Source organism: Tachypleus tridentatus, chromosome 8, assembly GCF_004210375.1.
Source record: "Tachypleus tridentatus isolate NWPU-2018 chromosome 8, ASM421037v1, whole genome shotgun sequence".
NCBI lineage: Eukaryota > Metazoa > Arthropoda > Merostomata > Xiphosura > Limulidae > Tachypleus > Tachypleus tridentatus.
Window position 1 is genome coordinate 137,357,790 of NC_134832.1, and position 66,187 is coordinate 137,423,976.

At 33.5% G+C, this 66,187-nt stretch overlaps 1 protein-coding gene across 3 annotated transcripts; it reads left to right on the top strand.

Moving 5' to 3' along the window:
* Nucleotides 1-10,977: 10,977 nt before the first annotated feature.
* On the top strand, nucleotides 10,978-33,395 carry LOC143223595 (2-oxoisovalerate dehydrogenase subunit beta, mitochondrial-like). Of its 3 annotated transcripts, none has more exons than XM_076451742.1 (9): nucleotides 10,978-11,182; nucleotides 14,603-14,680; nucleotides 15,853-15,921; nucleotides 22,745-22,878; nucleotides 23,598-23,753; nucleotides 24,843-25,014; nucleotides 26,190-26,335; nucleotides 29,948-30,034; nucleotides 31,262-33,395. In XM_076451742.1, the coding sequence occupies exons 1-9, from the start codon at nucleotides 11,023-11,025 to the stop codon at nucleotides 31,400-31,402; spliced, it is 1,143 nt and encodes a 380-aa protein (XP_076307857.1). In that variant the 5' UTR covers nucleotides 10,978-11,022; the 3' UTR covers nucleotides 31,403-33,395. The 3 variants fall into 3 exon arrangements, with proteins under 3 accessions (XP_076307857.1, XP_076307859.1, XP_076307858.1); XM_076451744.1 differs by having other exon boundaries at nucleotides 11,142-11,265; XM_076451743.1 differs by lacking the exon at nucleotides 10,978-11,182 and adding an exon at nucleotides 12,040-13,846.
* Nucleotides 33,396-66,187: the final 32,792 nt, after the last annotated feature.

Below are 66,187 nucleotides of genomic sequence, written 5' to 3' on the forward strand. Positions count from 1 at the left end.
CTTGAGTAGCTTTGTGTGAAACTCAAACAAACCAAACCGATTACACTACAGTTTTGAATACAGCTGACTTTGTGTTGAATTTATTGGAGTTACCCATTAAGTACTCTATATTTTCCAAAAGAACTATGTAATTAACTTAATGTAACTTATCAACAAGATATTTTAATCTGTCCTGAATGTGAATGTCTTTAAGACTAAATTAGTAGAATTTCCTAAAAACTACTGCATAATTCTTAAGTAGAGTTTTTCTTCTTGTCTGACTCTACAATTCTTAATTAAGTTCTAATTACGACTAGCATCTCACAGCTTTATACAAATCAGTGAAAATTACCACTAATTACATGTAGCTGTATCTATGAATAACTTAGTGATGCTTCTCAACAACTTTATATTATAATTAACTTTTTGGATCTTTCCAGCTGAGAAATGCTTCTCATTACGGTATATCACGCGTGTTTACACACGTCTAAGTACTTAAATGAATGTCGTTCCATGCTCAAGATTTTTTTAACCACAAGTTTTCTGTTAATGACGAGGTTGCGTTGAAATTCATAATTCCATTTTCGAAATATTGAAAAAAAGGATTGGTTAATGAAGCTCTAAACTCGTTTCCTAATTGAGATATGTGTGTGTAAAGGTTTTTAGAGGCCTTTTGATCTAGACATATATTTGTCACTACCATTCAAATAGTCTGCAATTACATGTCTTTAGTCAATAATCTCTTTTCCAAACCGCATCAGAGAAACTATTTATTACTTTTATATACTTATCAATTCCAAAGTCGATTTGTATAGTATCGCAGCAAATCATTTTTCTTGTCTAGCTTACTCATACAGTCAATCAAATCTTGAAACCTATATTTTGAGGTCGGATAATAAAACTACGTGAACTTATAGGTATCATTATCGTAGCTACTTAGGCCTTTTGCATCTGAAGGACTATTACCATTACTTTGTATACTACGAAACTGAACCACACGTTCGTGTTTAGTTGAGCCTCTCCGTCATCTTAGACAGCATTATCAATATTATATAATTGTGAAACCCCATGAAGAATTAAACATATTCAGTTTTCGTACATTATATATATTTTTTTCCATTAAAGTTGTTTTCCGTATGGCAAACTTGCTATGTTTAAATTGATTTTATATTCTACAAGGATTTGGCCAAGGCTTGTATCTTACCTCTGGAAGATTTGGCTGCTGTTTCCAACATCTCTTCAAAAGGGATGTTTTTTTGTAGACTATTAAACTCCTGACGATAGAGATAGAATGTAAAGTTTAAATCACTCCGAAGCGCTCGTTCCAGACTACTAGCAACCAAAGACGAAAAGTCTTGAGCTCCGTCATACAGTATTGCCACATGATGCCAGCCAAAGAAACGAAAGACTGATAAAGCCGTGTTAGCAACACCCCCCATGGTGTGAGAAAGTCTAGTTAAAGTAGCAAAGTCCTTTTTGTTTCCAAACTTGGAATTGCTACCTGCTGCAGTGCATACTGGGATACTCCACCTAGCTGCCATTCGTGCTACTGGATCTAAAGCTAGACTACACCCAGGTCCTAGAAATCCTGATACGTAGTGACGGTAATACTGTTCAGCAGCCATTGCTCCAGCGTAATTTGCTGTACAACCACTCGTTCCGTTAAGAAACACGACTTGCAAGTCAATATTTGGATAAAACTTCCTGATCGTCTTCTGAGCGATAGCAACAGCAGGTTGAACAAGCTCTTGGTCAAAAGGGCGACCAGCTCGAGACAAGAGAATACTGACCATTCGTGCTTGAAATTTTCCACTTCTATTTTTTACTGTTTCAGAGGAGGATTCAAACTCCGAATTAATAACAACAAAATAGAACATCAATAAAACTATCCTCATTTTTCCTTTTCCAAAACAATCATTGATAGAAAAAGCCAATGTTTTTAACAGAGCTGTTTCTGGAAAATTTCAATTCTTGATCGTTTACTTGCAATATTATATAGTTGTTTACTTTCTATATCTTCATACTCATTCGTTTCCTTAGCTCACGTGACAAGCTTTAAACCAGGCGATTGGCTTTTAGTTTATTTAAACTGTTACACTTTACCACGTAAAGGTTAAAAAGAGGTTGCATGACTGTTACTCATATTTTGTCAGAACTCAGTGACAAATGTTTCATCATTTTAAAGACATTGCTATTGATGAGAATACGTAAAACAAAATAGATGTCGAATATTAAAGGATCGTAAATCATCTCTTAATTTTTGATGAGAAACTACAACTGCTCATGACAAAACCTTCAATCATTATTTTAATGTCAGTCAGGATTTGAAGTTAATTAATGTCACATTTTATTGGATTGTAATAATAATAATATTTTCTCTCAACTATATCAATGTCATTTACTTTTTCTTTCCATAGCGAATACTTTAATTTTAATTATTATTCAATATTTCTAATGAAATATAAAATCAAGGTGATATTTCAAACAAAAATCGTCTTTTCTCTAACGAAGTTCGAGGGTGGGACAGCAGTAAGTATTCCGATTTACAATGCTAAAAATAGGATTTGGATTCCCCTCGATGGACACAACAAATAGCTCAATGTAACTATAAGAAAAAAAACACACTTTAAATAATCCTTTCATGACACTATTCATACTCAAAGAACTTCTTACGCCATTAGTGTTGGCTTGTTTAAGATAATACACAATCATATTATAGTTTGCTTTTTAAACTATTTTTACTTTATTTAAGAAAAATTGGATGTAGATGTTAGGGAGCGTATAGATTGCTATAAACGAAAAAAAAGGCTTATCTTAGTGAACTAAAATATTTTGAAACAATTTCAAAAAGAAAAAGAAACGTGTTTATAGGGGTAATAAGTGAAAAATCAAAGTATTTTCGAGTTCCTTTGGGACACGAATTTTTTTATTCTAAATATTAACAAAGAAGTAGTACTAGCACTGGGTAATTGTATGTAATCATTCATCTATAGATCACTGTGTGTTGCAGAAACTGTAAAACAAAAAATATTTCTCTCTAGTTGCAATAAATTAATTATCTAAACGGGTTAGGAAGTATCAAGTTGCACTAGGTGTCAGAAACACTTAAGACAGATACGTTGATTCACAAGCCACAAACATTTATTTAATGTTTGTTTTATAGTTGAATATTATGTTTGTGTATGTGTTTCCGTATAGCTAAGCGACATCGGGTTATCTGCTGAGCCCATCGAGGGGAATCGAGCCCCTAATTTTAGCGTTGTAAATCCGTAGACTTACCGCTGTACTAGCGGGGAGCGTTGAATATTAAACACTGGCCATATGCAGAAGTGAAAACATTGGTAATATATCGAGTTTAGGATCAAAACAAAGATCACATTTTCTGAGTTGGTATAAAAAATAGCCAAGTAAAGGTTAATTTCGACTTTGACTGTCATGTGTTTAAACATAAACCTCCTGATTATAACTTTCGACATCTTCCTTCTCTATTTTTTTTTACTTTTTCTCTTCTTTCCTGGTCTTATTTTTTAAATTTTGTGTCTCGTTGTTCTATATTCTGTCTCACTAATTTCATCATAAAGAAGTAGGCCCGGCATGACCAGGTGGTTAAGGCGCTCGATTCGTAATTCGCAGATTCGAATCCCCGTCACACCAAACGTGCACGTTCTTTAAGCCGTGGGGCGTTATAATGTGACTGTGAATCCCACTATTAGTTGGTAAATGAGTAGCCCAACAGTTGGCGGTGGGTGGTGATGACTAGCTACCTTCCCTCTAGTCTTACACTGCTAAATTAGGGACGGCTAGCGCAGATAGCCCTCGTGTAGCTTTGCGCCAAAGTTGGAAACAAACAAACATATGAAGTAATGATTCACTCTCACTCTTTGACCTTGTAATAATCGTCTTCAGTATTTAAAGTTTTTGTTTTCGAATTATAATCAAATTTTTGTTTTATTTTCAACAAAATAATATCCCACCTTTCTGGCATCCGTGTTGTACCATTGTTCTATCATTAGCAGGTTCTTTTAAATTACTCACTGAAAATAATTAAGCGTCCAGTCCATATGATGAATATACAACAGATAAAAATTAGTTTATTTCTCGCTTTAACATTAGCGTGCGTGTGTATGTGTGTTTTGTTATAGCAAGCCATATCGGGCTATAAACTTGAATATTGTACACTCTACGTTATAATAGGCATAAGTTATAAATGTGGTTAACCAAGTTAAAAAATCAAATTACTTGTACAAAGTAACTTGATAAGCAATATAGCAAATTTATACCCATATACTTTAGAAAACATATACTGACTGATTCAACTCTATACTGAAAAGCTCTACACACTTTAAAACTATTTTGTGTTAATGATTTAGCTTTGACTATACTGGAAAAAATTCGATGTCGCATTCTTGGAAATTTCTTGTTGTTCTAAGCCTATTTTATTAAATCATTCGATATGAAAATCACCATTAGCTTCTTTTATCTAATATTTTAATAAAATTAAATTAAAAATACAGTTTGCAATTGTGCTATGGAGTACATACCAGGCTTAGTTCAAAATCATTCCCAAAATTAATATATAGAATAATGAACAATAAACTACAAATTTAAAAAGATCATCTTTGACGACGTTAAGATGTAACAACGACTACATATTGAGAGTTGTTTTATTCAACAGTGATATACTAGAAAGAAGACTTCAGAGCAAAGTTACGAAGCAAGATACAAAGAGAAAATAAACCTTGAGTGAGCTTCTAAGAGATTTGGAAAGGTTCGCCCCTTAACCTTACTAATCTTTACCTTATCCTATCTTCCGCAAATGAGATAAAAATGTCATTATTTAAGGAAACTAGTCCATGAGTATATTGATGTGAATATCTGTGGTATGTTGATCAACACTTATTCTAAAACCACAATAGTTTGACCCAGTTTAGTATTGAAATTTCGGAAATACCCTCAGAGATGAAAAAAAAGAATGTGTGGTGATAAAAGAGCAACAGAACATAGTCTCAGCATAGGGAAAATAGAAGTTATTCTTATTGTAGGAAACTTCTCTACGCCTCATAATTTGTTGGAGTTAACATTGTGGATGTATATATATATATATCAGAACTAACATCTTGTGAAGATATGGATGCGAGTTGATGTTAACTTAAAATAACTTTATAGTTCTACGACCAGGAAATCCCTACACCAGAGGTTGAACTTACTTTAACAATAAGGAGAGCAGTCATCGTACAACTGAAAAGTGAAAGACTCATATAAAACTTCTAAAAAATAAATGTACATCTGGAGACTAGGTCTTAATGGATAAAACACCCAAGCATGTCCTCATGGAATAACAGTTAGTAAAACTTTCATGCATCTAAAGAATACATACGACATATTATTAGGGCCATGAACACAGCAAACCATAAAATTCGAGTCAACTCTGATTATAAAATTAATTTCACATCAAAGAGCATTGGACTTTGTCAATTTTTGGCAATATATAAAGGATGTCCAATGTCAGGTCCTTAAAATGGGGCAGCCTTCCACCACACTCACTGGGTTGTATGACCAGAACTGTGGAATTATTATGGTTGATTAATGCATGATATTACACGACGTTTTTAGAGAATTTCAAGTCACCTTCAATGGACTTCACAATTTAGGTTGAACAAATATCTTACAAGATTTATACAGCATCAATACATCACTTAGCTACACGACTGTCACTTGTAAAATAAACTAGGATTTTTAAAGAAACAGATTTAAACACTTTTAAAGTGTTCTTTCACTCGTTGCTTCTTCACAGAGTACTAGTTCTTAGGCATCACCTATTGTACTTATGAAGAGAAAGGATTCGACTACTGGAAGATGAATGAAGTGACAAAGAGTGATGTATATCAGCTATGAAGGATTGACTCTACGTTTGATGTTATATGTATGGATCAAATGATTATCAGCATTGGATCTCAAGAGTGGATAGAGGCAAGTGAATGGAGAAGAAATAAGTAGGGCGATCAAAGTCTTTACCTCAGGAGATGGATTGTACCAATCTGTAGTATTACAATTTCAATTTTGTAATGTTTCTGGTATATTTTAGCGATTAATGGAATTATTTTGAAACGTCATACATATCTTCTTGGATTATATAATCACATAAAAAAGACCTTATGAAAGGCTTAGGAAATATCTAGATTGATTGGAAAAAGAGAGCTTTAGATTGTATCACAAAAAGTGTGAAGTATTCTGTCAACAGGTAAACTTCTGGGGCTTAAAGCAAACAAAGAGGAAATGTTTACAGCTCTATCGAAGGTTGATTTTGTCCAGAATTGGCTAACACCAAATACCCTACGTAAAGTAAGAGGATTTTTTTATATGTATTTTAACTAGTATTGCTTTGTAAAATCATTCTTTTACATAGCTCATCCTCTGCAAAAATTAGTTAAAAAGACCAATATATTTTCTGAGATAACAGATTGTGAAAGACGTTCACCAAACTGAAGAATTTATTAGTATTTATGCTTTAACATAAACAGTTCTTGAAGATTTACTCGTTTTAAATAAAGATACCAGTAATTTTACAATGAGAGCAGTGTTGTCAGAAGTACAAAAATGGAATAAAACATGTTATTTCTACTATAATTAGGCAATAAATGATAAAGAAAAAAACATGTACAGCACGAAAACAACTACTCAGTATCATTTGAGTTTTAACACATTTCTACTATTACTTATATGGACAGTATTTTAAACTTCAGGCCAATCATATAACAGTGAAGTGGTTAGTAAAGTTTTACAATCCAGAATGTCAGGTAATCAGATACCTTCGAAAATTTCAGGATTACATCATTAACACTGTACATTGCTCTGGCAAGAACAATGGAAATGCTAATGTTTTACCCTTAAGACGATGTCTTAATGAAGAATGTAAAGACTTTGATAAGATGGAAGCATAAGATAGAGAGAACAGTGTGATATGACATCCATAAGTGAAGAAAAAATAATGTGGTCCGAAACGCAACTGAAAGTTACTCAGGCAAACTATACGGGATTTAAACCAGTTGTTCAGTGGATAAAAATAATGTAGAAAAAATTGAACTAAACGACAACTCTAGACAGATCAACGAAAAAATATATTGGGTACAGCAGATCTTTCATACTTATAAGATGGCTTATTGTATAAAAGTGAAGAAAAGTCAGTGTAGAGAAACAATGAGTACACTTGGCACTTCTGTAGTCTCCAGGTTCTGAAGCACTACACTACCCCCACAATATTCCAATGTCTGTACACTTAGTATTATGAAAACACTGGAATAAGCAACAGAATACTTCTATTAGATTGGATGTGAGAGATTTGTATAAAATTAGTATAAAACGTATGGGCTTTGCTGTGACTAAAAATATCCAAGAAAAAATAACATGGACAGCTACAGTATTGTATTAGAGTATCACTTGAGACAGTTACTGCTGTGCACTTAGTTATTTGCTACAAAGAAAATGTGGGAATAAATATATCATGGTTGGTATGGACTGTTTCACAAAATGGCGAGAAGCACATGTTATTCCTAACTAGCAATGAAACAGATCAGTGAATGTACTTTAGGAATCGGTGTGGCTGTGAATCTTCACTGAGGTCAAGGATAGAACACTGAATTAATTAGCTTTTCATACATCTTCTTATAGTATGGTAGAAAGGTACAACCATACACCATGTTTGGAAGGGGAACATAACCAAGGATGGTGTTCAATTAAAAGAGCTTTACAAAGAATCTGTAATATATAGAGAGATTAAACAGCTTTGTTGATGTCACACATTACTCTATCTGTGAAATACTTAAATAAGTTGGTGACAAAATAAAAAGTTTCTGTGGTGTTGATGCTTATAAAACTGGATTTCACTGTAATAACATTATAAAGTTGTACCACCCAGCAGGTGCTGTAAAAAGCTTTAAATTGCACTAAAATGAATCAATGATGTGGTTTATAGAGTCTAAAAACATAGGTAATTCAAACCAAAGGCTTTCCACCATAATAGTCTTTAGAAATATGTTGATGAGAAAGAATATCCAACTTGATAACTCCAGATAAGAATTCGTCAGCAGAAACTCATCTTTCTAAGGAGTCGAGAAAAGAAAAGAAAAACAGCTAAAAACTTAATGAATGGACAATTTTACTTTTGTATTGGTATCAGCAAAGGTACTTTATAATCCAGGAAGGTAAAGGTACTGCAAGCTACGTCTTTAATGTTACAGTTTAGCTATTGACAAGAGAACACGTAATGTTGAAACAAGATATCTATTATTTTCTAGATTACGTCAAGAAAATCTAGAAACTTCAGCATCTATCTAAAAATATGACATCATATATATAAATACGAATGGAAGAGTTATTTATTAAACTAGCAGTAAATTAGTCATTTGGTGAAATACTTGTATATGTTCTTCCATTTGAGCATCATTTACAAATTTATACTTACAAGTTACAAACAATGTACAAGTGAAGACAGTTTGTAGAAATATCATGGAAGAAACCAAGGGGCTTGTTATCGTCATGCGTACTGGAATTTTAATTGTTTTCACCAAGCGATTTAAAAGAAATAGTTCAATGAAAGGAAAATATTACAACTATACATAATGATTCTTTGCATTCCTAGATTACATATCAGCCCAGTATCTTCTATAAATTAAAACTAATAAAAAAATTACTTACTTAATGTTGTCTCAAGCTATAGAATCAGCAATAGTTCAACAATTATTTCTCAATCAGGTATTAAATGTTAAAGTGTTCAACCTAGTGCAATATTAGGGTCTGAAACTCTTAAATATTAATGAAACAAAATTCTAATGCTGATCATAATGATATTTATGGGGGTTATTAAGTCCTTTTTAAATTACCATTTAGCAAGCTAAATTAGTTAAGTTGTGTGAATAATATGGTGATATTATGCCTAATCTGTTATTTGGTATTATACAGAGGACCAATTTTTTAATAATTACATTAGAGATTTTTCTTATTCTGTCAAAGGCGCAAAATTGAAAATAGAACATGTGGAAGAGAAGTCCAGTGCATTCTTTCACTAAATACACCCCTGATGTAGACTACAGTTTTGCCTCTTCATGATTCACGAGCACAACTTGAGTCAACAAGCTGAAAAATGTTTAATTGTTGTTTCATTCCAGCTCAGAAAGGATGGTGGGCTACTATAGAATTATGCACTCCCTTTGACCAACAAATGAACGAAAGTTCTATCTAGAAGAATATAAGCAATGAATAAAAGATCCTGAAGAAAATTATATAGCTGTGGACAACGTTAAAAAATATAAAAAAGAATGGGGACTGGTATCAATACAGAGTGGAAACAGGAAAAAGTATTGCATAGATATTTATGCTGAAAGTGTTCTGTAGATCAATCTACCAGTCCTTGGAATGAATGTAACCTGGTAGGTTTGATTGTGGTAAGACAACATATTATCATCTGGTGGAAGTAACATGACATAGAAGTTCACTAAACAAGCAACAGGGGATAAGACTTTGTCAAGGTTCTCACTGCAACTGAGAGCAGGTCAACAAGTACAAGATTTTGATTCAGAAAACTACAAAGAATATACCAAGTTTAAAGGGTATAGAGTTGGTAAAGAATTGGTGAGAAGAAGATGCGCTTTTATGGTTCCAGTGTATAACTAGATAGTCTGATATGAAAAGTGAGGTGAAAACCTTAAAAATTAGTAACTGAAGGCAATAATAAAAATTAGAATAAGCAGAAAACCAGATATTGTGACTGTACATGAGACAAAGGCAGATGAAAGTTTTGTATGTGTACAACATAACCAAGATTCAAACCTCACGTAGTTTCTGAATGTCAGTGGATTAGGTGAAGACGTGATGTGACTGTTGAGTTAAAAGCTATCACTTGAAATTCTAGGTAAAATGTTTATCAAACAGAACACCTAGGTATCTGGTAGCTCTAGAAAGCTGAATTTGAACATCATCGACTCGGACATAAAAAAATAATTATATTGTAACAAGAACGGAATTTACGCTGAGCAATACCAAAGACACAATTTTCACTTTGGCAGCATTCATGGAAAGACGCCGCTGATGCCATTAAGACAAAGTCTTAACATTATACTGTAAAACTCTATTAGGGTGATTATTGGTGGAGAGAGAGGATAAAAAGCTGTATCATAAGCATATTAGAAAATATGAAATGCTAACTTAGGGTATCAGATGCCAGAAACGTATAAAATATAAATTAAAGGAGATAATATTTATCTTTGAGGCACCCCAGAGGAAAGTAAGTAGGAATTGGGAAGAACACCTTTGATGGAAGCCACGTAGTGCAACCAGTGCGAAAGATAATTGATCAAATTGGTGTATTTAAAAGAAAATGAAACTAACTTTGTTAGGGGAAATGCTATGTACAGTAGGAGGAAATTTATTGCATCATTCACTTCTTCACACTTTTCTTTGGAATCATCATCAGTTTTGACGCCTTAGTGCATGTAGGTATAAATGTGTTTCCTGAATGATGCAATACTGTTTGATTATTATATCAATAGCTTTAAGGGCTGTCTGGGTAGTGTATCAGTTTTTTTGTTTTTTTTTCCTGTAAATAAAGGTTTTCGTGAAGAGTCAGTTTATAAATTTATCTGCATTTGATGATACCATGGCCAAGGGTTGTGAGTTAACTCCACTGAAAAAAGTAGTCATTGTTTGTTTGATCACAGATGGGCTTTTTTCAAAGCAGATTGCTAGAGTAATTAAATTTAACCAGTCTACTATGAGTTGCTTGGTGCAGAGATATAGAAAGAGACTAGCTGTGTGGAAAGAGGTAGGAAGAAAGCTTCCACAAAGTTGACATCGTGCTCTCAAACTCATGAGTCTACATCGAAATGAATATATGTGTAAGCTTACGTCACACAATCCATAATGAACAATCTTCTAAAAAATTGCCAGAACTAAAAAGAGAATGAAAAATATTGAGTGATACAATAATTTTTTTCCACCACTGTAAAAGAAATATCTGTAGGTGGCGGAACAATTTCTTGTTCTCTGAACATGGCGACTGTGAGGAAGGGTGTATTTGATGTTTTGCCAAAATATTGGCGAAAAAATTCTGTTATACATTCGTTATCTTTAAAACGTAGTTGTGTTGTGTTAAATAAGCGTTTTAGTGCTCACTTTGCTTTTGTACCAGACACAGTACCTGCTTCTGATGGTTCGTTCCGTGCTTCCAAAATTAAGTTCAAACGAATCAAAGCAAACGTTCAATTCAGCCAAGATTGGTTTACTAATACAAACGTTACTGACTTGTATTTTTATCGTTAATAATTTTACTAGAATGATTATATTTAGTTGTATTTAAATGTCTAAAGAAATAACTAGCTATTAAAACTACTGTGCTGGCTTTTATACTTAGAATGCTTGCATGATGCCAATAAATAGTTTGCTATTACTGTTGTTATTATTCATACAAAATATTATATAGAAATTTATTATTTTCAATTAAAAAACAAGGTTAATTTAATGATGAAAAATAACATATTGTCATTGTCATTACTAGGAAATCATTAAGTTGTGAAGTGATTACTTGGTAGGGTTTTTTCTCTTCCTGCTAAACATAATGCAACAAAACTATGTGCATTTGTAATTTATAATGAGTGAATTCTATTAACTGTTTTTGTTTTGCCAATGGAAATTACATTTTAGCTGTAGGCCTTTAGAAAAATCAGTGTTGAGGCCATGAGACAAGCTTTATCATTAATGTTTTTGAACAAGAAGTTAGAATGTGATGGGAAATATTTGAAAACCTAGTTAAAATGATTGTTTTTATTTAAAGATTCTCATAAAAAAATGATATTGGTAAAGATAACCATAACTCACTTACTATTGGCATAAAGAGATAATCAGTGATAAATACTGGAAGCTTTAGAAATGTAAATTAATAGATAGGATGGAAGACTTAAAGAATGATAGGAAACCTGCGAATTTGGTTATAAAAGGAATTTGCAAAACTAAAGGGCTTATGAGAAACTAAGAGTAAGAGTTTTTTGTTTTTTTTTACTGTATTAGAAATAAGCAGGATATTGAAATGGGGATTGGGCCTTTAGAGGTTGCTGATTACTTTTATTTGTGGTTGACTTCAAAATGGCTGTGGTTTTAACTGCTCTCTATTGTTTCTACACAAGGAAATTGAACAGTAATCTGAATCGAATCATTGTACAGGAATTACTGTAATTGGTCTAAATCATGTAGGCAATATTTTGTTGGTAAATAGAATGATTGAGAGATTAAAAATATAGTTCTAGGGCTAAGCCAGGTTTTTTTTTCCTATAGTTTGATAAAAGTTGAGAGATCACATATGCAAGCCTATCTCTTTCATTATCTGTAGGTCAACAGATATTGGACAGGTGCATGAAAATTGTATAGCCCTAAATGTTATTCCAACTTTTTTCAAAAATGTGATAAGTTTTGCCCCTTAATTTGTGAAAAAAAATTGGGTCAAAAAGGATGTGTGAAAATGGAAAAATTTCTTGTTACGTATTAGTAGATCATAATTTCATTTTAGATTACTTTATATGGTACTGTAGGTTTTAACTAGTACAGTTGGTTTTAATTTTGTAGTAGGTAACTTTCATAAGAGTTTAATGAAGGGAACTTGGCAAAATCATTTAACCAAGTATGATATCATAATAGAATACTCTCATGGATTCACTAAAGGGACATTTTGATTTTGCTTCACTAATCTGTCATATTTTTTCTTTGTTTTTGTTTCTTGAAGATATTCTTTTATTCTTATCAGTTGGAAAGGTGTGAGCTAATTGTACTTAGATTTTCAACAAGCTTTCGATAAGGCATCAAATTGAAGATTATCTAAGAAAATTTCATCAGAAAGATTTAATTAAGTGAATCATATGGTAGTTGGATGAGAGAAAGTTAAAAGTTGTTATTCATAGAATACAATCATATGGGGCCTATGTTACAAATGGAGTGTCTCAGGGCTTAGAGCTTTAATGTTTGTTTTTTATTTGTTTTTGTATAAGGCATAATTAGTGAATTAGTAGAGTTTACTGATGAAATTTAACTCTTGGTTATTTCTATTGTGGATGTTCAGATATTACAGATTGTCTTTGATAAAATGACAAGTTGTAAAAGTATTCAGTAAATGACTATTATAGTCAGTATAAAGTTCTTGTGAAAGAGTTAGCATATAGGATTGTACAGGAAAGGTGCAGTGAATCTAAAAAAAAAAAAACAGACCAGAAACTTGAGCTCTTTTAAATAGTTGACTTTTCATATGATCTTGAAGAATAATTGTCAATTATTCAAACACCACTTAAGTTTTGGGTTTCTTTTTGTTTAAATTAATTGTAAAGTAAGTTCAGTTGGATTATAATTTGAATCACACAACAGATACAGATGGGTGCTGACTGAATCATTTAATACAAGAAAAGGATCTTGGTCCTTGGGTGTATTGATGGATATGTCACTATTTACTGAGGCAGTGTGCTGTTATTAGTGTTAAACTTAATAGAATTTTTGGATATACTTATAATCATTGATTAATAGTCATAAGAGCTATCTACCTCTATCACTAGTTAGGCTTTGCTTGGAACACTATTAGAGTTTTGTGTTATTTGAAAGAGGGTATTGACTTATTGGAAAAGATTCAAAGATGACTGACTAGGATAATTTTGGGGATGGAAGGCTTATCTTATTGGGATAAGTTGAAATTTTTTTAAGTCACTTCCTCTTGAGAAAGGAAGAGTAAGAGGTGATCTTATTGCAGTTTATAGTGCTATACAAGAGATTGATAAAATAAAGGTCTGATTTCTTTGTGCTGTATTCTGAAGACTATAGGGCAAGAGGACACAATTTTAAGGTTTGGAAAATATAGACTAGGCTCAGCAGAAATAGTTTTATTTTCCTGACAAAGTGATTATCTTATGAAATGTGTTCCCATTATCAGTAGTGGAGGATAGCACTTTTATATATAATAATTTGAGATATATTTATGATTCCCTGAAAAAATAACAGATGAGTTTATTTTTTTATTTTACTTCAAGAAAAGTCTCAAAGCAATAAATTGTCTCTTGTCATCTATATTTCATGTTAATTTTAAAATATGTCACCATATGTATGATAGAAAATAAAATCAGAGGAAGTTTATTAGGATGTTTCTGGGGATGTAAGGATTATCTTATGAGAATAGGTTAAAAGTACCACTTTTTTCTCTTGGAAATAAGAAAGACAATCTTGTTGAAGTGTACAAAATTGCTGAGGGATCAGTAGAGTAAGACCATCAGGTTTCTTTATGTCAAATTTTGAAGATTGTAGGAACATATGATTTGCAGAAGACAGGGTAGGCTCCAGTTAATATTAGATTTTAAATGCTTAAACAGGGTTATTAGCTCATGATATGTTTTGCTGTTGGCAATTGTAGAGGCTGGCACTTAAAAAAGGTTAGTTTCAACTGTAAAGTATCTACAGTTTGCTTGTTGTCTGTATGTTTGCTATGCATGACTGATGTTGAAAATGGAAGGAATACATTATTGGGTATTCAGTTTTAACAGTTTAGTAAATGTATGACAAGAGTTTATTTGTTGAGACTTTTCAATGTGTTTGCTTTATATTTAAGGAGAAACATCTCGAATGAACTTGTTCCAGTCCATCACTAATGCTCTGGATATTGCCTTAGCATCAGACACAACAGCAGGTTTGTGTTTAATAGCTTATTGTATGTACTTCTCAAGTTGTATATCCTGTTTCTAAGGAAGAGTACTCAATATGTATTTATTTTTCTGTCTTTGAAATCCTTTCTCTTTTGTCTATGTACTATTGATTTACCAAAAAAGCTACATTACATACAAGTTAATTTTTTCTTGTGTTCTCAAGGACTTACTTGAAGATCCCCTGTGTGTGTGTGTGTGTGATTCAGGTAATATCAGTTAAACTTGCATTTAGCGTAAAATACTTAAAGCCTCGTCTCAAATTGCAAGTTGTGAAATTAAATACAACAACAAGGTCTTCTTTGCCATAAGAAAATGTAATATTCTACTTCACTATTATCTGCCATTTATAGACTATTTATTTTTTTGTCAGACATGTTTCAAAATGTACAATTCTAGGAAATTTAAATGAATTTTAAGACATCCAGGTTTCATGGCTAAGAATGTTGTAAATCACCACTTTCTTACAATTGTGTTATATTTTCTCTACTTTCCATTGAACTTTATTAATGTTGTATTTATTCCTAATTTTTTCTGATATACAGAAAACAAATTACTGTTTATTATTATAATGCACAACACATTGATCTAGAACTAGGTTTTGTTTCTTATTGTGAGCAATTATTTCTTGCTTTGTCTTTCTCTCAGTTGATTCAGTCTTTCTCGTATCTCCTGGTCTCTTCCCCCTGTTTTTATTAATCTCTTGTCCTCTATATTTATTTTTTTAAAACCATGCTGAACATACCTTTCTGTTTCTGACCTTGTGCACTTGTTTTGACTATAATATTTCATAATCATAGGAGGTTCTCTTTTCTCCATACTGCAGATAAGAAAGGTAGCTATTTTCTCTGATCATTTTTAATGACTTAGAGAGCTGTAATCCATTAACCTCTTAGGGACTGAGCAAAAGCTAGCAGCTTTCTCACTTCTCTCAACTCCAACCAGTGTTCTTTACTTCTAACTTTGTAACAGATTACAGAGTTAGCTAAGCCCAACGTGATTTTTGTGTTGTGTGGTTACTTTGTTCTTTTATTTTAAATTACTCTGTGTGTGTGTCTATATATATATATATATATATACACACACAATCATATGTTTGTGTAACTTTTTGTCTGACAAAGTAAATGACTTAATAAGAAAATGTTTTTATTAATTTTAGTTGTGTTTGGAGAAGATGTTGCATTTGGGGGTGTATTTCGATGCACAGTAGGATTACAGGACAAATATGGTAAGTTGGTTCAGTAATACTTGCCTTCAGAGATTGCTGTTTTCCATTTAGTACTTGAATTTACACTGTAAGCTCTAGAATTTGTTTATTTACATAACGGATTTTTTTTTGTTTAAATAGAAATTGTTTCTTGATCATTTCAAAACAGATGTTTCAATTGGTAAATACAGTTTAGGATTTTTTCTTTGTGCTTTTTCTGATATCAAACTGTTTTATTTTAATTCTTCTAAAATATTCCGTATCTTTAATGCTTTATTATGTGTACATTTTAATACTTATGCGTCATTAACAATGATTGGACATGGTTTCTTAATGTTGTCTTGCTAACTCCATTTTCAAATATAGTTACAGAAAAAGTATCTAATCTCAGTTGAGAAATTAAAACATAACAATGAGCAAGTTAACAAAGTTATGGGCCATATAACTGAAGTCATTGAGAACAATAAACATACATGCTTCCGTCTGTTGATGCTAAAGTTTTCAAAACATTTGGGATCTGTGAACTATCCTTAAGACCAATGCAGGGTTAAGCTTAATTCACACTGTACTACAAGAACTTTGGTTATACATATATGTATCACGTAGTGAGGAGTCAGTGGTAATATACTTTGAGTAGTAGTAGTTTTTCTGTTTTACAGATGATTATGCAATACTGAAAATTGGCACCATTTTCTTTTCAAGATTTGATGAAATACCTTTGTTTGTTAATCTCACATGTAATACATCACAGTTCTTATTATGGAAACTCATTTTCCACTCTTTGGCTTGTTCAACTCTTTCTATAACATATTCAGTAAAATCTTCCTTTCTTAATATCTTCAGCAAATTTAGAAATAATACTGTATAAGAACTATTAAATAATTCAAATCAGTTATGACTGAAGTATATCCTTAAGGATTTCACATGGCACCTTCTTCAAATCAGAATAAAACCTAATTAGTACAGTCTTTGCTTTGTGCCATTAAGCCAAACTTCATATTTATTAACATTCTCAATAATTCCACAAGAGTCTAATCTATTAATTATCTTTTTTTGTGGTGGTCCCTAACAAAGACTTTCTGTAAGTCAAAATGAGCAGTACTAATTGAAGTTAGCTTATCTTTAACACGTGAAGAGTTGTCATGAACCTTCATTACAGTTAGCTTATCCTTAACACCTGAAGAGTTGTCATGAACCTTCATTACAGTTAGCTTATCCTTAACGCCTGAAGAGTTGTCATGAACCTTCATTACAGTTAACTTATCCTTAACACCTGAAGAGTTGTCATGAACCTTCATTACAGTTAGCTTATCCTTAACACCTGAAGAGTTGTCATGAGCCTTCATTACAGTTAGCTTATCCTTAACACCTGAAGAGTTGTCATGAACCTTCATTACAGTTAGCTTATCCTTAACACCTGAAGAGTTGTCATGAACCATCATTACAGTTAGCTTATCCTTAACACCTGAAGAGTTGTCATGAACCTTCATTACAGTTAGCTTATCCTTAACACCTGAAGAGTTGTCATGAACCATCATTACAGTTAGCTTATCCTTAACACCTGAAGAGTTGTCATGAACCTTCATTACAGTTAGCTTATCCTTAACACCTGAAGAGTTGTCATGAACCATCATTACAGTTAGCTTATCCTTAACACCTGAAGAGTTGTCATGAACCTTCATTACAGTTAGCTTATCCTTGATGCCTGAAGAGTTGTCATGAACCTTCATTACAGTTAGCTTATCCTTAACACCTGAAGAGTTGTCGTGAACCTTCATTACAGTTAGCTTATCCTTAATGCCTGAAGAGTTGTCATGAACCTTCATTACAGTTAGCTTATCCTTAACACCTGAAGAGTTGTCATGAACCTTCATTACAGTTAGCTTATCCTTAACACCTGAAGAGTTGTCATGAACCTTCATTACAGTTAGCTTATCCTTAACACCTGAAGAGTTGTCATGAACCTTCATTACAGTTAGCTTATCCTTAATGCCTGAAGAGTTGTCATGAACCTTCATTACAGTTAGCTTATCCTTAACACCTGAAGAGTTGTCATGAATCTTCATTACAGTTAGCTTATCCTTAACGCCTGAAGAGTTGTCTTGAACCTTCATTACAGTTAGCTTATCCTTAACGCCTGAAGAGTTGTCATGAATCTTCATTACAGTTAGCTTATCCTTAACACCTGAAGAGTTGTCATGAACCTTCATTACAGTTAGCTTATCCTTAACACCTGAAGAGTTGTCATGAATCTTCATTACAGTTAACTTATCCTTAACGCCTGAAGAGTTGTCATGAACCTTCATTACAGTTAGCTTATCCTTAACACCTGAAGAGTTGTCATGAACCTTCATTACAGTTAGCTTATCCTTAACACCTGAATAGTTGTCATGAACCTTCATTACAGTTAGCTTATCCTTAACACCTGAATAGTTGTCATGAACTTTCATTACAGTTAGCTTATCCTTAACACCTGAAGAGTTGTCATGAATCTTCATTACAGTGAGAAAACCTCCTAAGTCCAAACGTGAAAGTCATTGCAGTCTGTTTTTGTGTTTTAAGCTTAAGAAATTTTCATAGTTCCTCTTAGTTCAACAGTAGATTTTTTGTCATTTCAGCATTGTTCATTTTGTTAATAAATTTCATAATATTTTAAATTTGAAGTTTTATCTTGTAATAATAATTTAACCCCCCTTTGAACTCTTTTGGGAATTTGCTTGTCACTGAATAGTAATATTGTTGAATGAATACTTTCCTTTGCAACTGTTTTTCTTGACCTTAGGAAAAAATCTCTGGAAACCCATTAAAATATACTTCTATTTGCTATCAAAACATTTACTGATGAATTAGTGTGGTTCTTAAAGTTTGCTTTCTTGAACAACCCTTTTATTATTCACACTGTACTATTTTTCACACCACACAGTATTTCTATGTGACATATTTGCTCTTTTACATTGTTAAAAATGAAATGTTTTAAAGACGTTTTTGGAATGTTCAGATGTTGTTTAAAATTTAAATTAAACAATATTCACATGAGAGATAACAAATAAAACTTTGACATTTACAAGATGAAACCTGTTGATTATTTTGATAATTAACATACAGATTATGGTTATCTATTCTCATGTGTAGTCATCATTGTTATTTAATTAAATGGCCATCATTTTTCAAATAACATCCATCAACCTGATTGTTGGCTAAGTTCCTTCTACTACTTGTGTGTTCAGGTTCTTATATTCTGTACTGTTTTGAGCAGGTTTTTCTTGGATTTTTCATTGGTTTACAAAGCACTGTGTCCCTCGCCAGTACAGTGGTGAGCCTATGGATTTAGAACACTAAAATCATGGGTTTGATTCCCCTTGGTTTACAGATAACCCGATGTGGCTATATGAAAACACACACACAAGGCACTGTAATAATGTAATTCTCTGTACATAATAACACTTTACTTGCGTGTATTTCTAAGTAAGCTATACACTGCTCTTTAACCTGTTTATTCACTCATTGTGTGTTTTCATTTTTTTGTTTATGTAGCATTGCGATTCAACAATTTCCTTCATATGTTTTAATAATATTTCATGTGTATACAAAATAAACTTACATCTGTGTGTTTGGAACTTTTTGTATAAATTTCTCATTTAGAAACAAATCTTGTATCATTAGAAAAGCCTTTCTTCACAGAGTCAGCATTTCATATTGGCTTTTTCATTCGGGATCAACTTACCTGTTTTTTGGTTAGTCAAACTTTTCCATGTAATGAATATGCTGCACAATGGCACAAATTTGTTATCATGTGACAACTGTCTTTGATTTCAACTTAATTTTTTCTTACTATTTCTTGCAAACTATTTTATATAAACAAAACACAACCCACATGCAATTTCCTCAAAGAAAAAAAAATGCACTAAGCACAATGTCTATGGGCTTTCTTGATTTACTCAGCTCTAAAATATACATGCACAGTTCATTCAAAACCATATGTTTATCACTTTGTGAGCACTCCAAGAGTTTCTGCATATCTGTTTAGGTTTAGTTCATTATGACTTTATGACTAGTTTCTAATAATTTAGTTTTGGTTCATTTCACAGACAGCTATAAACACCTTTTGTTTCTTTTATACAGGTTATATTTTTTATTTTGGGAGTGTTTATTTTCAGCCTATAAAACTGTGTCGTACACTGAACATAAGTGTTTGATACTCTGTACACTATTAGAAATACAATTACATTATTGTTTATTTTACATGTGTTTTATTAAAGTAAGTAACATAGGCATAGTTTTATTAAATAAAGTAATATGCATGCAGTGTTATTAAATAAAGTAACATGCATGTAGTTTTATTAAATAAAGTAACATAAATGTAGTTTTATTAAATAAAGTAACATAAATATAGTTTTATTAAATAAAGTAACATAAATGTAGTTTTATTTAAAAAGTAACATTATGTACTTTTATTAAAGTAACATAGGCATAGTTTTATTAAAGTGACATGCATGTAGTTTTATTGAATAAAGTAACATACATGTAGTTTTATTAAAGTAACATGCACATAGTTTTGGTAAATAAAGTAACATAGACATAGTTTTATTAAAGTAATGTACATGTAGTTTTATTAAAGTAAAATGCACGTTTTATTAAATAAAGTAACATACATGTAGTTTTATTAAATAAAGTAACATACATGTAGTTTTATTAAATAAAGTAACATACATGTAGTTTTATTAAATAAAGTAACATACATGTAGTTTTATTAAATAAAGTAACATGCATGTAGTTTTATTAAATAAAGTAACTTACATGTTGTTTTATTAAATAAAGTAACATAGGCACAGTTTGAGTAATGTGACATGTATGTAGTTTTATTGAATAAAGTAACATACATGTAGTTTTATTGAATAAAGTAACATACATGTAGTTTTATTAAACAAAGTAACATACATTTAGTTTTATTAAATAAAGTAACAATGTGCTTTTATTAAACAAAGTAACATACAAATAGTGTTTACTAAATAAAATTATATCTACATGAGTTTGTTTATTTGACCATACACATTTTTTAATAGACCAGTATTTACCAGTTTACATATAATGTTTTCAAAAACTTTGCGTGTGAAAATAGTAGAATGAGGAAAATTCAAGTAAAGGGAATTAAAACTGATGCAAATGTTTTGCAACTTCAAGCTAATATTAAAAGTTTCTATAACAACAATAAGAATGGATGACAATAAATGGATATGTGACTCTAATTTATCTGTTGTAAGTAGTTTTTATGTTTGATTGTATTCAGTTATTTTTAATTTGTGTGTTCTTTATTACAGTGATGTTTCTGCGTTCTGACATGATCTTGTTCATTTTCCTGTGTGATTCTCTACCTCCACACACCTTCATGTGTTACATAATTCTAGACTTACATGCACCATATTTCATTTTTCAGTTTTTCCCACATTCTTATGATTGCATCTCCCTTTTTTTTAACATCTTCTGTATCTTGCTTCATCTAGAAGTGAAAAAGGACATTAAATGTGACATTATCTAATTTATACTTTAAATGACAGCATTGGGTGAAACTCCATAATTACAGAATTAAAGGCAACAAAGACAATTGGACATTTCTTAAATATTTCATTTATTACTACCATGGTTTCACCTCAAAGACATTAGCACAGGTATTTGTCATTGTGTTTTTTCAGTTCTATATATTGTTATTCTAATTTTTTGTTTAGCTATCTTGTAAATAGTAATAAAGCATTTTGTTAATTTGTATTCTATGCTCACTCCAACTTTCATAAAGTGAGAACATAAATTAGATAAACTGATCTTTTTTCATTTTTAAACCATGAAAATTACATTAATTCCTCCTTCCTCACTTTTAGTTCATTAATTAAAAATACACATTTGAAATATATTGATTTTTGTTTTTCACTGTCAGGCTGTTTGGGTTGAAATAATGCTTTGTTACTATTTTTAACTTTGTACATTTAGGTTGCATTAAATTTTTTTACTATTTGTAGGAAATATGTAAATCTAAGAAATTTATTTTTCATAATCTTTGAACATGCAAACTAGATTAAATCTTCTCAATTTGTAAACATAAGTTGTATGAAGTTGATTCTCATTTTAAAATGTATAAACTGCATTTGTTGATTGTTCCTCATTTGACATACACATGAACTGCATTATCCTGTAGCTAGATTATTTCATTGTGTTTCATTTAACATACCCTTAAACTGGGTTATCATCTAGCTAGATTTGGTCATTGTTCTACATTTCACATACACATAAACTGGGTCTCTACCTTTTCCATAATTTTGGAAGATGTAGATCTGATTGAATCCTCATTTGTTATGTCATAGAATTACAGAATTATTTAATGATTTCTGAAGTTTGTAAACCTAAAATGAGTTAACTCTTTTTTTTAAATTTTATGAATGTATAACATTTAATTTATTTTTAAAAATCTTATTAATACATAAAATGGGTTTTAACTTCTTCATTTTGTTTGTGAATTAAACACATGTTATTACTCACTTTATTGTAACGTGAAAACAGCATGGATTATTTTCCTAGATACACACACTTCAGGTATTTTGTAATTTACTTCAACTACATCAGTTACAAATAAGGTGCATTATACTATCTGTTTGAAATGTAAATGCTTATTGGGTTCTGTTTTGTTATGATTATTTACCAAGAAAAAAGAATTGTATGACCACAGACTCATGACTAAACTAATATCAGAGTTTCATTAGTAATTCTGAAAAACTGCTTTAAATTACCTACATGGATTTGGTCTTTTTATGTTTCATTGTCTCCAAATAAATTGTCTGCCTTTTACTTTGTACAGGAAAAGATCGAGTGTTCAACACTCCACTCTGTGAACAGGGAATTGTTGGATTTGGCATTGGAATGGCAGTTGCTGGAGCTACAGCAGTTGCTGAAATCCAGTTTGCTGACTATATTTTTCCTGCCTTTGATCAGGTTATGGAGTTTTTAAATACTTATATAAATAAGTTATCTCTTAATGTTTTTCTTTTTGTGTGTGTGTGTGTGTGTGTGTGTGTGTGTGTGTGTATATATATATATATATATATATATATATATATCTTTTAAAAGGGAATAAAAGGTTTTATTAGGTTTAATTTCTTCAGTTGACTTAGCTGGACTGATGAGGAAGAAAAATAATTCCAAACTAAAATACTCAAGCTGATTATGACTAGTTTTGTTAATTAATGTGATGTTTCTTTTATAACCTGTGTCATCTAAAGTTGTGCAACAATATTTGAGTGTGCAGTCTTCATGGTAAAACTGATTGCACTAAACAGTAATCCCCTATTGGCACAACTGTATGTCTGCAGACTTACAACACTAAAAACCGGGTTGTACTTGTGATGGGCAGAGCACAGATAGTCCATTGTGTAGCATTGTGCTTAACTACAAACAAAACAGTAATGTGAATTAGTTAGTGCAATTCTCTGGAGCCCTTGTTTCATACCTGTATGACAACTGTTTTTAACTTCTAGGTAGTGGATATACAAAACAGGAACAATAATTAATTAATATAGTATTGTGGAGTTCTTGTTTTATACTTGTGTAAAAAATATGCTTAACTTGATCCTGGTGAATGTGGAAAAAATAACAGAAATGAATTAATATCACACCTCAAAATTGATGATATCCAATACTTTTGTGATTTTCAGTTGGTGAATGAGGCAGCAAAATATAGGTATCGATCAGGAGGAATGTTTGATTGTGGATCACTAGTTGTCAGAGCTCCATGTGGAGCTGTTGGTCATGGAGCACTCTATCATTCACAAAGCCCAGAAGCCTTCTTTGCTCACTGTCCAGGATTAAAGGTGAACATTTTACTGATTTTGAAAATAATCTAAGAAAACGTTATTTACATTGTACAGTAATAACTGTTTCTTAAATTGGGAGCATAATTCAGTTGATGTCAGACCTGTATTTTTGGGGGAAAACATACATACTTCTGTAATTATTTAATCTTAAAAGCCAGTTGTGAATCTTTTTGGAGGTTTAAAACAAACAAATAGAAACTATTTTTTAATGTTCAGTATGAAAACCCTAGAAAGTAGTCATCTAGTTGAGAGTCTAAAGCTCACTGGGAAAATATTAGTAATAAACTAACTGGTATGTACAAAGCAAAGATTTTCTTTACCTAAACTGGATTTACTAAATATACAACAAAACTGTGTGTGTTTTGTTAGAGCAAAGCCACATTGGGCTATCTGCTGAGCCCACCGAGGGGAATTGAACCCCTGATTTTAGCATTGTAAATCCGAAGACGTACCGCTGTACTAGCGTGGGGCACACAACAAAACTAGGCCTTCCAAAAACCTGTTTAATGGCTCATAAAGCCTGGAATGCTCACGTATGTACATGCCTGTTTTTATTTCTTCTATCTGTAAAAATGCATATTAGCATAAATGTTTTTCTCTACATTTCCTGAAGCAGATACTGACTGTAGCCAGTGAACATTCTCAGTTATGAGGCAAAAAATATTATCAGTAGTTGTTGTAATTAGAATGTGGGAGAAAACTGTATGAAATATGTATTCATACTGGCTCTTCAGAACTTAATCATTTACAGCTCTTTTTCAAGGTTCTAATGAAAAGCAAGTTATATTAGAGCCTATAATTTGTCAAATTTTACCTTTTATTTTAAAGACTAACAGTAGCAGACACTAATAATTGGTAATGAATAGAAATGTTACAGGCATACTACCATAATAAAATGTTTCTTTTGAATCTGCTTTTTTAATTTGAGCAGCAGGTTATTATGTTGTTAGCTACACTTGAAGAGGCTTTTGTTATTTTAGTGTTTCAGATAGTCTTCTCCTGTCTCGGGAATCGTCAACAAGAAGGAAAATTTAAGAAATGATGTTTAAAATTGTTAATGAGGTAATTGACTTGTTTTCTGTACAGGTAGTAATTCCAAGAGGACCCATACAAGCTAAGGGACTTTTGCTTAGTTGTATTCGAGACAAGAACCCATGTATCTTCTTTGAACCTAAAATTTTGTACCGATTGGCTGTGGAACAGGTTCCATTAAAAGACTATGAAATCCCTCTTGGCAAAGCTGAAGTTATTCAAGAAGGTAAGATGTGTTTCCCTTGTTCAGTGCGTGCATTGTTGTTTGCACAGAAAGTTTCAAGACAATTTGCTGAATTGGAACCCATAATTATACTCTGTTACTGACTTACAGTGCATTCCTTGTGTGTTGTGTTATTTGGTTATGTATTCTAATGGTTGTTTAACAGATCATAATGGTTTAAATGTCTATGTCATTCATGATATTCAAGGTCTGGTATGGCCAGGTGGTTAAAGCACTCGACTCATAATCTGAGGGTTGGGGTTTCAAATCCCTGTCACACCAAACATACTCACCCTTTCAGCCATGGGGGCATTATAATGTGATGGTCAATCTCACTATTCATTGGTAAAAGAGTAGCCCAAGTGTTGGCTGTGGGTGGTGATGACTAGCTGTCTTCCCTCGAGTCTGACACTGCAAAATTATAGATGGCTAGTGCAGATAGCCCTCAGATAGCTTTGTGCAAAATTCAAAACAAACAAACGAACATGATATTCAAAATCATCTATTATCACTAGAAAAAAGATAGAATCAGAAAAGTAACCCAATAACCCAAACTGTTTACTCTTGATAAGGTCCACTTTTCAAAAGAGCTCACTTGAAAAAAAATTGGTATTGGAAAATAAACCTAATTTATTGATTTATTTATTCCTGTTAAAGAAAAGTTTACCTTCCAGATGAATCTTTGGCCTCCTGATGAAAGAAAATCCACTTTGTGAAATTGCTTTGGTTATTGAGTTTCTTTCCGTATATTTATTTTAGTTTTGTGCCACAGTGATGTGTGTCAGATATTGTAATTTTGTGAATCAACCTTTTAACCTGACATTATTAATAAAAAAATATCCTGTAACATGAAAAACTTGCATATTCACCTTCTCGTGTTAAAATATCATAAGACTACAAAAAACTGCTCTGTGTTCATACCTGTATATTATGCTAAATTCTTTTTAAGATATAAGAGCATTTTCTATAATTTGGAAAAGTCTCCTTTGCTGTTTCTTTAAAATAGTGTTTTAGAGGAATTCATATTCTTTATCAGACATATTTACATAAAATGTTTTTATAAGGTTTTAGTAATATTTGTAAAATGCAAACAATCTACCCCCCTCCCCCAAGAAGACCTTTTTAAGCACTACCTTGGAGTAAAGGTGGTTTCATTTTGTTTGTTAAAACCTCTTCAGGTGACCACGTAACCCTCGTTGGTTGGGGAACACAAGTTCATGTTTTGAAAGACGTTTGCCAACTAGCCCAGGATAAACTGAATGTTTCATGTGAATTGATAGACTTGGTGTCCATTTTACCTTGGGATAAAGACACCATTGCCAAGGTATTTTTTTTTTTTTTGTTACTTTCAACTATAATGTGATGCAATTTAAAAATAAAAATTATGATCAAAGTATATCTATTATAATTATTAAACTGAAGCCCAAGTTTTTCAAATAAAATAATTGAATATGAAAAATGTAATACAGCTTGTTAATCTTAGCAAAAATTACTTTTCCCATTATGATGGAAAAGAGTTCTTTGGAGTACTAAAGCAAATGTCATTGTTACATAGCATTAATACATGAATTATAAAAAGTATTGTACATCATCATAAAAACGTTTTTTTATTCTTATTTTAACATCAGTTTATGGTTAAGTAAGAATTTTGTGGGCACATGTTGTTTAACTATTACCCATAAGCATAGTGTTTTAATAAATAACTGCCTTAAACAGTATTGTGTTTCAAAATTAACATTAAGAATCAGTTATATAATATTGTGTTGAATTGTTGATATTGTATTAAGGGATATTACTGCCATTTTTATATGGTATTGATAGTATAAAAAAATTAGCATGTCACATTGAGTGGTTTTATATTAAAGAAATAATGTTAGTATTACATCAAGTTGTGGTGTGATAACTTACTAAAACCCATCATGTGCATTTCATATCTGTATATTAACTATGGAAAGGCATTTGTTAGCATGGACAGGAAAGCCCTGTGTAAGTTGGTAAGATGTTATAGTATACCAGCTAGAGAAACTTGTGACCCTAATCCAGAAATTGTATGATGAAATGTTCTGTAGACTGATACATGGGGGACACATCACCATTAGCTTTGAGGTGAAGACAAACATTAGGTGGAGTTACCTAGTGTTGCCCTTCTGAAGACAGAAGTTAGGCAGAGTTACCTAATGTTACCCTTCTGAAGATAGAAGTTAGGCAGAGTTACCTAATGTTGCACTTCTAAAGACAGAAGCTAGGCAGAGTTACCTAATGTTGCCCTTTTGAAGACAGAAGTTAGGCAGAGTTACCTAATGTTGCCCTTCTAAAGACAGAAGTTAGGCAGAGTTACCTAATGTTGCCCTTCTAAAGACAGAAGTTAGGCAGAGTTACCTAATGTTGCCCTTCTAAAGACAGAAGTTAGGCAGAGTTGCCTAATGTTGCCCTTCTAAAGACAGAAGTTAGGCAGAGTTGCCTAATGTTGTCCTTCATTCTCCTACTGATGATCAAATTGATTACCAATGAAGGCAGAAAAAATTGCTTCCAGAGGACAGAAATTGAAGGCATAGATTTTGCCTGTGGCTTGACTTTCTAATCACACAACTGGATGCAGGAGAAAACACACGTCTGGAAGCTATATAAACTTGAACTGGGCTAATCATTCATGAGGGCAAAACAAAATTTATTAAAATAATCACCAGTTGCAGCAACACACTAACACTTAGAGTGAACCTGTTGTAGAAATAGATTCCTTCACCCACTTGGGGAATGTTATTGATAAGCAGGATGGCACTGACAGAGATGTTAGAGCAAGAACCAGAAAAACTAGAGTTCTTTGAATTAAGGGATATCTGAAACTCAACATGCAGCAAGATTCAATCATTCAAATCAGATGTAGAACAAATACTTCAAAATGACTCAGAAATGTGGTGATGATAATAACAATGGAAACATCTTATTCTCTAATAGTGGATGTCGACACAGGATACTTGACATTTATTGTGGTTTTGTGTGAGAGAAAAAACATACTGCATCATGTGATATTGTTCTAAAGAGTTAATGTTAGCATTCCCTCAAATGGTTTTGTGTTAAAGAATTTGCTAGTGTCATTATGTGTATGTGTTGAGGTATTATGTTAGGTACTTCCAGTTATTTGAAATACAAACAATTAATATAAGTAACGTGATGGATTTATAACTTTTAACCTATTTTTTATACCTGAAAGTTACTTTATTTATTCAACATTTTCATAGCATATTTGTTGATTTTAATGAATAAGTAAAAATTAAAAAGTTTATATCTGTTGTGAGTTCTTTCTGTTATGATACATTTACTGTAAAAATCATGTTCACAGGAAGTAACATATAGTGAAGTAGAACTAACATGTTTATGAATTTTTTCTACCACAGTACTATGAGGAAGTATTACTCGTGTTGGTATGAACTTTTTCTACCACAACATTATGAAGAAGTATTACTGACAAGTGTTAATATGAACTCTTTCTACCACAGCACTGTGAGGAAGTATTACTGACAAGTGTTGATATGAACTCTTTCTACCACAGCACTGTGAGGAAGTGTTACTGGCATGTGTTGATATGAACTTTTTCTACCACAGAACTTTGAGGAAGTATTACTGACATGTGTTGATATGAACTTTTTCTGCTATAGCACTATGAATAAGTATTACTGACATGTGTTGATATGAACTCTTTCTACCACAGCACTATGAGGAAGTATTACTGACATGTGTTGATATGAACTTTTTCTGCTATAGCACTATGAATAAGTATTACTGACATGTGTTGATATGAACTCTTTCTACCACAGCACTATGAGGAAGTATTACTGACAAGTGTTGATATGAACTCTTTCTACCACAGCACTGTGAGGAAGTGTTACTGGCATGTGTTGATATGAACTTTTCTACCACAGAACTTTGAGGAAGTATTACTGACATGTGTTGATATGAACTTTTTCTGCTATAGCACTATGAATAAGTATTACTGACATGTGTTGATATGAACTCTTTCTACCACAGCACTATGAGGAAGTATTACTGACATGTGTTGATATGAACTTTTTCTGCTATAGCACTATGAATAAGTATTACTGACATGTGTTGATATGAACTCTTTCTACCACAGCACTATGAGGAAGTATTACTGACATGTGTTGATATGAACTTTTTCTGCTATAGCACTATGAATAAGTATTACTGACATGTGTTGATATGAACTCTTTCTACCACAGCACTATGAGGAAGTATTACTGACAAGTGTTGATATGAACTCTTTCTACCACAGCACTGTGAGGAAGTGTTACTGGCATGTGTTGATATGAACTTTTTCTACCACAGAACTTTGAGGAAGTATTACTGACATGTGTTGATATGAACTTTTTCTGCTATAGCACTATGAATAAGTATTACTGACATGTGTTGATATGAACTCTTTCTACCACAGCACTATGAGGAAGTATTACTGACATGTGTTGATATGAACTTTTCTGCTATAGCACTATGAATAAGTATTACTGACATGTGTTGATATGAACTCTTTCTACCACAGCACTATGAGGAAGTATTACTGACATGTGTTGATATGAACTTTTTCTGCTATAGCACTATGAATAAGTATTACTGACATGTGTTGATATGAACTCTTTCTACCACAGCACTGTGAGGAAGTATTACTGACATGTGTTGATATGAACTCTTTCTACCATAGCACTATGTGGAAGTGTTGATGTGAACTTCTGTCACTATGTGTAAAGGTTGATGGGTTTGTTATTATGAAATCTTTAAATTTTGTTAAAATTCATAAAAAAACAGTGCAGTAGGTGTTAAAGGAAGGGTATATTTCTGAAAAGGAATAAAATTCAACAGTGTAATAGATATATATTGTCTGTGTGAGAAATTAATTAATGTTAATATGTTGTATATACTTCAGTCTGTTAAGAAGACGGGACGACTTCTCATTGCTCATGAGGCTCCTCTCACTTCTGGATTTGGTGCAGAAATTGCTGCTGCTATTCAGGTACATAGAGAATTGGTTTATTCTACAAGATGTAATCAATAGACAAATAGATTAATAAATCAAAAGGATAGAAATTTTGTATAAAAATTTAACGTTTGTCAGAAAAAATCAATTTACAAAATATTTAAAAGCAGGAACATCACATGGAAGTGGAGCTTCTGTATAAAGATATGTATATTATAGATTATAGGAAAGCTGGAGTTTGTAAGTCAACAGGTTTATCTGTTTGTATAAATAAAAGTGTGGGAATAATTTGTCTTATTTCCTTTCCTTACAACAGAGTTAAGAGTTGAATTCAGATGTGACTGGCAGTTTACCAAGGAATGGGCTCTATGGCTTTAAAAAGCTGGCTGGAATATGAAAAAGTTGCTTATAATTTCTAGTATCAATATACTTCTTTGATCAGGAACTCAGAACATAATACTTTGATTTGTTGGATGAGACATACACACAATGAAGTTATTAATTTAAAACAGTAAGACAAAATGTATGAAGGGGTTTCAGCCCACTTAAAAATGGGTTCGTGATGCCTGTATCTAAAACAACTTGGAAGGTATCCCAGAATCAACGTTAAGATGAAAATGGAGTAATTGTTTTTAATGCTGACGTCACAGGTTTTAAAAATAAAACCGTGTTTTTCTGTTTAGCTTCAGAAATTATTGCAACATAGGAAGAAATGATTTTGAAAAACAAAATACCTCTGAACGACTAATTTGTAACATCGTTAATATGGATTTTTCCAGTAAATATAATTATGTTATAATTAGGAAATTTCAAGTGAATGAGTAGAGAAAGTTTAAAGAAAATCTGTCTAATGTTTATTAGTTTAACGTGGCTGCCAAGAACAAAACCTGAACAAGTGACAACTGATTTTTTGTCAGCTTTCTGCTGTGATTTGGATTTAATGTTTTTCTCAAAAGATTTGGCAGAATATCAGAAAAGTTCTGAATTTTTAAATTAAAACTATTTGATTATTAAAGTTTTTATGTGATTGATTACTTAATTCATATTCATAATAAGTAAAATTATTTGCACCTTTTATTACAACATGTAACACTCTGAAAATGTTAGCATGAGAGACCTTGATATTGTAGTGCGTCCATTGTTTTTAATTTTAATTTTATGTTTTGGTTAAACTGTTAGGTGTTTTTTGACTTATACCCATGTAAGTTGCATAAAATTTAGCTACAAATATTTGTCTCATAAACTAATTTCTTTTTTTAACAGAATGATTGTTTCCTGCATTTAGAAGCACCTATTCAGAGAGTGACGGGCTATGATACCCCATTTCCTCATATCTTTGAACCTTTTTATATCCCAGATAAATGGAGATGCCTAGAAGCTGTAAAGAAGCTTATTAACTACTGAACTGTTTTGTTTCTATTGGAAGACTTTGATAGTCCGTGTAAAGTTAATTAGTTGGTTCCCAGGTTCATAAGCGGTGGTTTTGTAATGTGCTGATGAAAATGTTTTCCTTCCTTTTCCAGTTAGTGACAAGAAGAATATATGCTGACCAGATAGAACTCTGCATTTAAAACAACAAAAGTTTGTTCTTTAGTGGTCCATGAATGTGTCAGTTTTGAGATGACCCTATTAAACAGTTTCTTAGTAACTCACAAGCGAAACATTTTAAAAAGTTTTGTCTTCAAATAATTTTTAAAGGTTTTTAAAACATTTTTTTTACCCGAGTTGTAGAATCAACAACTACATTAACAATAGAATATTGTTTAAATTCAAAAACTAAACTTAAGTATTTTTTCAAAGTTAATCAAGTTAGATACATGAAAACACATCTGTTGCTTTATAATGTATTTACTGATTGCTCAGAGTTGTGTATAGTTGTATAACACACCTAATGTAAATCATTGTGACTTTAAGAAAGGTAAATTATATGTAAAGATTTATTTTGAAATACTTTGCTTATAATTTTGTTCCCAAGAGTTTAGTTGGTGTCTGAATATTTGCCCAGTATCCTTTGTTTAGTTTTTTTGAAATCACATACACTAAAAATTTTCTTTGTATTAGTTGCATTAGAGTCTTTCATTAAACAGTTATTAGCCTTATAAATGTGTGTAAAGTGGTTTGAGGATTGTGTTATAATCAGTAAGAAACATAAAACAGAAATAAAAATTTGTTAAAATGTCAAATGTTAAGTTTTTTTTGTTTTATCTTGTACATGTTATGTAAATGTCAAATGTTACGTTTTTGTGTTTTGTCTTGTACATGTTATGTAAATGTTAAGTTTTTGTTTTGTCTTGTAATTGTTATGTAAATTTCAATTGTTAGGTTTTTTCTTGTAAATGTTATGTAAATTTCAAATGTTAAGTTTTTGTTTTGCTTTGTACATGTTATGTAAATTTCAAATGTCAAGTTTTTGTGTTTTATCTTGTACATGTTATGTAAATGTCAAATGTTAAGTTTTTGTGTTTTGTCTTGTACATGTTATGTAAATGTCAAATGTTAAGTTTTTGTGTTTTGTCTTGTACATGTTATGTAAATGTCAAATGTTAAGTTTTTGTGTTTTGTCGTGTACATGTTATATAAACGTTAAGTTTTTGTTTTGTTTTGTAAATGTTATGTAAATGTCAAATGTTAAGTTTTTGTGTTTTATCTTGTACATGTTATGTAAATGTCAAATGTTAAGTTTTTGTGTTTTGTCGTGTACATGTTATGTAAATGTCAAATGTTAAGTTTTTGTGTTTTGTCGTGTACATGTTATGTAAATGTTAAGTTTTTGTGTTTTATCTTGTACATGTTATATGAAGCTAATGGTTAAAATTCCACATAGATGTGGTAAAAGTTTAAATTGGAAAGCTAGGAGTTTAATAGTTACATGACGGGTATAAGTTAACCCTTAAAATAAAAAACTTGCTACGGGTGGAGTAAAGTTTCTAGAGTTTAAATTATAACATGGAACTTTTGGCAGTTAACCATTAGATCTAATTGTTGATGTGGACCTCAAATATATAAAATGAGCGTATAGAGTTAATAGTTGAAAGTTGATATGGGGAATTATGATTTCAATATATGCAGGTTTTGTGGTTGAAACTTAGCATGGGGAATTTGGTGTTCTTGTAAGCTTTCCGATTAAACATATACCAGTTAAGTAGGTTTTTAACGTAGCATGAACTTGAAGACTTAGTAATATAATGACCTGATTGTATTTAACTATAAATTAGCACAAATACTGGATATGGTTGCTGGTGTTAATTCTTGAAGTAAATACAGAAATGTAGGATTTACAAATTTAACTAAATCAACTAATTTATGTAAGAATTTAAAATTATTTTATGATTTTGATATTAGTTTGTTAGGGCACTGAGGTTCATTGAAATAAGAAAATAAAGCTTATTTCTAGTTATTTCTGTAGGTCACGTGTACGAATTTTGAACAACTTACATAATTACAATCACAGTTTGACATGTTGGTTTTTGAAAGTTAGCTAATTACATTCCGGATCAAAGTTATGTGACATGGAATGCGGATATTAATACAAATTAATCTCCTCGTGTAATAAAAAAAAACGGAACTCGAACATATAATTAAATGTATACTCAAGTATGTATGTTTGATTTTTTGAAATCTAAAATGTTTTTACACTCAAATATAATTTTTTTTACAATGTTGAAATGACAAGTTTCTCTCACTCGGTGGCGTATCCACAATTCTTAAAAAACAACTGAAAAACGTGAAGTATTTTAAATAACTGTCCAAGGTGACCTGGGACTTGTTGCGTTGTTCGTTTCTTTTTAGTATCACTCGATTTTTATATGCTAACTAATAATCTAACTGAAGATAATTTAAACACCTGATAAGTAATACGTATACAATATATAAAACATCTGGGACAATTTCAATAGTGACGTAAGGGACAGTTTTCGTTATTTAAGTGCATACCGAAACATGTCAAATCAGTATAAAATCTTATGCTAATTCTCCATAATGAATAAAAATAACGTGTTTTAAAACTTTCATGACGAAAGATATTTAGTAGTTAGCAGGTCCTATGGCCAAAGTTTTATGGTTCCTGTCCCTTTGCCTCATTTTGGAGTTGTAGGTGCGTGTAAAGAGCAACAAACAAAGCCAAACAAGAGGTGACAATGGGCGGTGTTGATTAGCTGCTCTCTCTGTATTCTGCCAGCTAAAAGTTGGGGACGAACATACGTAGCTAGCCATTGTGTAGTTTTGTGCAAGTGTTCGAAAAGAAAAGCTATTTCAGCATAAAGTGGCACAGTACCTATTACAGAGAAGGTGCATTTCCGTAACGTTCATTGTAGCCTAAAAATAAAATTCATAATAACAGCAAACATATTGGTCGCATCTATTTTCTTTTGATAAAATTCTCTGTTATTAAAACGTGAAACCCAGAGCTGTTCCGTTCCAAAACCACTTCATTGGTTATATTTTTAAATCCTATACTATCAATGCGGTACTTGGCATAGATGAACTAGCCAAACTTGTTTGTGGTGTAAACAGTTTTAGTGATTTTTCTTTAATTATTTAATTTTGCGAATTGTTGTTATTGGGTTATGTAAGTTTCGAATTAAAATTAGGACTGAATAAGTGCTGAGCTAATTCTGTTTTACTAACTGACGAAATTCTCAATTCGCGATCTGCTGGTTGCGGGCTCGAATCTCGTCACTGAGTATGCTCGCTCTTTAAGCCGTGAAAGTTGCATAACGTGACGATCATTCTAACAATTCGGCGATGAAGAGCGGCCTAAAAGTTTGGAGAAGGTGGTGTTGACCAGCAACCTTCCATTTGGTTTATTACTTCTATATTAGAGAGAGTTAGCGCATATAGCCTGCGAGGAGATTTGAGCAAAATTCAACTAATAAACAAGCAAGTGAATTATTGACCGTGCATATATGTATAAACATTAAGAATGTATGAATGAGGTATCGTATTAATTCAGTTTCAGATTTGATAAATACATCGGTGAGTAAAGTAGCCAATCCGTCAGATTTGATAAATACATCAGTGAGTAAAGTAGCCAATCCGTATATAACAGTCCCCAGGTAAGACAGAGGTAAGTCTTCAGAACTACGACGCAAAGACCAGGGATTCGATTCCTCTTTGTGGACATAGCAGATATCCCCAAGTGGTTTTGCTATGATAAAACATAATACATACTCAGTGGTAAACAATATCATTTCAGAATTGCGATACATCGTGATTTTGGTAAATATTTGATAAAATTAATTTTTAGTTATATAATAATACCAGAAATTATTCATATCTTAAAGATTTTGCCTGCCCACCAGTGACAGCAGTATGTCATCGGACTCATACCGCTAAAAACGGGTTTCGATACCCATGGTGAGCAGAGCACGGATAGCTCATTGTGTAGCTTTATGCTTATTAATAAACAAACAAAAAACTAAATATTTTCAATAATTCGTGTTTGAAACACACAGACTTTTTCTTTACATTCATTGTTTAATTATTTTCAAACTTATATCTTGTTATGTTTAACTCTTGATTTTCACCATCAGTTTTTGTCATATTTGGATACCAAACAATAGAATTACACTGTTATAATTTACTTGAACGTGCGTTAAGACAAAGGTTTCACAGTTCAATAAAACGAACGTGCCACTCTTGATTGTTATCGGTGTTTTCTTAGTTTCTAAAGACATTGACAAGAAATTAATACTCTCTAAAACTGAGTTGAATGTGTCTTTGAAACTTAAACTACTCGTGGGCCAAAGTTGTTGAACATAGATATGTTTTACACGGCAGTTTCTTGGTGCAAAACTGGCATTAAGCAAAGGATAAAATACCATTCTAAACTTACAATTATATAGTATGTATTGTGACGAATATGTGCATATAACAAAACACTTAAATGATAATTGCAATTTGTAATATTTTAGAAGTGATAAATGACAAACTCTTGTTAAAATACTGTCAAGCGTTCTTCTCAGTTTAATTTTACCCTAAAATAATTGCCCTTGATGTGATGTGAAATACAAATTATTTTTTCATTCAGCTTACGCTAATAAATGAACATAAGATGAAAGATATTTATATCCTTAAAGGCTAAATTTCACTTTAACGTGGATTATGATCGCCATAACAAGCATGGGCAGCTTAACCATGCCTACAACCAATGTGTTGATAAGGTCTTAAAATATTCTCGGACATTTCGTCGAAAGAAGTGTTTCCAAACCCTATTTATTGTCTGGAGAAATACGCTCGGAGGGATTGTATGTGGTATGTAACCACGCCACTCCATTTTTCAAGAAATGTGTCGATCACTTTGATATATTAGGCTGAAAGCAAGGCCAATTACACGAACATATAGTATCACAAGGGTGGGTTTTGACCTCTATAATGTCTGATACTAATGGTACTGTTGTATAGAAAATGTGCCTTCTATCACTTTATTTAAAGTGCAAGTTAACTTTTTAAGCGCACAGAAAATGAGGGTTCGCTGAATGGCAGTTAATCGATTTTTTTTGATTTTTTTGCAGGGAACATTGTATGCAGTGGTAGCACCTACAAATAGCTATCTTTTCTGTCTCGCAAATAAGATAAGGACAAGGATACATACCTAGAAGAGGAGGCGCATTTTGTGTTCAAGCCTGGATTTGTTAATATTATTTTATGTATATATACAAGTTGAAATACCTGTCACCTGACAAGGAATGTTTACACTGAATTAAAACAATGTAAATTGAACAGCAATCTTATATTTCAAAGTAATAACTTGAACATAAACTTTATCTAAAAATTTTAAAATTATAATAAAGTTTCTTCATAAACAACATTTGCAGTCTGCTTTCTGTGTACCAACAAATAAATATTTTGAGGTGATCTCACCGTTGGGAACCCTACCTCTCAATAGACATTATAAAAGCGTGATTGTTTAAGAAACAACCCAGCAACATTCATGTTTTGATTTTAAAGTTCTTTACAATATTCAACATAGTCTAAAGCGTCAACTTGCGAAGATAGTTTGCGATTGACTCAATATACTGGGAGTAACTAACCATCATGTTTTACAAAATATAAATAGGGTTACTTTTAATTTTGACCCCATTAGGACATTCCACATAGCTAATAGTGTTTACACACAATTTTCAGTTGAGATTCGTCCAATAAGCTGGGAGTAGTTAGGGTGCAAACGAACACACGTTTCGTCTTTATAATATATATAGATGTGCACGTATATAAAGTCTGGTTTGCCTCCGTTACAGAGAATTAAAAAACATCTTTTAACTTAATCTTTTGGTCAACTGTTGTTTGACTAGAGTAGTTTTAATTAGCTCTGATAAACTTTTCGTGTTGTAATTTAATTTCGAAGTTTGTTAGCTGTGTTTAAATTTCAACTTTATGTCGGTGTATCTTTCATTATAGGCTTATTTCAACGGTAACGTAACTTTATTTTAATGTTACTAGAGGCTATTTTCAGCAAATATTAAGTAGTCTAACTTACAGGGAAGAGGCACATTGAACTAATAGTAGCATTACACTAACAATTACACGTACCACACCACTAGACACTTGTTATCGTTTTGGTATTGTATTATATTGTGTACTTTTACTTCTATCGATGTCGAGGTTTTTTCCTAAATGACCTCAAACGTAGACTGGAGAGATAATTATGCTCTATATGTGTAATTCAGTATTCTCCGAAACGCCAGTTAGCGAACCTAACTAAATACTTTGAACCATAACTCTTCTGCCATAACATCATATCGTCTTCCTCATTGCTTATTCTTCCAATAGCTTACCACCACTGATATATGGCCACGTTTCTCTAGAAAAATGAAGATCGAATTGTTTATAGATTTTCTCTAACTCTGTTGGCAGCACGCGACTCACCGTTAAGTAAGGCATTCAGTCTACATGTTGTTATTCCACAGATCGTGTGGTCCGGCATGCCCAGGTGGGTTATGGTGTTCGACTCGTAATCAGGGGGTCGAGGGTTCGAATCCTCGTCGCACCAAACATGCTCGCCCTTTCAGTCGTGGGGGCGTTATAATGTGGTGACCAATCCCATTATTCGTTGGTAAAAGAGTAGCCCAAGAGTTGGCGGTGGGTGGTGATGACTAGCTGCCTTCCATCTAGTCTTACACTGCTAAATTAGGGACGGCTAGCACAGATACGAGTAGCCCTCGAGTAGCTTTGTGCGAAAATTGAAAACAAACAAACAAACAATCATCACCACCATACATTTAAAAAAAATTGAAAAAATGTGACAAAAAATCATGGTTTATTAAGTTTTTCATCAGCAAAATGTATGAGGACACAACAACACATATAAATACTAAACTGTAGTTTTGATTGGAAGTAAAGCACAAAGCTACACAATGGCTGTCTGTGCTCTCCCCACCATGTGTATTAAAATTCGATTTCTAGCATTGTAAGTGTGGAAGTTGTGACACTGTGTAGATTTGTACATTTGTCAGTTCTACTTCCACATATGTCAGTTGATTGTATATCTTCACCTCGCATTGCCACAGAATAGAAATAAAGAGTTGTCATAATAATATCTATTTATTCTTATTAGGTAATATTTAATAAGATATAAGATTTATAAACGTTTTGTAGAAATATAGAATATTTTACGGAGACCTTCCAACTCCAATTTGAATCTTCGACAGAACCACTAAGGTCGCGATCCACATCTGTTCTAGAAATAATGAAACACTTAGAAATCCTGTTTCATGATCTGACGAAGAGAGTTGGCTCAAAACATGTTAAAATGAAAAGTGTTTAAAATCTGGCGATTTTATAACTTAACCAATACATACAATACATATGTATGTGTATAAACAAAAACAAGTCGAAACAAAAATATAAAACGCTGCACCAACTGAAAGGATCCCCATGGTACGAGCTATAATGTAGGTTACAAAATGCACCCTACGTTTTAGAGGTGACTTAAAAAATAGGACCCACATTGCGGTAGGGATACACTGTCTATCGGTCTTAACCTCAGTATTAATATTAGTTCCATGTATATATATATATATATATATGTATGTGTGCGCGCGCTATTTCAGACTTAAGTGTTTTTTTTGTGTGTTTTTTTTGTGGAAAGTACAAGCTAAACGTTCTCAAGTTAATAGCACAGCTGTTTGGATTCCTAGTCAATGTATATATACCATTACCCACAACCAAAATAGACATTTGTTGTGTCGAATCTGGCTTGATTCCTTTTGCTAGCGATGGTGCTGAGAACACAATCGGTGGTGGTTTGTTTGTTTTTGAATTTCGCGCAATGCTACACGAAGGCTATCTGCGCTAGTCGTCCCTAATTTAGCAATGTAAGACTAGAGGGAAGGCAACTAGTCATCACTATCCACCGCCAACTCTTGGGCTACTCTTTTACCAACGAATAGTGGGATTGACCGTAACCTTATAACGCTTCCACGGCTGAAAGGGCGAGCATATTTGGTGCGACGGGATTCAAACCCGCGACCCTCAGATTATGAGTCGTCTAGAAGCAACTGGGTAAACGTAACATTCAACAGTACACATGCAATTTGTGTACGTGTGTACGTACTTGAGAAAATTATAAGAAGAGTAGTAAGTGCAAAATGTGGTGTTTCTTCATCAACAGGTGGTTGCCCTGAAAAGGGCCATTTTTCTTTCTAACATGAACATTTAACCTCAGAAACTGTACCGAGTGCGGCCCCGTCGTTTCAGAGCAAACACTTCATCCATGACGTATCTTGTTACTTGTAGAAACTCCGTGTACAACAAACATTTAATGGTTTTCATCACATCTAGAAGCACTCGGGTGAAACGAACATTCAACATTTCTTGTTACCTCTGAAAGCAACTGAGTACAATAAACATTCAACCGTCCTTCTCACTTCTATAAGCATAGGGGTGTTATATGTGTCGATCAATTCCATTATTCGTTGGTAAAAGAGTAGCCTAAAAGTTGGCGGTGGGTGGTGATGACTAGCCTCCTTCCCTCTAGTCTTACACTGCAAAATTAGGAACGGCTAGCACTGATAGCCCTCTTGTAGCTTTGCACGAAATTAAAAAAACAAACAAACCCATCAAGATCTTTACCAACCTACCCTCAAATTTAATTATGTGCCCAAAAAGCGCAAATAGAATATTAATACTGAATAGTTAAGTAAAATAAAATAAAACAAAAAGCGTATAAATATTGAACATTGTAATGGAGAAGTGCGACACAGCAACAAGTCACATTTATTTAATGTCTGTTAGTTAAGGCACTGACACTTAACTCATAAATATTGAACTATGTAATAAAAAAGTGTGACGTAGTCAGCAACAAAGTTCTGTGAAAAACTTAGAGCAACAAGGTTCGTCATTTTTTTCAGAATGCTTGTCTGTAAAAAAACACCTAGTTGATTAATCATATCAAAATTCGTTTAAATAGTGAAATTTTAATTCATTCTATAAACACGTATGTAACTGTTTAGGCGGCTTTGTAATTACAACCGGCTTCAGTTTTGCTCAGCCAATACTGTGATATAGCCTTTGTTAATATTCAGGTATTTTAAGTTGTTTTAAAAGTACGATTTTTATGGCCACCATGCTTTCATCACAGTTCTTATTATTAAGTACCACTGTACTTAATGATGTATCGTGTACTTTATATTAAAACAATTTTGAAATCGCTTCATATCATTATAGCTGATGTCGTCACGTTCAGTCATGTTCTGTCTAACGACCGCACAACTTCATAATAACCCTGCAGAGAGATTTTTCTTGCAAAAGGTTTCTTTGTATGGATGTCAGCTCCAAATCACTTAACTTCTACATTAGCACTTATCATAATATATTTAATGTAAAGACGGTGGTTTCTAAATGCTCATTTCTACAGTTCATTATCATAAATACCGTATCATACTCCAGCTACTTCTCGTGCTTAACGGTTGGGCAGATACGACATGGAAACTACTTGTCACACGTGACTTGTGTCGATTGTCCTTTATTTTATTATGTTGTGTATTGTTGCTTGTGATACGTGAATGACTTTTGTCACTGAGCTTTGTGTTTCTGAATTATCACCTGTTACAAAACATCGCTCATTGCTTACCTGGCAAGATTACAATTTACTGCAGGCTTCTTTATGAATGGTCCTGATACTCTAAACTGATCCATTTCCTTTATTTTGCAATGCATTAAGTACAGGGATATCCCCACCTTGAAGATTCTATACTTCTTATACCAACTTACCTTTTTTTATCTGATTGTATCAATACTTTGTGGCGGAGGGAGAGATTAGATAATCTTCCAAAAGCAATCAGTATATACTGGCATCACGCTAAATATCAAACAATATCAAAAGGTTGTTCGCAAACATTCTGTTCCACTGAGATCTTATACTGGTTGTTATTATCATGAAGCTCGATAATACACGTATTAAAAGCTGTTTAACATAACGTACTCAACTTTTTGTATTATACATACCTGGTACATTAATATGGAAAGAAAACTAGTTTTTTTCCATACATCCAAGAACATTTCAAGCTTCATTGGCCTAAATAATCTTCAGTAACTATAATAAAAAACTGATTGTTCTGGAACTACGCGAGATGAACAAGTTAAGCAGGTGCCCATTATTTCTTTTACCATCATGTACTCGTACTTGTACTACCCATTAAAAATTTTAAAAATAAATATTTGTAAGAAACTGAAAACTACAAGTATCGTTAAAATAAAAACAAATTTCATGTTTGTAACTTCATTAACCAGGAGCCTCCATAATTCAAAGATTCTTTTCCTTAATAAATTCTAAAAAACATCCATTTTTATTTTTGAGTCTAAAACTGCATAAAACGAATAAAAACATAATTATACAATAAAAACTAAGCTCCTAAAGTTATTTCAAGTATCTATACGTTTATGCGCAAGCTCGGTTATTCTATTTACCGAGTTGATTTGAATATGGAATGAAGTTTTCGGAAACTTCAAAGAACATGCTGCTTTTTTGTATATAAAAGTAACATTGTTTAGTTCTGTTGTAACCCTCAATAAGTCTAAAATTTGCCCTAAAAGTAACGTCGACTAAAATGTTTGTTACAACATCTGCAATTTAAATTATTTTTAGCACAAATATTAGGCCTATTTGTTTTTTATTGATTCGCCAGCTGCCAGTATTTAAATTGTAAATAAGATTCGTGGCAGGAATTTAGGATTAATAATCTTTTAAGCTCTAGAAAAATATTTTGTGATCTTAAAGACATACTCGAATGGTCTGGTTTGAATTTCGTGCAGAGCTACACGAGGGCTATCTGCACTAGCCGTCCCTACTATTCATTGGTTAAAGAGTAGCCCAAAAGTTGACAGTGGGTGTGACGGGGAATGGTCAGAAACGTTTATTTATTTTCGCCCTATTTAAACTGTAATTACCCTTGGATATTTTTATAGCGTTTGGTCATGGGTGTAAATTTGTAAATTGTATATTTTAATAAATAGAAAAATCTAAAACTCTGAATAACAAAGAAATTAATTAACTACATATTTATATTCTAGAAATCAGTAAATTGTAAAACAATAAAATTTTACGAAGACTATAGAACTTTTATAATAGCTACAGTCTATCTTGTATTAATCTACAATGAATTTTTCATACAGCTGGTTGTGTTTGTTTTAAGTGTTTAATATTGTACAAGAAACGGTTTTATAGCTTTCATGTTGCTTAGAACTTCATATTAATGATATATTTATGTGATAAAGGATAAACCTATAATACATTAAATAATGCACTCTCCTTCTTTGACTTTCATCGGGAACTGTCTTTGGTATGTTTAGAAAACAACAACAACCCAGTAACCAAAGTTAATTCTTAGTGTAATGCTCTAATGGCTTAGTGATATTCCTAGCGCTATAATTCAAGGTTAATTTCGGTAATGTGAATGATACAGATAATTCACTGAGTAGCTTAGCTCCGTAATAACAAACAAGCAAACAGTTTTGAACGTAATAATGACTGCCAACAAACATATGAAGTGTCAGCTGACAAACAATGTTTGTCACCAGAATTATGGCTTGCACAGTAACACTTACAGCGAGTGTTTCTTTAACGGTTTAGTGTTGTATTATAACCTCTCTATTCCAAGCTTTGTTTTACTTAACATATAATTATTACAGTGTAAGACAAAATGTATAAAATGATTAGCAATGAAACAAAATTATCACTTAATCTTTGTTAAATTGTATGGATATTAGAGAAACAAATAACGCAGTAAACAAGAACAGAAAGGGATAAGCAACTGGATGTGCAATTTTTGTGTTGAAACCCATATGTCTTCTCAACTAAGTTCGGGTTTCTTTCCAGAAAATGACCCTAACCTTACAGAAATGTGGGCTTGGGACGAGTTAATCTGCCCACACATTGGCAAATCAGGTTGAGGATGTTCGATAGATGTTGTTTCAGCGTGCACAAAGCAGTTATTTAATAAACGTTGTTTTTATAAACTTTTCACTTTCTTACACCAGGTGCTGTATATAGCGAAACGATGACAACAAACACTAAAGAAGGACCACCTTCAGAGTTATGAAGTTTCTAAATGGCACAGAATAACTTCTAGTTGACCTGATTATGTTCAAAACGTTCTTAATTATCGATCAAACGTATGTATCGGAGCTGCTATTTAAGCGAGTAATTTATAGCTGCCTGTAAGGAGAGAACAGATGTGGCTAATCAGCATGCCATATTTAATTAACAACATTTAAAGATATCATGAATATTAATTCAAACAACATTCTCGCAAAATAATTTAATTTTTCAACACTTACAAAGTTTATAATCGTGACAAAAAAAGTTGGTTAGGAAAGCATAGTATACATAACAATTGACATGTTAAAATATTCGATAATAAATTTTATAGCAATACATTTGTTTGTTTGTTTTTGAATTTCGCACAAAGCAACTCGAGGGCTATTTGTACTCGCCGTTCCTAATTTAACAGTGTAAGACTAGAGGGAAGGCAGCTAGTCATCACCACCCATCGCCAATTCTTGGGTTACTATTTTACCAAGAGTAGTGGGATTGACCGTCACATTATAACGCCCCACGGTTGGAAGGCGAGAATGTTTGGTGCGACAGGGATTCGAACCCGCGACCCGCAGATTACGAGTCGATCGCCTTAACCCACATGACCATGCCGGACCCTATAACAATACAAACCATAAAACACACGTTACAGTCTTAAAATATTTTACAAGTGGAAATTAACGAATATAACACATATACTATATATATATAATAAAATTTGTTATCTTGGAAATGAAAAAAAAGAGACAATTTGCAGTTGATTGTCATATCACAAAATATAGTTTTGAAAGAAATGAATTCAAAACAACTATAATGTTTGACTATTAAATAATGAATATAATCAAAGAGGAAGTACAAACTATATTAGAAAATTCAGATGTTATATAGTAAAACGTATTACAGTGGAAAAAATGAATACAATACATTACAACGTAGAAACTAGGGGATTGAAAAAATAAAGCTGAAATAGTCTATGAAAATAGATAACGTAGGAGGTAAAACAAGAATCTAATGGTCTGGATCACAAAGGGAAATAATGTACAACCTAGAACCTAGAACATATGCTGAGAAAGAATAAAACAAGAGGGAAACAGAAGTGAATAATTGTGATAGTACTGAGCTCAAACATCAACTACGTGGTCAACTATAATATTACTATGTTTTAACATCAACTACGGGGTCAATATAATATTGCTGTGTTCTAACATCAACTACGTGGTCAACTATAATATTGCTGTGTTCTATCATCAACTACGTGGTCAATATAATATTGCTGTGTTCTAACATCAACTACGTGGTCAACTATAATATTGCTGTGTTCTAACATCAACTACGTGGTCAACCATAATATTACTGTGTTTTAACATCAACTACACGGAGAACTATAATATTACTGTGTTTTAACATCAACTACGGGGTCAACTATAATATTGCTGTGTTCTAACATTAACTGTGTGGTCAACCATAATATTACTGTGTTCTAACATCAACTACGTGGTCAACTATAATATTGCTGTGCTCTAACATCAACAACACGGAGAACTATAATATTAATGTGTTCAAACATCAACAGCTTGGTCAACCATAATATTACTGTGTTCTAACATCAACTACGTGGTCAACTATAATATTGCTGTGTTCTAACATCAACAACACGGAGAACTATAATATTAATGTGTTCAAACATCAACAGCTTGGTCAACCGTAATATTACTGTGTTTTAACATCAACTACACGGAGAACTATAATATTACTGTGTTTTAACATCAACTACGGGGTCAACTATAATATTGCTGTGTTCTAACATTAACTGCGTGGTCAACCATAATATTACTGTGTTCTAACATCAACTACGTGGCCAACTATAATATTGCTGTGCTCTAACATCAAGAACACGGAGAACTATAATATTAATGTGTTCAAACATCAACAGCTTGGTCAACTATAATATTGCTGTGTTCTAACATCAACAACACGGAGAACTATAATATTAATGTGTTCAAACATCAACAGCTTGGTCAACCATAATATTAATGTGTTCTAACATCAACATCGTAACCAACTATAATATTAATGTGTTCTAAAACCAACAACGTGGTGAACAATAATATTAATGTGTTCTAAAACCAACAACGTGGTGAACAATAATATTAATGTGTTCAAACACCGCTATCGTGCACAACTATGAGATTACAATGTTCAAAAATCTACAACGTGATAAACAATAATATTATTGTATTGAAAAACCAACAACGTGGACAAAGCTAGTATCATCCTGTCGAAACATGAACAACGTGGACAACTATAATTTTACTCTATTCAAATTTCAACAACGTAGTCAACAATATTACTACTCTCTTCAAATTTCAACAACGTAGTCAACAATATTACTACTCTCTTCAAACTTCAACAACGTAGTCAACAATATTACTACTCTCTTCAAACTTCAACAACGTAGTCAACAATATTACTACTCTCTTCAAACTTCAACAACGTAGTCAACAATATTACTACTCTCTTCAAACTTCAACAACGTAGTCAACAATATTACTACTCTCTTCAAACTTCAACAACGTAGTCAACAATATTACTACTCTCTTCAAACTTCAACAACGTAGTCAATAATATTACTACTCTGTTCAAACACCAACAAAGTGGTCAACTATATTTTTACTGTGTTTAAACGCCAACAATGTGGTGAATTATAATCGTACTGTGTTTAAACGCCAACAATGTGGTGAATTATAATCGTACTGTGTTCAAACATTAACACCCTGGTGCAGTGTAATATTACTGTATTCAAATATCAATAACGAATACAACTATGGTATTAATATGTTCAAACATCAACAACGTGGTGAACTATAATATTACAGTGTTCACACATCAGCATCGTAGTCAACTATAATATTACTGTGTTAAAGCACCAAAAACGTGGTCAACTATAATATTACTGTGTTCTAGCACCAAAACTTGGTGAACTATAATATTACTGTGCTCGAAATTCAACAACATAAACAAAAATAGTCGTGTTCAAAACACCAAAAACGTGGACAACTATAATATTACTGTGTTCAAACGTCAACAACATTGTGAACTATAATATTACTGTGTTGAGGCAACAACAATGTGGATAGAGATACTACTACTCTGTTCAAACACCAACGACGTGGACAACTATAATATCACTGTGTTTAAACACTAACAATATGGACAAAATATATATTACTGTTTCAAACACCTAAAACGTGGTCAACTACAATATTACTATGTTCAAGCCTCAACAACGTGGTCAACGATAATACTACTGTGTTCAAACACCAACGCTCCCCAGTGGCTCAAGCGGTACATCTGCGGACTTACAACGCTAAAACCCGGGTTTCGATTCGGTGGGCAGAGCACAGATAACCCATTGTGTAGCTTTGTGTTTAATTCAAAACAACAACAACAACAACATCAAACACCAACAACGTGGACAACTATAATATTACTGTGTATAGGTGATCAACTATAATATAATTGTGTTCAAACATCAACAAGATGGTCAACTATAATAGTACTGTGTATAGGTGATCAACTATAATATAATTGTGTTCAAACATCAACAAGGTGGTCAACTATAATATTACTGTGTATAGGTTATCAACTATAATATAATTGTGTTCAAACATCAACAAGGTGGTCAACTATAATATTACTGTGTATAGGTTATCAACTATAATATAATTGTGTTCAAACATCAACAAGGTGGTCAACTATAATGTTACTGTGTATAGGCGATCAACTATAATATAATTGTGTTCAAACATCAACAAGGTGGTCAACTATAATATTACTGTGTATAGGTGATCAACTATAATATAATTGTGTTCAAACATCAACAAGGTGGTCAACTATAATATTACTGAGTTCAAACACGAATAACGTGGACAAGGATAATATTACCATGTTCAAACACCAACAACGTGGACAACTACAATATAATTGTGTACAACATCAACAACGTGGTCAACAATAATACTACTGTTTTCACACACCAATAATGTGGTCAGCTGTATTATTAACTGTGTTTAAACTCCAACAACGGTAACAACTATAATATTACTGTGTTAAAACACCATTACCGTAGACAAAGATAATATCACTGTGTTTAAACACCAACAGCGTGGTGAACTACAGTATTACTATGCACAAACATCAACACGTTGTCCCAAAGTTTGGAACACACCTTTTCTTTTCTGTCATCAACTTCATGGCCCTACAATCCAGTTAATGGGCGAAGCTTCACGATTTTTATTAAACATCTTGGCGAATTTCTGTTGATTTACATCTGGATAAGTCATTTACTTTATAATTTATGTTTGATAAAATGTAAATTCCTTTGGGAAAAAAATAAAGAGTTAAGAGAAAAATGTTCCTATCATTTTTGAAAATCTAGTTAAATGAAAGAGTCTTATTACAGTGATGAATCGAGCAGCCATGTATGTGGAAGTCCTGCGACCAGAACTTGGTGGTAAGCTACAGAAGTACAACACACAAAACTGTAGTCGTGAATCGATAACATTAGTAGGGCACATCTTCAACAGTTCTCAAAATGGTAGCGATTAATACAAGCAAGTCTATACACAGAGCATGCCACTCATTTGAGTGATACCATCAACGCTAGCAAGTTTGGTTTATGAAAGCTGAGTTTACTAAGGACAAATGAAAGACATGGCATTAAGGAAGCGTTGACAGGCCAAGGATTCAGCAGAGACGATGCATCAACCCTTACAGAATAAAATATTTTTCCACAGTTGAGTTAAAATTAGAAAGGCCGATGTATGTTGACAATAATCATCAACAAACTAGTGTATAAGTTGTGTGTTTTTTAAAGCAGGCATGGCTGGTCATTGGTTGTTTATCGTAAATGTTTGTGGAAACAACATGTTAAGAAGCCATCCTATCGATTACACTGCACAACAATTTTTTTGAAACGTTTTGCTTCCCGAAAAGTTTTTGCTGATTGTGACAGGTACCTGGTGGGTATGCACAAATATAGTTTTGGTTTTGCTTCATCACGTAGGAACTCTGAGAAATAGACAGTGAACTGTTTACCGGCAATAACGTATTTAATTGCGTTTATGTTTCTAATACCCTATTAAGTTCAACGTAATTAAAAGTGTTTTGCTCCTGATTTTCGTTTGTATTCAATGTCCGGTGCATCACATTGTAGTGTCAAACAGTAGTTAGCAAGCATTGATGGATTCCAGTTGCCCTGATATTTTTCCATTGTAACAATATCCTGGTGAAACTGAAGATTTCGATGAAACGGTACGTGATGGGCAAGTTTGGATGTGATTTTCGTGATCAGCAGCTAAACATCTATAAGGAACACCCAACAGTGTTCATGAAGCAAAAACTTTGTTGTGCAGTGTTATGTGTGTAAATGAGTATTTGTTCGTTTTTGAATTTCGCTCAAAGTTACACGAGGGCTGTCTGCGCTAGCCGTCCCTAATTTAGCAGCGTAAGACTAGAGGAAAGTAGCTAGTCATCACCACCCACCGTCAATTCGTGGGCTACTCTTTTACCAATGAAGTATTTACCAAATATATGTACCAATTTCCGCATTTTATTTAGTTAACTCTATTATAGAGGGCCTACAATTTAAGCAGTTATTATTTATAGTGACTCCTAAGTGTTAAACTTTATCTGTTCCATTTCTTTTGGATCATTTACCTTGTTGGGAGTAGAATTAGATACAGTTCATTTCATGAATGTTAAGAGGTACAGATATTATCTGACCTGTATTATAGAGTGAGAATATCATGTAATTTGTTTTTATAACGTTAAGTGGTAGTGTGTTTATATCTAACCAATGTTTAGTGATAGTGTGTTTATATCTAATCAGTGTTTAGTAATAGTGTGTTTATATCTAACCAGTATTTACTGATAGTGTGTTTATATCTAACCAGTGTTTAGTAATAGTGTGTTTATATCTAACCAGTGTTTAGTAATAGTGTGTTTATATCTAACCAGTTTTTCATGTGGTTAAGTTTTTCTCTCTGAAGTACTGAGGTTCTTCTTTCAGTTATCACCTGCACAAACCAGGTCTATATATAACAAAATTAACGTTCGGTTAAATGATAAGGTTCACAGAGATTTTTTAAATATTATAATAATGAACGGTTCTAGAACTGTACCCTGAAGGATTGAATGTTCTGAAATTAACTGATCGCTGACAGTATCATTTACCTTAATCATTTGGGGTTTATTTTGCAGGAAACTTTTAAGTCAACCCAACATAACCCTTCTATCTTCTATACTCGTATTGTACAATTTAACTATCAGATTATTGTGCTACAGCTACCCTTGTCCAGTTGGTCAGTAACGTATCTAGTTACTTCCAATATCGCATCTTGAGTATCTAAGTCTTTCGGAAATCCATATTCATTACGTGATAATTTTTTGTTAGCTTCCAAGAATTCTACTAAATATTTTAAACAATTTTTCAAGTGTTTAGCAAGAGTTGACAATACTGAAATCGGTCTACAGCTGGACACTAATTTGTAATAGACGTTTTAAATATATCAGGGAATACGTCATTATGTATACTTAAATGCATTATATTTTTAATTCGGTAAGTCTACGAGTTTACAACGTTAAAATTACGGGTTCGATTCCCTTCGGTGGACTCAGCAGATAACCACATGTGGCTTTGTTATAACAAAACACACACCCTAAATTAAAATTTATTCCCATTTTCCTATCAATTAATTTGCTTATCGTTTGTATTGGCGCAGCTCGTTTATTAATTGTTAAATTTATTATTTCATAAAGTTTCTTAATTGTTTGTTTGTTTGTTTGTTTTGGAATTTCGCACAAAGCTACTCGAGGGCTATCTGTGCTAGCCGTCCCTAATTTAGCAGTGTAAGACTAGAGGGAAGGCAGCTAGTCATCACCACCCACCGCCAACTCTTGGGCTACTCTTTTACCAACGAATAGTGGGATTGACCGTCACATAATACACCCCCACGGCTGGGAGGGCGAGCATGTTTAGCGCGACGGGGGCGCGAACCCGCGACCCTCGGATTACGAGTCGCACGCCTTACGCGCTAGGCCATGCCGGGCCAAGTTTCTTAATACTTGTAAAATTTTCCGATATTTTGTTATAATAATTTATATTTTACCCAGCATGGCCAGATGATCTAAGGCGTTTGACTCGTAATCTGAGGGTCGCAGGTTCGAATCCCCGTCGCACTAAACATGCTCGCCCTTACAGCCATGGGAGCGTTATGTTGTGACGGTCAATCCAACTATTCGTTGATAAAAGAGTAGCCCAAGAGTTGGCGGTGGGTGGTGATGACTAGCTGCCTTACCTCTAGTCTTACACTGCTAAATTAGTGACGGCTAGCGTAGATAGCTCTCGAGTAGCTTTGCGCGAAATTCAAAACAAACAAACAAACAATTGTAATTAAAACCAGTAATCCATAGGCTATCCAAGCCATGTTTTTCGACACTTCGAGTTAGGAACATACTATGTTAGTTGTTGAGTGTTTTGCAGCAAATGTAAATTCATTGCAGTCACCAAGTTAATTGTAAATTATTTACAATATGTAAGTCACCAAGTTAATTGTGCTACTATTTATATTATTTTCCATTAACATCGAATTTTATGTTTCTGTCTTGAGAATTCCATTCGGTCACGAGTAATTAATTATTTTAGTTTTTACAATATGGGTATTGGAGGAACGAACGTTAGAAGTTTTGAAAACCACATGTACAAGTGTATAGTGAGGGTCCACAATATTAGTTTTAAACACAATAACTTTTGCCACATTCACGAAACGATTAATAAAAGTGCTTGAAGGACTGTCCCCCGCTGGTACAGCAATAAGTCTACCGATTTACAACGCTAAAATCATGGGTTCGATTCCTCTCGGTGGTCTCAGCGGATAGCCCGATGTGGCTTTGCTACAAGAAAATACACACACACGCTTGAAGGAATCAATATGGTAACACTTCACAACTAAACTTTGATAAAAACTGTGTTTAATACTATATGTTAAGTTTTGTTGTCATGCTACGGTCCTAAAAGCGTTAAGCATTAAGTGTCAGTAGGGAAGAGAGCCTCCCGCTAGTACAGCGGTAAGTCTACGGATTTAAAACACTAAAATCAGGAGTTCGATTTTCCTCAGTGGGCTCAGCAGATAGCCCGATGTAGCTTTGCTATAATAAAAACACACATACAGTAGAGAAGAGAGTTTTGATTTGGTTTGGTTTGCATTTCGAGCAAAGCTAAACGAGGGCTACCTGCGCTAGCCGTCCCTAATTTAGCAGTAAGTTATTTGAGGGAAGCCAACTAGTCATCACCACCCACTGCCAACTTTTGGGCTACTCTTTTACCAATGAATAGTGGGATTGACTGTTCTGTTATAACGCCCACACGACTGAAAAGGAGAGTATGTTTGGTGTAACGGGGATTCGAACCCGCGACCCTCGGATTACGAGTCGAGTGCCTTAACCATCTGGCCATGCCGGAGTCAAAGAAGAGAGTTCACGTAAAATGCCTGAGAGACTGTCTGTAGTTACTAAAGCAAAATTGGGGCACAAAATATTAACTGTTTACTGAACTCAACAAACACTGAGTTTTTGTTGTACTAAATATGAAGATTAACAACATTTTGATGTTTCACCCGTGATTTACCCTCCATTATTTTTTAAAAGTAGCCTGAAGTACAATTTTTGATTTGTCCTGATACTTTTGTACAATACATTACATATGTACGAAATAAATTTATTTTCTATCAACATATTTAAGATATAATTTTCACCACTTCAAGGCCACATATAACATTATCGTAAATATTTACATTAGTATATCGTATAATGGCCTGGCATGGCCGAGCTCGTAATCCGAGGGTCGCGGGTTCGCGCCCGCGTCGCGCTAAACATGCTCGCCCTCCCAGCCGTGGGGGCGTTATAATGTGACGGTCAATCCCACTATTCGTTGGTAAAAGAGTAGCCCAAGAGTTGGCGGTTGGTGGTGGTGACTAATTGCCTTCGCGCTATTTTTACACTGCTAAATTAGGGACAGCTAGCACAGATACCCCTCTAATAGCTTTGTGCGCAATTTACAACAAACAAACAATATCAAGATTTATTCTTATTTCTGCCAACAACAAAATAAATTCAGCTTTTAATATTCGTGTGAAATACGATGAAAACTCCTGATATTTTTTACATGACTGATTAAGACATTTAATGTTGTCAACTTCATAGTTTCTAGTTACATTAAAACATTCTAAGTTATTTAGGACTTTCTTATAAGTGCATACATATTATACATAGAAAAATGTTTACTTGTTATATAATAATTTTAATTTAGATGGTTGTTATTCTATTCTCCCCTTTGATCTAGAAGTCTTACGTCATCATGGAGAACCCACCATCTCACGCTTTCCCGATTCTACACAAACTTGACATCTGTAACCCTGGTAACTGTTTTCTTTCAAATTATATATTGTTTAGTTCTAGAACCAGATGTTCATTTGTAAAGACTCGTTTCTCTGGAAAAATGGTTTGTTTTGAATGTCGTGCAAAGCTACACGAAGGCTATTTGTATTGGCCGTCCCTAATTTAGTAGTGAAAGACTAGAGGGAAGAGAACTGGTCATCATCATTCACCGCCAACTCTTGGGCAACTTTTTTACCAACCAGTAGTTCGATTGATCGTACACATTATAATGCTCCTACGGCTGAATGGACGAGTGTGTTGGTGTGACGGGGATTCAAACCCGCGGCCCTCAGACTGAAGTCGAGCACTCTAACCACACAGCCATGCCAGAGCTTTTCCTTTGGTTAATTTGATTTTGTCCCAGTTTTTTAAAAGCATCGCATTGTTCTGTAACTGTAACATGAATACAAAATATATGTTGATTGTATCTGATATTCAGTTATGTTTAGCTCAGATACTTATCATAAAACACGTTCTTCTCTTCTTTCTGACATCATATTGGGTTGCAACTAAAAAAAAAAAGTTTAGACCGATGACGTTGAAGGTGTGGACAAACGCTTTTCGAGAACGATGGATTTTCTTCATCTTTACATGGATTTTATGACGTCGTTTCAACAAAATGCAGGTGTGGTGTTCATAAATCCATGAGAATGTCGTTGATTGAGGATTGCGTCATTTCCTGGATGGTTGCCCATATGTACTGTCCTTGTCACAGAAAACGAAGACAGGAGTATATGTGGGATGAAGATTTAGCCATCGAAACTTCTCAATGGCATTTTATTACACATCAAACTGTAAAAGGATAAACCTACATTGTCGTGTTGTAGAAAGGCGTGTTTCCTTTTTATTTCACGAATAGCGATACACTTACTTCCCCTCTTTGTTCAAAATTAAAATGTCGCTAGTATCTAATGTGCTCTAATAGTTGTTTCGTGCCTTTGACATTGGTTTTTACCACTGTGTAAATTCTTTCAAATATCTAAGTGTTGTATGTTAAACGCAGCTTCGTTAATGTTTCAAACACTTCTCTAACATCTTGCTACGTCCCTCAGATTTGTGATAAGAAAACCTGACTCTCCACAAGTTATTTCTGGTTCATATTTTCTCATGTAAACATCATAATTTCCTTTAATGTAGAGTCGCAGCTTCAAGTGAAAAGAATGGCATCGTTTTATGGCAAGAAGATGATCTATCATAAATTATTACACAATTTCAAACATCAGATTTTGAAAGAATTTCAAGCAATGTCGTTTCATATATTTGACTTTGAATTAACTTTGGCCATAACAATTTAATTTAATTTGTATAGCTGCTGAGTATGTGTGTGTACCTGTCTGTCTGTCAGGTCGTCCGTCTACAGGACTTAAGAGTTTATGTGTACTAATAGAGGTAATCGACGATGCCAGATTTATAAAGTAATACTACAAATGTGGACGTAGTAGACCACCCCTTCCACTATTACGAGTGGTAACACAAGAACCATTCTTCTCATATGACGGTATTCACGTATAGCACAACATTAAGACTCTTGTTTGTTGTCAGTTTCATATATCTCGCTTCCGATTTCGTCGCTCAATTAAACCTTTATTCGCTGCATTAAGATGTAAAATTGAAATGGCTGTCAAACTTGGATTATTTCCACGATTGCTTATTTGTTTAATCTGACGAGAGGTGGGCTACCTGGATTTATTTGTAACAAATGCCATCGAAGTTAAATGTTTCTCAGAACAGGTTGTGCCACTAGACAGATGGACGGGTGTAACAAAATACCATCAGAATACCTGAAGTGAGCACGAGAAACTATTCTTATAAATAACGGTGTGCGTCAAAACCACCAAAACAAACGTTTTGTTTTTACTATACCTATTTTAGACATATATCTGTTTTTTAACCTATTTTTGCCCCAGAATCAATGAATGTGTTTAACAGTAACCCCATTTGTATTTACGACGAAGCACTAACTGTTAAGTAAAACAGATAAAATATTTTGTACAGATAAAGAAAGTGGCACAAGCCACTTAATTAATTAGTTAAGTGCAATATGCTGAACGTGATTCGAGTTAAAACTTTATATATAATGTCGAGCTCGGTGTTAAACGTTTATCAGTGCGTATCTTAACAAGCGCTAAGCCTCACGCAGTCCTCTCGTACACTGTTAACCAGCAGGAAGGGATAGTTGGATTATGGAAATGTCTCCTTAACTACCTTTTTTTTTTAAGGCTCAGATCTGACGCACAACTGTACTTATAAGATTAAATACCGCACGTTTTGTTTCATTTTTGGGACAGATAAAATAGTACACTTCAGTTTTTGTTTTGTAAATCACTTGTGAAATTTCACGGAGTACAACTAGTCCTTACAATGAATCTCAAACTTTTTCGGTCCTTGTATTGGCACAATAATTAGCAAATCTCCAAAATATATAGGTATATTACACTACGTAGCACAGATTTTGTTCCTGGATTGTATGTGTTATTTCTTTGCCTGTCAATTAATGACAAGCTACTGGAACGTTTTGAAAAATGCTGTTAGGTCATTATGAGTCTATTACATATTTATATATATGTAAAGTTTGTATGGTTTGGGAGGCTATGAAGGAAAAATCTTCATATGCATCATGTTTCGGATCATCATGGCTCTAGTAACTATGGAATTAATATTAATGTACATTGACCATTATGGTTAACTTTTAAAAATGATAAACAGTGTTTATTATTGTCTATATTCAAAAAGGTAATAGCCAAAAGTAAAGGTTCACTTTTAGGGTATAATACATTGGTCATGGTTCAGAAAATGTAAGATGTAATAATAGGTAGTTCTCATTATGTTTGACGGTCGTTATTCGTGTCTGCTATAATATTAACCTGAACTTTGATTATGGTTTGTCTTTGTTACCTATTGTCACCACTTCATAAGTGCAGTAGAACTTATGTATCATATCCAGTGTTGAATCAATGAAGACACGAGGAATTTCGTCCTGTGAAAAAAACAAAGACACTCCAGTTACAAAGTACAGTATTTTCAGTTTCGTCTAATTTGAATTTATTCCCCTATTATTGCGTATATTAATCTTCTTTTTTTCTGTGAACCTATTAATAAAAATATATGAAACACTTGAATATTTTTTACATGTTTATTACCGTAACTGTAGAGCTTCTATTAATTGTGGGTCGAAGTGAAGTTTCTTCAAGTGGTCCGAAAACGTAGTACAAGTGCCTCCATACTTGAGATGACATATTCAAACTGTTGTTTTTTCGTTTCGCTACATTTCTGGGAATCAACTTTTAATTTCAGGGTACAACTTCTGTTTGTATAGCTGTGTACTCGTTAACCCTAAAATTATCGACCTCCTTTTTCATACCGTGTTCGCTACAGGTGAGGTTCACGTATTGCAACACTAAAAACAAAAGAACTCACCAAAAGAACTATATGCAATTACTCATTTACTATGTAAAATACAAAGGAGACATTAGCATTAATTGGTGGGTATTAATTATAATATTGGTGATATTAGTGATTACATATATCTGAGTCTGGCTTATACGTTACAAAGGCCCTCTCAAGCAGTGAACTCTCAAGCAATCTCGTACACAAATAGTTCAGGAAAATTGGTTTAAAAAGCCAGTGGGAGATAATACGTTAAACATGGCTAGAATACCACCTGCCAAGAGATAAGATGTATTTGTAACATCAGAGTTCCGTTGTAAAACATGGTTAGAATACCACCTGACAAGAGATAAGATGTATTTGTAACATCAGAGTTCCGTTGTAAAACATGGCTAGAATACTACCTAACAAGAGATAAGATGTATTTGTAACACCAGAGTTCCGTTGTAAAACATGGCTAGAATACCGCCTGACAAGAGATAAGATGTATTTGTAACATCAGAGTTCCGTTGTAAAACATGGCTAGAATACCACTTGGCAAGAGATAAGATGTATTTGTAACATCAGAGTTCCGTTGTAAAACATGGCTAGAATACCACCTGACAAGAGATAAGATGTATTTGTAACATCAGAGTTCCGTTGTAAAACATGGCTAGAATACCACCTGACAAGAGATAAGATGTATTTGTAACATCAGAGTTCCGTTGTAAAACATGGCTAGAATACCACTTGGCAAGAGATAAGATGTATTTGTGACATCAGAGTTCCGTTGTAAAACATGGCTAGAATACCACCTGACAAGAGATAAGATGTATTTGTAACATCAGAGTTCCGTTGTAAAACATGGCTAGAATACCACCTGACAAGAGATAAGATGTATTTGTAACATCAGAGTTCCGTTGTAAAACATGGCTAGAATACCACCTGACAAGAGATAAGATGTATTTGTAACACCAGAGTTCCGTTGTAAAACATGGCTAGAATACCACCTGCCAAGAGATAAGATGTATTTGTAACACCAGAGTTCCATTGTAAAACATGGCTAGAATACCACCTGACAAGAGATAAGATGTATTTGTAACACCAGAGTTCCGTTGTAAAACATGGCTAGAATACCACCTGACAAGAGATAAGATGTATTTGTAACACCAGAGTTCCGTTGTAAAACATGGCTAGAATACCACCTAACAAGAGATAAGATGTATTTGTAACACCAGAGTTCCGTTGTAAAACATGGCTAGAATACCACCTGCCAAGAGATAAGATGTATTTGTAACATCAGAGTTCCGTTGTAAAACATGGCTAGAATACCACCTGCCAAGAGATAAGATGTATTTGTAACATCAGAGTTCCGTTGTAAAACATGGCTAGAATACCACTTGGCAAGAGATAAGATGTATTTGTAACATCAGAGTTCCGTTGTAAAACATGGCTAGAATACCACCTAACAAGAGATAAGATATATTTGTAACATCAGAGTTCCGTTGTAAAACATGGCTAGAATACCACCTGACAAGAGATAAGATGTATTTGTAACATCAGAGTTCCGTTGTAAAACATGGCGAGAATACCACCTGACAAGAGATAAGATGTATTTGTAACATCAGAGTTCCGTTGTAAAACATGGCTAGAATACCACCTGACAAGAGATAAGATGTATTTGTAACATCAGAGTTCCGTTGTAAAACATGGCTAGAATACCAACTGACAAGAGATAAGATGTATTTGTAACACCAGAGTTCCGTTGTAAAACATGGCTAGAATACCACCTGACAAGAGATAAGATGTATTTGTAACATCAGAGTTCCGTTGTAAAACATGGCTAGAATACCACCTGACAAGAGATAAGATGTATTTGTAACACCAGAGTTCCGTTGTAAAACATGGCTAGGATACCACCTGACAAGAGATAAGATGTATTTGTAACATCAGAGTTCCGTTGTAAATCATGGCTAGAATACCACCTGACAAGAGATAAGATGTATTTGTAACATCAGAGTTCCGTTGTAAAACATGGCTAGAATACCACCTGCCAAGAGATAAGATGTATTTGTAACATCAGAGTTCCGTTGTAAATCATGGCTAGAATACCACCTGACAAGAGATAAGATGTATTTGTAACATCAGAGTTCCGTTGTAAAACATGGCTAGAATACCACCTGCCAAGAGATAAGATGTATTTGTAACATCAGAGTTCCGTTGTAAAACATGGCTAGAATACCACTTGGCAAGAGATAAGATGTATTTGTAACATCAGAGTTCCGTTGTAAAACATGGCGAGAATACCACCTGACAAGAGATAAGATGTATTTGTAACATCAGAGTTCCGTTGTAAAACATGGCTAGAATACCACCTGACAAGAGATAAGATGTATTTGTAACATCAGAGTTCCGTTGTAAAACATGGCTAGAATACCAACTGACAAGAGATAAGATGTATTTGTAACACCAGAGTTCCGTTGTAAAACATGGCTAGAATACCACCTGACAAGAGATAAGATGTATTTGTAACATCAGAGTTCCGTTGTAAAACATGGCTAGAATACCACCTGACAAGAGATAAGATGTATTTGTAACACCAGAGTTCCGTTGTAAAACATGGCTAGGATACCACCTGACAAGAGATAAGATGTATTTGTAACATCAGAGTTCCGTTGTAAATCATGGCTAGAATACCACCTGACAAGAGATAAGATGTATTTGTAACATCAGAGTTCCGTTGTAAAACATGGCTAGAATACCACCTGCCAAGAGATAAGATGTATTTGTAACATCAGAGTTCCGTTGTAAAACATGGCTAGAATACCACTTGGCAAGAGATAAGATGTATTTGTAACATCAGAGTTCCGTTGTAGTGATTTCTTACTTGAGTCGCCTTCCTTCTTTCTTTCGTTTGTTTTAAAGCTTAGCATAGCCAGGTGGTTAAGCTACTCAATTCGTAATCTGAAGGTCGCGGGTTCGAATCCTCATCACAACAAACACGCTCGTCTTTTCAGCCGTAGGGGCGTTACAGTCAATCCCACTATTCGTTGGTAAAAGAGTAGCCCAAGAGTTGGCGGTGGGTGGTGATGACTAGCTGCCTTCCCTCTAATCTTACACTGCTAAATTAGGGACGGCTAGAGCAGATAGCCTTCGTGTAGCTTTGTGCAAAATTCAAAACAAGCCGTTTGTTTTTATTATTATGGGCACAGATGATGAACATTGTTTCGTGTGTAGGACGTTGTGGGCTAGGGTATCTACCCATACTTACTGTTAATGCTAGTAGTTTTTTTATTTTCTTTCATATGTAAGTCTTGTGAGTAGTAATTAAGTCTGATAATAGGTGTATACTTACTGCTTTGCGAGTCTTATTTGTGCAGAAATTTCTCTTCCCGCGGTGGTTAAATATGATAGCAGCGGTATTCTTACCATTGGGTAGGCCTTAGCAGGTACTTCCCATATTATCGTTTATTTTAAACTTTCCAGGCTGTAGCTCGCTCCATAATTTTATCTGTCTTTGATCTGCGACGCTTTACGGTTTTGGCCTTTATGTCTGGTAAAAAATAAAAATATTTAATTAAAAAAAGGTTGGATTGCAAAATTAATGCTTCGAAATCAAACCAGGTTTACAAAGTGCACGTGCAAGGCTGTCCCCATCCCGTAAACGGGTAACCTGGATAAAAAAATGAAATAGTAAGCCACACTGTAACAGTCTGACCCGTTTAATTAATCAGAAAGAAAGAAACACGCGCTGTCGTACTCAATATGCTTGTCTCCTAAACTGGAGTAAAACTGAATTTCTCTGCTTGTTTATTAACGTTGTTGTTTGCAGATTTTGTTGGAGATTTGTGGTTTTTATAATAAACGATATCAATTTCTGTTATTTATTTCTTCGAAGGCAAAAACAAACAAACAAACATTCTTAATAAGTTATTCTATTATATTCTACAGGAATGTTTATACTAGACATTATACAGGGTGTTTGGAAAGTCACTGAACAGTTTTGTCTGTTAATAAATATATAAGTGCACAGCGACTTTACGAACACCCTGTATAAACCCACACTCAAGTTCCGAAAATAGAGACTGCAACAGGTCAGCAACACTACACTCATCACTATCTCTTTGGGAAATCTTGCCTGATCGAATAGTGAGTGAAAGCTGGCTATCACTCTTATAGCGCATCCACAGCCCCAAAGAGCGGAAAGAGTTGTTGTGTCAACAGGTCCAGAACCACAAATCCCCGAATTTACAGACAAACCACCTGATTGCAAGTTAGAAACAAAGACATTAGAGCTAGTACTTTAGCGGCGCTACTTGCTCGGGGGTTAGCAACTAACTTTGTTTACTGAATTTTCAATGAGCTCAAATCGTTATTATTATTAGTGTCAAGGAAAACGAATTATGTGACCAACGTTTTGTCCAACTTTAGGATCACGTGAAGGTTACTTACTCGAGACTTTGACCACCTGATAATTTTTTCATTATAATAATCAGAGTTATCTATTCAGATTTTTTTTAGATGTTATCATACTGCACCTGCGTTCGTTTTCAATCGTTTGTTGTACCTGTCATTTTAACAGTATCTAAGTCTAACAAGGTTTTGAATTAAGAACCGCAGGTAAAAATTCACTATCGGGTGGAAAAACCAGTCTTAGCCACTGACCTAGTTGATAGCTGCCATTTCACCTGTGTTGATTGTAACCTAGATTCTTGCTTCAGCTGGTGAAAGTATCAAACGAATCTAACCTAACCCCATCCCCCCTCCCCTTTCTATCATTCCTTTTCTCCGTGCACGCAAAGAAACTTTTAACCGCCAGGTGACAATTAAACACCGCAGGCCAGACGCGTCAGAGCCAATCAACTTAATCCCTTAAAAAAACAAAAAAGTTATACGGTATTTAACTTTTAAGGGACCATTTGGTGTATTAATTATAGTAATTTAACTAACATTAATGAAGATACATTTTTTTTAGTTGACGTAATCTTCTATTTACTGAGGCCCCCCACTGGTACAGCGGTAAGTCTAGTGATTTAGAAAACCAAAATCAGGCGTTCGATTCCCCTCTGTGGACTCAACAGATAGCCCGATGTACCTTTGCTATAATAAAACACACAAACATACACTATTTAAGGAAACTGTACCTCACTCTCAAAATGTAATTTTATTTAAAATATAATAAAAATCTCACAGTGTTTTGGGCGTGTTATTAAATGTGTTAATGATAATTCGTTAGAAAGTGACTTTAATACTGCTATTAAAACAAGTCAAGAATAGAGAAGCATAGATCATGAGAAGGTTACAAGACATTTATAAAGCCACTGATTATCCCTTTAAGTATGACGAAGTCCATCATTAAGTCACAAACCAGATCAGGCCTTCCTTCCAAACTAAGCAGTAGTTCAAGCAGGACACTGGTTAAGAATGCCATTGAGGGAGCCTACAGGGACTTTGAAAAATTTGTAAAGTTCCAATCTTAGATAGAGGTCATTATCCATACATAGCCTTTATTGGTGAGTGGAAAGAAAGTTTGTTTGTTTATTTGTTTGTTTTTGAATTTCGCACAAAGCTACTCGAGGGCTATCTATGCTAGCCGTCCCTAATTTAGCAGTGTAAGACTAGAGGAAAGGCAGCTAGTCATCACCACCCACCGCCAACTCTTGGACTACTCTTTTACCAACGAATAGTGGGATTGACCGTCACATTATAATGCCCCCACAGCTGAAAGGGCGAGCATGTTTGCGCGACGGGGAGGAAAGAAAGAAGCCATTACTTAAAGAGAATCATCTTAAATCTCGCATGGTGCCTGCGACAAAGATGTCATCGAAGACACGTGACAGAAGATTTTGTTGTTAGACGAAACAAAATTGAGCTTTTTTTTGTCTAAATTCAAAGCAGGGACTGGGAAGCTTGTCACGATTAAAGAGAAGATGGATAGAGTAGAGCACACTGCAAACGAATCCTAGATGAAAACCTGCTCGAGTCAGCAAAGAATCTAAAACTGGGTCGAAAAAAATTTATATTTCAGCATAATAATGACCCCAAACGTAAGGTCAAAGCCACACTGGATCGGTTTCAAAATTAATGTCTTGTAACCGCCCAGAGAATATCCAAATTTGAATCCATTTTAAAATGTATGGAAGGCTTGAAGATTGCAGTCTATCAACAATCTCTAATGTCAGAATTGACATTATGCCAGGAAAAATGGGCAAAAATTACACCATCACATTGTGCTAAGCTGGTAGAGAACTATCCAAAAAGACTAACAGTAGTGAGAGGTACTTTCAACAAGTATTGACTGGGGGGGGGGGGCTGAATACGTATACAATCAGCAAATTTCAATTTATAAATTTTATTTGCAGGTTTTGCTGACATTCAACTTCCTTCACACACAAAGTGTAAAGTTTCATCATGAAGGTTCTGAACAAAAAGTAATTAATTAAAAAGACTGTTGCATCATTTGCATTTCATCCAAAATTGACATTTGTAGGGAGTGAATATTTGAGCAAGGAATTCTGTGTTCATACGGATTTTACAGATCACTAGATTCTTTAGCAGGATCAGAATAATACATCCTTAATTATTAATGTATTTTCAATTCAGCTTTCTAGCTGGTTTCATCTAGCTATTTCACACTGCTGTTTATGATTTATTCAAGTAAATGTTGTGTCGTGTTTAAGGCATTGTTGATATAGCAAAGAAATTTATACTTATTTTCATTAATTTGGGTCATAACTTGTGGACCACTTAAAACTTTGAAACTACGGAAATGAGTAATTGTGGTTAAACTTTGTGAAAAATGTTTGTGTCTGTTTGTTTTAGTCAGAAGTGTTTGTTTTTTTGTATTTAGCACAAAGCTACACGAGGGTCATCTGCGCTAACCGTCCCTAATTTGGCAGTGTAAGACTAGAGGAAAGGCAGTTAGTCATCACCACCCACCGCCATCTGTTGGGTAATTTTTTTACCAACGAATAGTGGGATTAATCGATACGTTATAACGCCCTCACAGCTTAAAGGTTGAGTATGGTTAGTGTAATGGGAGTTTCAGAACATATTTTGTAGTACCAAATGTAAGTATGTAATAGATTATTCATATTAAGCTACTTTCATATACGTCCTTTCGATTACAGTGTTATTAAGCTCTGCAATAACCTCAGTGAATCCAGTAAGTTATATTGATGAGTATTTAATTTGAATTTTGTGATCATTAGGAATTAATTTCCTGTCCCAGTGCAATCGATTATACGATCATTTAGAGGTTTATCACTGTATTATCCAGTTGAATCTTATCTTATTATCATTATTGTTATTATTTAACTTCAGATTGTTTTCACACTTGTCTTCAGTAGCCTAAATTATAAAACAATATTTGATTATGGAGTTTTAAAATTATGTTTTACTACTAACGACTACTGAATCATACTGATTCTGAAGTAGTAATATATTATTTAACTGGTTAATCGATTAATTCAAGGGCCGCGGATAATCCGAGGGTCGCGGGTTCGAATCCCGGTCGCACCATACATGTTCGCCCTTTGACCCGTGGGGGCGTTATAATGTGATGGTCAATTCCCACTATTCGTTGGTAAAAGAGTAGTCCAAAAGTTGGCGGTGGGTGGTGATGACTAGCTGCCTTCCCTCTAGTCTTACACTGCTAAATTAGTGTCGGCAAGCACAGATTACCCTCTTTGGACGAAATTCAAAACAAACAAACAAATTAATTCAAAGCTTTATATATTGAAATTGTGTTTCAACGGAGAACGAGAGAACTATGAAATTGTTGCATTAACCTCTACTATAAACTTATGCCTATCACTAAAAATTAGGTAAGAAAATTTGTAAAACTGGTGGCCAAAGAAATAAATCGCTTTCCAAAAGAATGCACCTAACAACAGAAACCGTTACAGAATGAAGCGAATATTTTAAAATTACACTAAATTTTGCTGGAATTAAATTCAAGGACATGCCCCTGACAACGAGAATAAGTTGAATAAGTGTTTTGTGTTTGAATGCTGGGTAGAATTTGTTAAATGCGACCTCATAATGATAAGAAAACTCAGAAGTCAATTAAAAAGCATAGCACCAGGAGTCCTTCCATGTGTGGAGCCCCGAGCAATTGCCCAGTTTGCCCAATAAGTAAGATCGTCTTTAATTATCAGAAGCATTTGACAGTTTTTAAATCATTAATTCAGGATGAAGAGGTCCAACGTTTTACCTAATGCCCTCAACGACCTAAAAAGATACCCGGTGTTGAAAGCGACACCGTTACAACAATATACTGTGACGTTTACAGTTGAGATTTCTTAATTAGTCGTACGATAAGTCACTTAGTAAGTTTACGGACTTCATGATTTTAAAATCCAAAAGTCCATTCCCTCAAGTGAATAAGTGCGTAATATTTAATTGTCGTCTAGTCTTTAAGCGAGTAGTGTTGAAGACAGACTATTTTAAAAGTGTTAGTTGTGACAAAATTTTGTTAAGCAAGTCTCAAAGAGTCATACAGTGTGTCTGAAATGATAACTGTTGTTGAGGCGTCACTAATACTCTTGACGTCACATTAATCTTCGTCAATTTTCAAGATTTCAGTGCACGAGATATTTATATAAGTGGCTCGTGAATGCAAGTTAAGAAGAAAAAAAGAAAAGTCAAGTGATGTGAAAACAGAGAAAAGTCAGAAAACGTGAAGTTAGCCGGCGTATGAGTGATTGGTTTGAACAAGCATATTTTAAAGTGAGTTTCACAGTGTAAAAGAGATAAAGAAAAAACTTATCTTGTGAAGAGGCATTCTAAAGTAATTTAACCTGTCTGTGTGCACTTTGAGGAAAAGGAGACAAGTTATTTGGAGTTTGGAATACATCTGTTATAGCTCGTATTATTGTAATAAAAGTAAAAAGAAGTGGTTTGTTTTATCTATTGGATTCTAAAGTAATTAAATCAGTCTAAGTAGACTTTTGACAAGAAAAAAAAAAGAATTATTTATAGTTTGAATGCAACTATGATATCCATAGTTTAATAAATTTCTATTCTATGTTTTGAATATATTATATTAAAACAAGTGGACACAGACACAAATGGACAAGTCACAGACACTTGCTGTAGAAGAATCTTTAGCCCACGCCAAATATACTAAAACTCTGAGATTGTCCAGAAGGAGATTTGGCTCAACTAATAGACTAGCAAAGTCAACGACCAAATTAGTCCTGTTGCATTTAGATTCTTACTTGTTGTTTAGAAGGATATTTAACTTAATCCGGGTTATTTACCAGATGGAAGGCAACTGCTATTAAAGTTCAGCTATTTTAAATGATTTTGAAACTTGTGAAGAGATCAGTAGTGAGTAAAATCGATTATATATATTAAGCTACTTCTATATATGCCGTTTCGGTTATGTAATATTATTAAGGTCTGCAATAACCTCAGTGGTTCTAATAAAGTATATTGATGAGTATTTATTTTGAATTTTGTGATTTTTAGGAATTACTTTCCTGTCCTGGTGTAGTTACGCTGATTATGCAATCATTTAGAGATTTATTATTGTATTATCCAGTTGAAACGTTGATTTATTATTATTACTACTAATGGTATCATTAATTTTTATATTGTTTTAGTACCATGGGTAAATGGCCTTATAACACTAAATTTGTTATTTTTCTTTAATGGGTATTACTCAACGTTTCGCTTTACAGCTCCTTCAGGAGCGTTCCACTGAAGCACGAACCAGTTTGGGCCTTAATAGAATGTTCGTGAAGAAGATGCAAAGTGAAACTTTGGGTGCCCACTTAAAGCGTGTGTGT

Coding starts and splice junctions, on each gene's coding strand:
- LOC143223595 (XM_076451742.1), top strand. CDS start 11,023: ATGGCGACTGTGAGGAAGGGTGTATTTGATGTTTTGCCAAAATATTGG. Junction 22,879..23,597: donor TTTTTCCTGCCTTTGATCAG/GTTATGGAGTTT, acceptor TGTGATTTTCAG/TTGGTGAATGAGGCAGCAAA. Junction 26,336..29,947: donor ATAAAGACACCATTGCCAAG/GTATTTTTTTTT, acceptor TATATACTTCAG/TCTGTTAAGAAGACGGGACG.